We start from the raw sequence: 72,089 nt of genomic DNA on the forward strand, positions 1-72,089 counted from the left end.
CATAAATTACACTTAATCAAAATGCTACAAATAAAAAAATATTTCTTTATTCCAGCATATTTTTAAAAAATGCAAAAAATAATTTGAATAATACTCTAAAGATCTGATTTTAACATTAACAGTTATAAGGTGAGAAAAAAAAATGTCAGATTGTAGCAATTATGAAAAGAAAAAAATTGCTTTTGCTAAAAAACATATTTCAAGACCTGTGCAATCAAGTCCCATTCAGTGAAAACGTGGTATAATGCTAGGATACGCTAGAGAAAGAAAGCGTTATCGAATTTATAACATTAAAAGCCGAAAAATAATAGAAGAGAGATCAGTTATATTCAATGAATCTTTAAAAGGTAGTACTTATTTGGGGAAAACGAAAGTAGAATCTTGGGATATTAATCCACTGCTTGAAACTTCTTCAACGGCATGTAAGATAAATCAAAAAACAAAAAGTGAAATATCTAGTTTAGAAATTCCTGACGAATCGGCAGAGGATCAGAATAGTGATTCATCAATTCTATACCATAGTAGAACTTCGCGTCAGACAGACGCCGCTATAGGGGATGAAAACGAAACACCAGATGTTGAATCAAGTAGTAATATCGTAAATCAGATTCCAGTCAGACGTTCGGAAAGGCTCAAATCTAAACAAATATCAGCTATCTAAACAAATATCAGCTATTGTAGTTTATAACATTCCGAATACATACTTAGAGGCAAAAAATAGTGCTGATTGGAAGAACTGGGAAAGAGCAATGAAAAATGAATTGGATTTATTAAATAAACACGAAGTTTGGGAAAAAATAAATAAGCCCGCAAAAACAAAATTAATAAAAAGTAAATGGGTATATTCTTTAAATCAAGATAACTCTGGTGAAACAAAATATAAAGCGAGACGTAGCAGCAGGTTTTAATCAAATAAAAAATAAAGATTATTCCGAGTCTTATTCACCCGTTGTGAACATCGATTCTTTCAGAATGTTAATGGCACTTGCATCTAAATTAAATTTATTCTTTAAGTTCTTTGATGTTACAAATGCATATTTATATAGTGATATTGAAGAAAATGTTTATATGCTACCTCCACCTGGTTATGAAAAATTAATTGGAGATGAAAAAGTATGTAAGTTGCAAAAGAGTATTTATGGCTTACCACAATCTGGTAGAAACTGGTATATGACTATAAAAGATGAATTAGAAAAAATAGGATTGATGCAATTGGCTTCTGATAATTGTGTGTTCATTAAAACTGTTGGTAAAAATATTTTTATATTATGTATGTATGTAGATGACTTAGCAATTTTTAATACAGGTGGTTGATTTTGTTTTGTTTGAATTACATTTGGACATATAATACTATGATGTTTTTTATTGCATACAATGCTCTTCAAATAGGTCCTGCAAATCTTCTAATTGTGACCTAGTTTCAAACAGATAAAAGGGTGCACCTTTCTTTTATATTTCTCTTTTCTCTTCCACTGGCATATTAGGAGCCTTCAAGCATTCTGATGTGTTATGAAATGATTTATAAAATATGCATTGTTTGTTCTTTTTATTAGCTCTTTTATTTTCACTAAATACAATGACAAGCTGCCGTAAGAATTTTATCTTTCTGTTTAATCCTTTGGAATTCTTGATCCTTCGCAAAACCGGATCAAGCACGTTGCAATATCTCATCGCTTTGAATATCCGATCGAAGAAATTCTAACGTTTCCGAAAATATTCGACTTGTTCTTATTTTGAACTCTGTTACGTGTTCGTTCCCATTCTTTGATGAGATCTTTCGGAAGAGCCAACTCTATTAATCGGTACAGTATTGCTTCATATTTTTCAGATATTACTCCTAATGTCTCCAATGCTCTTAACTGAGTCTAATTACGAAGGGTGATCCAAAAAAAAAAAGTTCACAAAACAAAGGAAAAATTCTTTATTAACTATAGACACAGGACACAAATGGTAATTAAGAGACATATGTTACGGTCACTTCTCTACATAATCACCAAACCTATTGAGGCATTTATCATACCGCTAGACCAATTTGTTTAACCGTCTTGTTAATAATCCGGTCCCCGGCTACTGAGCCAGTTCTCGACACCTTTTTGAACATCACCGTCTGATACAAACCTTGTTCCGGATAAGTGTTTCTTCAATGCCGGTAAAAGGAAATAATCACTGGGAGCCAAATCGGGGCTGTATGGGGGGGTGTGGCTACAGACCTCCCACCTAAGCGTATCCAGCAATCGCTGATTCTGGCTAGCTGTATGGGGCTGGGCATTATCATGCAGGTGAATGACACCTTCCGTCAGAAATCCAGGACGTTTGCGTCGGATGGCTTCACGCAATTTTGCTAAGGTGCCACAATAACGGTTGGCATTAATGGTATGGTCACGCTCCAGATACTCGATCAGGAAAACACCACTCGCATCCCAGAATATGGTTCCCATAACTTTGCCGGCAGAGGGTGTCACCTTAAACTTCTTCCTCGTCGGTGATCCAGCGTGTTTCCACTCCAATGTGGCTGTTTTGGATGTAGGTGTGAAATGATGCAGCCATGTTTCGTCCCCAGTAACGACGTGATCAATGAATTGTCGGCCGTGTGCGTGATATCGCTAAAGAAATGTGAGGCTGTACATAATTCGAGTGGCTTTATGTTCCTCAGAAAACGCACGTGGAACCCAATGAGCACCAAACTTTGGAATATCGCAATACATCCGTAATGATACACTGAACGGTACTATAGGTCATTCCAAGCTATGCGGCGATCTCACGCACGGTTACTCGTCGATCCTCTTGGATCATTTCTTCAACACGTGCCGTGTTCAGTTCGGATGTTTCAGAAGTTGGATGTTTCAGATATTGCGGTTTCCCACTTGCTCTCTGCCTGCTTCAAAAGAGCGACACCATTTCGCCACCTGTTGTCTACACATTGCTTCGCCCCCGTACACTTCAATGATTTGTCAGTGAATATTCGATAGGGACACATTCTTGGCCCATAGAAATCGTATCACGGCTCGCACCTCTGTGCGAGATCACTTCTCTAGACGTCTTGCCATTATTGTCGCTGTTTCAGGTCTCACAAGGGGAGGGCACGGAGTTGAAATCTGAGATCGGGATGAGATTTAATATAATGATAGACTACATTTAGAATGTTCATTCATGAAAATATTAAAAAGCAATGGTCAGTCAATGTCGAGAAAATGGTCCTCACACTTTTGGTAAAGCTTATATACTGATAACTTGATTTCCGTTTTGATGAGCCCGATGGCATGGTTGTCTAGGTAACCGTCTCGTATGCGGAAGATCAGGGTTCGAACCTGGTTAAGAATTTTTTTCTTTTTTAATAACTTTTATTCAATTAAAGATTTACAAATACTCTTACTTAATATGTTTTTAATTTTTTTCATCCAAAATAAATATTTATTATTGAAATATATAATAATAAAATTAAAATTTTAAAGAAAAATATATAAATACAGATGCGTTTTTAAACAAAATAAAATTATTTAAACTTAATTAACTATTTACAGATAGTTTTAATTAATATGCTACTTATTTTTATGCAAAGAAAAATGTTTATTCTTTTAATCGTAAATTATAATTTAATATTTAAAGGAAAAATGATTAAAAACGTAACATTAATGGCTACAGATAATTTAACTTGTCATTTTCAAACAATTAATTTTCAAATCCTTGGATTTTAATAATAATAAATTATCAATTCTAACTCAACGAAACTGTATTTATATCAAAAATTGAAGAGAGCAGCTGCTATTTGTTAAATATGTAAGCAAGCGTCCCCAACTGCAGTAATCAAAAGAAATAGTAGAGAGCAGGTGTTAATTTATTGAATGCGTAGACAGATGGTTCAAAGTGTATTAAGGGTATACAAAATTCTTATTTAATCGAACATGATCAAGAAATAAATTCTTGCGAAGATAGTGTAAAAATTCAATCAACTGTACACCATCAATTGTCATCACTAATTTTTAATAAGATGATAAGGTATGCATGGTACGCTTCCCAACTTTCTGATGAAAGAGGGTTATTTTTAAATGCAAGTGAAGTTTGTTTTCCCATAGTTCTCTTAAAAAATTTTACTCTCGTGGACAATCATCATTTATTAGTTGGGCAAGATGTCTAAATATATTTTGTTTCCAATGTTTTTACTTTAGTTACCATTCTAGTTCTTGTATATAATCGAAAGTAAATGTATATAGGATAATTTTTTAGAAATATTGAATAATTTTTTTCTGATGTGAGTATTTATAATTAATAATTATCACCATTTATGTTATATTTATTACTATTTTTTAAATATTAAATTACAATTTAAGTATTAAAATAATAAACATTTATCCTTGCATAAAAATAAGTAGCATATTAATTAAAACTATCTGTAAATAGTTAATTAAATTTAAATAATTTTATTTTGTTTTAAAAATGCATCTGTATTTATGATGTTTTTTCTTTTAAAATTTTAATTTTATTTCGATAATAAATATTTATTCTAGATGAAAAAAATTAAAAACATATTAATTAAGAGTATTTGTAAATTTTTAATTGAATAAAAGTTATTAAAAAAAGAAAACCAATTACCAGTCAGGTTCGAACCCTGACCTTCCGCATACGATTACCTAGTATCACCCCCGTATGATTTATTATAAAGAACACATAATGCGACATTTTCTCCATTCTTTGCTTGCGTTAAAACCAGATTCAAAAGTTCACAATCATAAATTTGTATCGTTAGCAAAGCTTGATTTCAGTTGTTCAATAGCTTTATTATAATTTGCTCCAGACAACAGAATCCTTTCTACTAAATTTCTTGCCGATGAACCAACTTCTGTTCTTAGAAAAGATACCGACATTTATCATGCGAATCAATGCTATTATCATCGTGATTTCTATTTTTGCTTAATTGTCTCCAAAATAGGAGCCAATTCTTTATATCACCGTCTTAAACGTTTTAATACCAACTTGGGAAGGCAAAAAGTTTGTTTTGTTTCATTTAACACTCCGGAAGTCTCACTATTTCCTTCATTTGTTGCTAAAATAAAATCGACTTTTGTTTTCATAGCAATCTATTGATCACAATAATTTCCGTTAAATCAATGTTATTAGAAAATTTTTCTCCAAAATTTTCCATTTCGGACCATATTACTCTAATTTTTTCATCTTGTTAAAATAATCTTTCAGATTTATCATTTAAAATATTAAATACCGGTATTGATTTATTTGTTCTTACTTACCAATTCCATTTTCACAGCGATTTCAATTTCTTTCAACGATTTCGTAAATAATCGCCTGAGTTATGTTCTCTCTTGTTAAAAAAAATCCATAATCCTGTCGCGGGAGCTAAATTATAAAAAAGGTTCAATAATTGCTAAGGTTGTAAAATGGGAAAACACTTTAATTGCCGATATTTACATTATAATTAAGTAATTAATTATAATGTAATATACGCGGATATTTACATCATAATTTAATAATATAATGTAATATTGCGGATATTTACATTATAATTAATTATTTATTTGCGGATATTTACATTATAATTTTAAAGTATTTATATCGAACTGCAAATATTTATACAAAACAAATCTGAATTTATTTATTTCATGTTGAGTTGAGTTGTTATTGGTATGATGCATAGAACTGTGCATCGAAATATGAATTTGATAGTCTTGAAAATAACATTATATTACAATCGTATTAAATAAATCATCTACAATATTTTTAACTGTTCCATATTTTTATACAGTAAGCATTTCCATAATCTCCCATTTTTTTAATTAAAAAAAATCTATATTACTTTTAAATAAAATTCTACATTTTGTTTTCCGTGCTATCATTAACAAATTACGCATCATTTATAGATTTCGAATTCTAGTGATTGGAATTTTGGAGTCTTACAATAATATTCCACTTAAAAAAAAATTAGCATTTTGCATGATTTGAAGTTTGTCATAAGACTCCACTAAAGAGACCAAGAGGCAAAAGAATTTTTTTTTCATTATATGCTTAGGCGATTATAATGAGAGTCACCAGAATACTGATCAAGAAAGCTTATATAAGCATTAAAACAACTTATTTTTATTTATAAAGCCAGATGGTGATTTAAAGCCCCACCTCCCAAATTTACTTTTCGTTTTCCTTGTATTAATTGTTATTAATTTTGTTTTGAGAGCAAAATTGTTCGATTGAGTTAGAAAAATAATTTCTTTTTCGAAGTTTAGAGAACTAGTTTTGATATGAGTTGTTTTGTTACATTTTTGTGAGAAACTTTAAATAATGTCGGTAACAGCAAGACTAAGAAACGGAAGAACTAAGACCCATTGTCGAAGAAACTGGTTTAACAGTATTAGAAAATACTAAAATTGCTCATTTAAAACAATTTATAGGGTAGATTAATGTTTTTAAAAATGATACTGAATTAATGAAAAATATTATTGATCAAGTCAGTAAGGAAAAGAAAAACCAAAAATTGGAAAACGAATTTAAAACTGGGTTAGAGAAGATTCAGTTAGAGCGAATAAAAGCGGGATTAGAATTAAAACAATTAAGGAATGGCTGCAATAGTAAAAATTTTGATAAAAAAGTGAAAGTGAAAACGAAAGCCAAAAGTAAGTTGATGACTTACTTTTAAGTTACGTTAAAAGTCCTAATAAAAAGTATTAGGACTTTTAACAGTTGAAGTGTCGAGTAACACTGAAGGGTAGAGTTTCTTTTTTTACTTCAGTAGAAACAGCATTTTATACTAAAAATATTCCTAAGAACTTAAAGTCTGAGATTTTATTGAATTTGTTAGGTAAAAGAGCTTCTAACATTCTTAATTATATTACTGAGAAAGCACAAAACAATGATGAGGAAATTAAATCCATTGTCTTTAGGGAATTTGATTCAACCACCCGAGTATGTTAAGAGAATTTCAGAAATGCATTTAGGCAAAACAAATCACACGTTCAATTCGCTTCCAGCTTAATAACGAGTTTTGATTATTACCTAAAACTGAGAGAAGTGTTTGATTTCAAAACCAAAAACAGTTGATAATAACCGATAAATTATTTCAAACATTGAACCGAGAAATAACTGCTCATATTAATATTAAATAAGCTAGTAACTATCTACTAAATTGGGCAAAGAAAGCGATTGCGATTTTTATCTCAGTTCAAGAGGCAAACTCGTAAATGCGACGAATAATAAGGAGCAGAAAATTTATGATAAAAGATTTTAAAAAGCTGACCATATTTCGGAAGTATTTTTCAGTAAAGTGAAAAACAAAAATTGTGTATCATAAGAATAAAAACCGTTTGTTGCACCTTTGTATTTTATTTAAGAGACTTTCTATTCATGAGAGAATTGGAATAGTAAAAAATAATAACGCGTGTTTTAAATTTTTATCTCCCAATTGCAGTGTTAAAAAATGCAGTCACGGAATCTTCCTACAGCAAGCTGCATAATAAATTTATTCACTTCCCGAGAGAGAGAGACACAAAACAATCCAGCTAGTAGTGAAATAAAAAAAAAAGAAATCTGAAATCGCAGATATTTTTCTAACAGAGGGAAAAAACGCTGCACAGCATTTTTCTTCTCTGCCTCCCTCGGAGGTAGGGATTGCAATACCAGTATACCGAATACCGGTATTTTAAACCATTTGTACAATTTTGTAATACCGGTATTCACAAGTTTAAATACCGTTTTTACGGTATTTACGAGAAATTTTTAAAATTGTCTCCACTATTGGTTCAGGGATCACGAACATAGCAAAATAGTATACGTTTTTGGTTTTGTCTCTCTAACGGGCGAAATTAATTAGCTAATTAATCGCTTAAATCTAAAGTAGCGAAACATGGATTATCCCTGAAAGAAGATATTGTATCCATAACGACTGATGGAGCAAGTTATGAAAAAAGTTGGAAAGTTGATTGGTGCAAATCAGCAATTGTGCTATGCACATGGAAATCAATTAGAAGTAATAGATGTATTATATTATACCAAAAAATAAAGAACAGAAAAATCCAAATACTGTGGATATAGAAACTTCGGATTCCAACTTTGAAGAGAGTAAGAGTAATATTGACAATGAAAATAATGACAATGTAATTGTTGAAGAAGATATTGCTAATGAGGATGAAATATTTACCCATCAAGAATTGCTTCCTATAATTTATAAAGTTCGAAAAATTGTTAAGATATTTAAACGTTCCCCTATAAAAAATGATATATTACTAAAATATATACTAACTGAAAATAAAACAGAATATATGTTAATATTAGATTCTAAAACACGTTGGAACAGTTTACTTCTACTGATGGAACGATGTTTGAAACTGAGAAATCCAATCCAAAAAGCAATAATCGACTTAAACCTGTAAATTAATTTTTCTGATAGTGAATTCGACTTAATATCCAGAACTATATCAGCTCTACTTCCAATAAAATTGACTATTCAGGCATTATGTCGGAAAGATTCTAATTTATTAACAGCTAATGCGACAATAAATTTCATGTTGCAGTCACTGAAAGAACAGCACACATCACTATCTGAAGAATTATATATTACATTGAAAAATCGTACAGAAGAAAGGCATACCGAAATACAAAATGTCTTATGGTATTTACATTATTATAATGATTTTAAAAATGAAAATGAAAAAGAAGAAAAGAAAATAACCAATTCAAATCTGATTAAGTTTAGATTAAATTTTCTTACATTTTTTACTCACAAACCTATGCACATTCAGAAGAATTCGGTCCAGTTATCGAAGATTATGATGACACTAATGTCGATAGTGAAAAGGAATTGTCTCTTGAATAAAAATTAGAATTAGCGATAAATAAAAAAAATTTCAATGAACCAGAATACAATAGAGAAATCAGCTATATCCAAAACCAACCGACGAGAAATCGATTTATTTGAAGATGAGGGATTTAGAGGTAAATACTTGGAAAAAGTATGTCGCATACTGCTAACACTAGCACCAACTAACGTAGATGCCGAAAGAGCGTTTTCGACAGCTGGTAATTTTTACACAAAATTACTTTTCAGGCTTAATGACAGTACAATTGATGCATTATGTTTTTAAGAGCACATTTCAAAAATTTGTAATAGTACCACAGACTGAATAGTGATATTTACACTTTTTTTGTGATTTAAATAAATAAGATGCTCCTTTACTTTTTTGTAATTCTTTATATACTGTTATAATTTATAAGTTACAAATTATTTTTTGTGATATTTACACTCTCTAATAAAACTGGCAAATAAAACAAAGAAACACCTGTGTTTTTTGGTTCGATTTTGCAATCAATTTTGGTCCGATATTGCAATCCCTAGTTGCAAATCAATGTGTATACTATTCTTGTTTCTAAATTTGTTATTTAAATATAATTTTTTTTTTTTGAAATCCAGAATTTTTTTTTTAAATTTAAGATGAAAAGCTATTAATTTGAATGTATTTTTTTCGGCACTTGTTTATTTTTTATACGACCGGCATATTCCCTAGCCTATTTCATGTATGGCAGAAAATTTGGCAATATCATTGGTTCGCTCCTCTGATCTCTCTCTCCTCTTTCGCTCGCTTAAATTTTCGGCACAACTTCGAATTGATGCGTCTTATAACTAGATCGCATAAACGCGAGTTCGCAGATTGTACTAACTAACTCTACGGCAAAGGATACAGACGTTCTCCGATTGGTTTAAGCCTTGGCATCTTTTTGGCAATGTTTTGCACTCATAATAGTGTAATTATCGCTTTTTTTGGCTCACACCTTAAGGCTTTCATTAGTTTTATGGAAGATATACGAGTAAATTTTCAATACGATCTAATTTTTATTGAAATAATTGTATTCTCTAAATATTTGTTTTTAATGAAATATGAATTCAAACCAAATAGAAAACTGTTTCAATCATGAAAAATGTTTCTATTTTTAATTTATGAAACTAGTAATAGAATTATCTAATTTTATTTATGCACAGAAGTATAAAAACTATATCAACGTAATTGCGAAATATATGAGGCAGCAATTAAATATTTCTTATTTTTCTATGATTTTTGTACCATTATTTGATAATTTATGCAGCCATTAAAACTTGTAGCTGAACATTTATTATTTTCCAGTCCACTACATAGAGGGGAGATAATTACTTAATTCCCCAAAACGTTTAAATATGTGATTTCGTTGCTACTTTTTTTAGTTATATCAAAATAATATTAAGGAGAAATACAAAAATATTTTTAATAAATTGTAATTTTTATATTTCTTGAATTTAGGTTTCAGGATTTGATTTTTTCTGCTGTATATGTGTTCTCGATTGATATGACATATAAACCGTAAAAAAAGTGGTGGTGGGAGATAAATTTACACATTTCATTTATTTATATAAAAATATATTTCATGGTAATAAATAGTATTAATAAATTTAATATATTTTCTAAAATTTTTATTAATTATTCCAAAAATTTTATTAGGGCATTTTAAAAAGAACTGTTTTAATATTTATTTTTCAATAACTAAAATCATATATCCCCAACTCCGTTTGAAAACAATTTCTTCTGACATTCAAACAATTATATTTTTAAAACTGTATCTTTATTATTTGTGAGTTAAATATATTAGTCAAGTTCTAACAATATTTTAAAATATTTTTTTATTTCCACAAGCGAATACATTTTGAATTTTGTCTATAGCAAATAATATGCCTTCATTCCTTCATTAGTGAAAATAATTTAATAAAGTTACAAAAAATGATATAACATGTCAAGTCACTGCTAAGTACTTTGAAATGAGCAATAACATTTTTATTCTTTTAGAAATTATTTTAAAAACTCTTTTCAATTGGAAATTTTTTAATATGTATAATATATTTTAGTTGGTATAATAGTATACACACTAACTATTAAAACAAAATAGATTTAGCACAGTTTTTACTGTTCATTCTGTTCACATAAATTATTTTAATGAAAAATTATATACTGGCTTTAAATACAAATCTTACTTATCATTACTTAGTCTATTTTTGCCTCCTTTGTGAACTATATTTATGGAGTATATCTAAAAACCTCAAAATGAAAATTTTAATCAGGGCAAGATCTCTTTTTACAAATAAATCAAAACATTCATTATAGTTTGAAGACTTTTATACCCATTTATGTTGTTATTATTATTTATTTATTTTTTGATCTCTCAGTGAAAATAATTCAAATGTATTATTGATGGTAGAATTACTTTTTAATACCTCATAATAATAGCATAACACAGAATATTTTTACAATTCTTGGAATGAAAAAATTTGTGGATTAGGGATATATTTTTCTTAATGCTTTTTCTGTCTTTGTTTAATTGATAGATTTATAATTTATATAAAAATACTGGTTTACAGAAGATAGAAAAAAGTATAAATACCTCATATATTTTTTCTTATATTTGAAATAAGAAATTATTTTCTATATTCTACTATAAAATGTTCTTGTCCTTTTTAAGTAAAGTCATTGTGTTAAATTCCTTCTTCACTTCGCCTTTCATCCTTTGGCCTGACTAGCCAATTTAATTATAAGGATTAAAAAAAAAATCAAAAACTATCACCAATTACATTAAATAGATGTCTAATCATAAATATCTAGTGTAATTTATTTTATATAAGCACAAACTATGTTTTATGTCACTAACTACTTCAATTTTCAACTGGTAAGGAAGATGAAAATCCTTTGAGGCTATGTGCTTCCCAATGTCCCTAGGAAATAATTTTTAAACTTCTATTTTTATGATTAAAAAAAATCATAAATTAGTCTATTTTTGTTTGTTTGTTTCTTCTATACACTGCTTAAGACTAATAATTTATTCAGAATTTTGAAAAGTGTTGCAGAAAATAATAAAAACTAAGAAAAAAATAAAATGTGCAGGGGAAGAATGACTTTAATGCACAAGAGTAAGTTTTAGAATACACATGTAAAGAATAACTTCAAATTCCATCAAATAAGAGCTCAAATTTGATTACATGAAAACTTTGGTTAATATATGTGAATACATATAACATCAATAAAAAAATTCAGAGCTCTTTGGTTTCAAAGGTATGTTTTATCATTTTCTGAAAATGCTTCGATACACAAAAGAGAAATTTGTACATAATAGTTAACAGAGCAACTTGTTCTTTTTTTTTTAACTTCTTTAATTTTCAATATATTATATATATATAAAATAAATTGAAAAATATTTAACATATAACAGTTTTATGAAATAAATGCTATTTGATACCATAACAACATTAAAATTTTATACTGTATTAATACCAATATTTTAACACCATACCTGTTAGTATGCTCTAGTACATTTTTAAAGCAAGTTGCAGTTTTAAAGCAAGCAACAACTTTCAAAACTCTGCTTGAATAGTTACAATTTTTAAAAGGAGGGAAAAATAAAAAATAAATCTAAGTAAATTTTTTCCAACTTTCATCATACAGCTGAAGAGGTTGGTGGAAGAAAGTCCTACATGACATTAAGAATTAGAGTAATTTAGCTTTAGAATGTATAAAAATACAAGAAAGCCACTTACAAAACTCCTTTCCATATTGAAATTATCTTATTAAATTTTCCATAGAATAGATCTTACCATATTATTAAAGATGAATGTATAAGTTTTTAAACTACCATTTGACACTTTCTTCCACTAAACTCTTTAAATGTGGTGTAAAAAATGATAAGTTAGTAGTATTAGATCATAGCCTATAGCATTAGCTATACTTTAGAGAACATTAAAATAAAATTAATAGAAACCCATATACTGTTAAGCTCAAATTTTAACAACATATTTTTAAATTCATGTACTGAATGTATATTGTAGTAAATTTATCACTCTTTCAGTTTCAATTTTTACAGCAATAAAAATTAAAAGAAAAGCATCAAACAATTAAGAAATCTAAAGCTAAACAAACTAAAAAATGGATAAAAAGTTTAGTCTTTAAAAATAAAAATAATTAATTTGCTACAATATAATATAAACATTAAACTGCCATACATTAAATCTTATTTTCTATCTTGCGAATTTTCTAATGTAAACTTAACAAGCCTACAAAAATAAGTTTAAAAAAGTACCTTCTAAAGTTATGCAAGTCAGACACCAATCCTGATTCTGTTTTACCAAACTTGTTTACATACTTCACCATTTTATACATATATATTTTGCTGGCTTAAAAACATCAGGATTATTGTTGTACCCAGACTTAATTTGATTAATTATATCACTAAATTTTTGTAAGTAATCATCATTATCATCTGTTTCATTGTCTGAGTTTTGATAAGTAGCTGCAATGGTCTGTGAAGTAGTATTAATAGTTGGCAGAACCATGTTGCTATCATTGCAATGCCATGAAAATTTGTCAATATGTGCAAGTGAAAGTGTGTCATTTGAAGAATGTGGAAGTATAATATCACATTTCATAAGTATATCATTAGAAGAATGTAGAAGTGTCGTAGAAGAAATTTGTGAATGTAGAGCATCTTTAGATTGAGAAAGAGGGAAAGTTGCTTTGTGTGATGGGTTAAAACTTAAAGGTAGCAAGATAATACTATTTGGATCCAATTTTTTCCCAGTAGCCACTTCATACATTAATTTCCTACTTTCTAGTGAATAGACAAATGTGGATTGTTTATTTTGCTTCAGAATCACAGCACTTAAATGCTAGCACAGTTTTCCATTCATACCAACAAAGCAAGTACAAATGGAATTTTACAAATCAATAAAATAGTGATCAATTTCAAAATAAGTGTTGTCCTTATTTAGTGATCTCATGTTCTGAATCTCTTTATCATCAGGCAAAAACTTTTTTATTAGTGTTTTTGAAGAACACTCAAAACTAAAGTCTAAATATTTATAATGTAGATATTTCTCAAATTTAGTGAGGATGAAGTCCAATAACTGAACTAAGCTAAATGCTTTCACTCATCCAAGTATGGTCTCTTTTAAAACTTTAAACAAACTTTCAACATAGTTTGTTGTATTGTTTTTCCTGGTTAAAAGTTCTATGACATTCATTCATTGTTCTATGTTCATCCTGTAAAACTGAAGTTTCGAGACATTTTCTTTTACATGAACTCCTATGCTATTCCGCCAATGTATTCTATAATCAGAAATGGGGCTGAAACAGTCTTAATTGAATTTAAAATTTTCGATTTTAGGTAGAATATCTTTTGAATTCCGCATACAAATCACTGTTTTTCTGAGATACGTCTCTAAAAAATTACTCTTCAGATTAGTTTTGAGCGTCGTCTCCATTATTATCGTTCGTATGCTATGTTACTAAAATATAAATAGGCAATCTGTCGAGTATAGCCACCTATATATGTATTTAGCCTCTCAACTAGTGTAGTTTTTGTTTAAAAATATTTTTTAAGAAAACGGGAGATTTTTATTGAGCATTTATCAAAATACAAAACAAAGAGGGCAATCGAAATTTAGATAAGTTTTTTTTTTCTTTCACTATTTGTATACTTCTATATATATTAGCTTCGTTCATAAGTTTGACAATTTCTTTTACATGACATGCTTCTGGGTCCTCTGAGAATCTAATCTAATCCTACGCATGGTGAAGACACAGATCAGCTCTTAACCTGATTTCAGGGTTAGAACGAAAACATTTATGCACTAGATTCATAGCCAATGGTGAAATTTCACTAACTTATTATACTTACATGCACTGAAGTTCAGAAAATCTTGTATGAAGGGGAAGTCCAAAAATGCTTCACAATGTTCTTTCACAGGAAAACGCAGCAACTTAAATATACCTTCAAGAACATTCCCGGTTTCATTTCTAGGGAATAAGGGTCTTTTCAACAAAAGTTGTGCAAAAATACATTTAACACTCCACACATCAACACTTGCATTATATTCAGTAGTTTCAAGAAGTAACTCAAGACTCTGGTATCGAAGATCAATACTTTTTAACTTCCTTGGCTTCCATCTAGTTCATTGTTCTATGACAAGTGCACCATAATTGCTTTTTGGAGAACAAATTGCTCAAACATATGATATACTTGTCATATTTCCTGACTGTACTATTCTCCACAAATTTTTACGCAACTCTTTCAGCAGTATTTTTGTTTCTGCATATATCAATGCTCTAAATGAAAAAATATAGCTCTTGATGGTGCTCTTTTAGAATTTTACGTTCACTGTTCATAAACCACTGCCACACTGCTTTCAGCACATGAAACTGACAGAGTAAGTAAGTAGAATTAGGCCATATTTCACTCGGAACTTCTTTTTCTTCCAGATCATCATCTGTCTTTACAATCAGGGGCCCATTTCACAATAAACAACATTTTTCAGGGTAACACTCACAAAGAAGTTTCACTCCTTCATGAAAAACATTAGCTCCTTTTGCATTTGTGATGATGCACCAATAGGTACTCCTCCAGCTACACCTGGAGAAATAAAACAGTAAACATGATGATTTAATCTGTCCATGTGGTTAGATGCATTAACCATTATCAATTCTTGAACACTGCTAAAAATATCTATATTCAAAAGAGACATATAAACTTATTTATATATTTATAAATTTTGATATTAAGTTAATAACTAAACAGAGTTCAGTTAAAATTCCAATTTGCTGAAAAAGGACTTCCTAAAAGTTTAGAGCTCAAAGAAAAACCAGAAATCTTGGGGAAATCCTTAAAACACGAAACCATTAGGAAAGTTGTTTCTTCATTGCAAGTTAAGTCAGAAATATTATGATTTTTTTTCCATAACAGAGTTGAAATATTCAAGAAGCAGCTAGTGCTCACCACTTTACATTATTTATCTGCAATCTGTTTCTCGATACATAATACATCAATGTTTCATATTTTAGAATATCAATTTATAAGTGAAGCATTTTTTTAATTGCCAAAAGTAGGAATATTATTTAAACTCTTTTTTTTTTTCCATAAAATTAATTTTTTTGTTTTCAGATAAAACATAGATAATTTTTAATATTATACTTAAATTGAAAAAATTACCAAAAGAAATAGCTTGATTCTCAGTTCATTTATTTTTATCTCTCTTGATTCAATTATGTTTCTCTTATGTTATTTTGCATACATATTCAGTGTGAATCGAAATGATTTATATACCATTTAATTTCATCTAAATATCTTAATAGATATAACAAATTTGCAGATAGACATCTTAATTTAATAATTTTAATATGAAATAAAAAAAATTAACTCTCTGTGTGTTATTTTATTTTACATGCATATTCAGTAAGAATTGTAATGATTTCTATACCGTTTTAGGTCATCTAAATATCTTCATAAATATAGTATATTTGAATATAGATATTTTATTGTAATAATTTTAACACGAAAATTGAATAATAAATTGACCGAACATTTTCCTTCAAATAAAAGCTTGCTTTTCAAGTCTTATTTTAATAATACTTCATTGAAAAATTTATACCTGTGCCAATTCTTTATTTTTAATATCCGAGATGCAAAAATTAGCTATATTCTCATTAATCTCAATTATTTTATACTTGTACATCCCTGGAATATTTAATTTTTCCATTTTGAAATAGAGCAGACAAAAACGTATGCAGGAAATAAACAACACGTAGGGTTGCAGCAGCTACACATCGAAAGTCTGTGCGAAAGAAATCGACCAATCACAGTATGTTGGCATCCTTTGCCATAGAGTTAGTCTGTACAATTTGCGAACTCGTTGCATAAACTGAATGAATTCTACTTAACTCTTTGCAATATTATGTTATATATCTTAGTTATGCATATATTGTTGTTTGTTATTTTTCATTATAATTTTCTGTTTTGTAATATTTAGACTACTTTTCTGTTACTTAAATAAGAAAGCATTTTACTGTGTCTTAAATTTATAAAATGTTATCTCAATATAAATGAAAGTCGTGTCTATGCATCTGTGTCCCACATCTTCTAAACGCCTAAACCGATTTCAATCAAACTTTCCAATGTAATTTTTTATTACAAGAAAAAAAAACCATTAATTTTTTTAAATACAAATATTATTTAATTAATTAGTGATTAACTGAAAATTTGTCGCTTTTCAGAATTAACTTTGAAGAAAATTATCTTAAAAGAAATGCCTTAATATCAAGTTAAAATTCAGAATTTTAAATTTTCAATAATATTAAATTCATTTCTGTATATTGTTTTTTTCATTATTTTAAAAATTTAATGCAGATGATTTTTAAATACGTGACAGTAAGACAAATCCATTATGCCACTTTTTTTTAAAAATTTTCTATTTTTTTATCATTTGCAATTATTTTATTGAATTAAAGAAGCGAATTTAATAGTGTCTGAAAGAAAGTATAATGTTATATCCTTCATCTTCCAGCAAACATAAATGACCAAGGGCAGTCAATCATGTAGAATGAAGGAATAAAAGGATTCTATGCATTGTAACCTATTAAAAATTAGATTTTACATTAAAAACATTATGCATAATATATTTTAATTCAAAGTAACAGCAGGTTATCAGCTATTAATTTATAATTCATAAAAAATAAATTGCTGATATCGTAATAAGTTGTTACAGCCTTTCCATTGGGATATTTTTTCCTTCAGTGTTGAAATTTGTGCTCTCGCTTCAAAGGAAATGAATGGGTAGGTGAAGTAAGTGTTTTGGTAGATTTAAGGCACGTCTTAAATTTTTCTGATATTTAGCAGGGATTTTTTTATATTAGTTCAAAGTAACAAAATCTTAAATCCTTATATTTCTATGTGTTATTCATTTTAATGTTGTGTTTATTGTTTTACTGAAGTATGCATTTTCTGCTCCATTTATCGATAGTCAAAGATCTTGGATTATTGCAGTGATTCTAATTTAATCCTGCACAGCATATTTTCCTTTACTGTCAGTTTTGAATGTCTCAAAGTTTTATAAATGTATCAGAATATAAACAGTGCTGGGAGCAAATAAGAAATCAATTTAGAAACACAAATTGAATTTCGTTACTAATAAGCATTAATTTTTCCAGTTAAAAAGAACTGCAACTTTATTAAACAGTTTAATTACAAAAAAAAATGATACAAATATGAGTTGCTACACTCTGTAATGTTAAAAACAAACTTCTTCCCCTCTCCACTGCTAATTTTTTTAATAAACTGAATCTTTTTTTGTTATATCCTTAGTTATATGTTATATTCTTAGTATTTAAATTATCAAAAAGTATTTCAACTAATTAAACTATCACTTTGCTATTATTTAATATTTTCATCATGTACTTTATTATTAAAATAATTAAATAGACCGCAAAATATCACTAGCTAAAAGTAATAAACAGAAAAAGTAAATAGGGTTAAAAAAATAGAGCAAGGAAATTCAATGGAATTTGAAAATATGCAATGAACTTTTATTACCTATAATGGGTGTCAAGATCCCAGGGTTTATTTTATTATAATTATGCTGCTTTTTAAATGGCTATTGATATAAAATTATGCAATTTGGGTTTTGAACAAAAAAAAAAAAAGCTTTATAAATTAATGCATCATTCTAAACATCAAGGAGTAAATTAAAAATGATTAATTGAACAATAAAATGATTAAATTTGTATAATAAGTGCTTGAGATATTAAAATTATCGTAGAATTATTACACAAAAGAAAATTCATCTGTACCAGGAATGAAAAAATTTGATTCTGAAAGATTTGATCCAGAAATTATCAGATCTGTAAAAATCATTAATTTCTCAACTAAAAAATATATATATTTATATACCTTTTGATTTTATGTACAAATATATTTCATTTTTACTGAAATATTTATGACCAACCTTTTTTCTTTGAAAAATGCTTATTTAATTGATAATGAATAAATACAAATTAAACATTACAAAAATCTTACTGACTTTTTCTTATATAAAAATCAACATTACAAAATATGTGTAAAAATTAAACAAATCAATACAAGAGTGGTAACTTAAATTCAATTTAAAGTTGAATAAAGCAAAAATATAGCATTTATATTTACAATTACAATTAGGAAAAAAAACTATAATAATAAAGAAAATGATAGTATTTATGTCAAGCACAAAGATTTACTAGAATAATGACATTATACCAAAGAAAACAATGTTTACATTTTTTATAACCAATTTAGAAGAAGCTATAGTGTAACTAATTAAAAAGACTATTTCTAGTAATTTTATGATAAATATAACTTTTAATTAATTCTAATATTTTTGAAAAATAAAGTATTCATTATATTTGTAAAGCATCGATATAAACAATGGCATCACATTAAAAAAAATTTCTATGAAGAAAATATTTATTGAAAACATAACCATCAATTTCATAACAAATGACAAGAAGTAACCCTTTCAAACATATGTACAATATTAAGTTTATCAGTAAAATATATAATGTGAGAATAGAAATAAAAAGCTTTTCTTTCTATCTATTTTAAAGCGGTTCTTAAGCGTTAACACATTAAGGACCGCTCACGACTTTTCTCGTGTTATGTGTCCCCTCTGTTATTACTTCATAAATAACAAATTTATGAATATTTTAGAACGTACAAGTTTGCTCAAAAACGTGCGGTTCCAAACGTATGTCTTGCAGATTTCTTTACGGTCCTTAATGTGTTTATAAATTATAGAAATATTAACTTAAACCCTAATATTAAGCAATTACCCCAGCAACTTAAACCCTAATATTAAGACAACGGATTATAAACCTTCCGCTCTTGTGCGCATGCGTTAAGTTGGGTTTAATTCATCAAAATAGGGGTGAGAGGAAAAATGAAAAGAGGAGATATTTACATTTAAGAACAAAGGAAGCTCGGACTACATAACGGTTTTGAGAGACAATCCACATAATTAGTAATACTGACGGCAAAAAGGTAATAATGCACATTAAAATATTTTTTATCTAATGTAAGAAGCATAAGCTTTATGATGTTCTTAAAATTTTTAGCAATTGCTTTTTACAAAATAATAATGATCGTTTTTATATTAATATGCTTCGTTTTTTATAAGTTATTAAATTTTTTGACAATATTTTATGCTTACCAGCAATGGATAATCCAGGGTTTATTCTATTTAAAACATTTTATTTTCATTAAAGGAATTGCTGTAATAATATTATTTTAAAAATTATGATATTATATATATTTTGATATTTAAAAACATTATTAAGGATTTTTCTGATTAAAAATATTATTTTTAAATATATTTGTACATATTATATATATTTTGATATTTAAAAACATTATTAAGGATTTTTCTGATTAAAAATATTCTTTTTAAATATATTACATGAAATAATTAGCAAAATTTTACCTTTAAATATTGCCTTCCTCACTTTTTGCTGAAAAGGTGGCTTTGCTATCATACTCGCTATCACTTTCTTTTTCATTTATTAAAGCAATTCAAAGAATTTTGGACATTTCTTCAATAATAGCATCCTTTTTCCAATATTTCATTTCAAGTTTTTCAATGTGTTTACAATGAGACTGCCACTGATCATTAAACATTTTATGTATGATCTCTTTTGTTTCTTGGAGTAATTTATTCATTTCCATGTCAGCTGTGGGGTTGATATCTCTGATTTTCATATCTGTACAAATATTCTGACTGCACTGATGTTGCAATAGTATGCTGGAAGGCGAAGTACTTAAAAACTGTTCTTGTAACATAATATCAAATTTATAAATCCTTAATTTGGGAGTATTTAATTTTACAAGTTGTAATAATTCCATTTTTATGATGAATGATAGAATTTGTTGGCAGCCAATATAAAATTTCTCTTTTGTAGCTATTAGAGTTTGGAACTTTATTAACCTGTACAGTATGATACGGCGTCTTATCAATTACAACCACAGCATTTTCTTGCAAATAAAGAAACCATTTTTCTTTATTTGCCACTTCTAAAAAATATGCATCTGTCTGTGATAGTCCCCTTTCGTATTACTTGCATTATAGAATGAGATTTGTTTTATACAGAAATCCCATGCTTTATCAATATGCAATTTTTAGTTAAAATAAAATGCAGCCAGAACTGACACTTGCATGCACTTGAAAGAAAAAAGTGAACAAAAAAGTATCTCATAGGGGGAATTTAAGGTCAAATGTGAATTCTGAAAATGCGCTCATCCTTCCACATCTTACCACTTAATGAGATGGAATCGTTGAAAATTGATTGTCTTAGGATACTGAAACGAACTGTAACTCAATATACTTTTATTTTCATTGCTGACATTATTTATATACAACAACAACAAAAGAAAACATTTTCCTCATAGAAAATTTTACATTCCTAGTAGAGGAAATATAAAAATGAATATTGTGATAAATATACATTTTTTAACTGTGCAATACTCATATAAAAAATAGAACAAATAATTCAAAGCCTTTTCAAGAAAAGATCTAATATTTTTTAGCATTAGGTTGATTTAATATTTTCTGTGAGGTTATATTTTCTTTTTTTGCGAATTTGAAGACCTTAAGATGGATGACCACATGCTAGTCATTCGTTGCTTCTTGCAATTCCAACAGTTCTTCTAGCAGTGGATGTAGATTGCATTCTTATAGCCACTCTAATCTTTCTCTTTAGAGTAACAATGCTGCAAGAGTTGTCAGCATTGTTTCCTACTGTCCTTCAATTGAATATTTTTTCTAGATGCATTAAAGCCTTTTAATTGCAGGGGGTAAAATTTGCAGAAAATCAGTTCAAACTTTTGAGCACTGTTGTTGTATTTATATTATTTATCCTAACATTACAGTTTTTTCTTTTGAAATTCACTATTACAGAACTTCTAGATAGATATCTACAATTCACAGACAATTTTTATTTAATTTTTTAAATATCCTATAAAAATAATTATAAAAATTTACAAAGAAAAAAAAAGATGTTATCTTGAAATATATATTTGATTATTAACACGTAAAAGTGGAAATTCTTTTATCTGGAATAACATGCTTCTAGAAAAATTTCAAAGATTTTACCTTTTAATTTTTGTAATATGAATTTAACGTATGCCATCTATATGAATTTAATGCATTCCATCTTCTCCAAGTGCCAAATACACTATTTGATGTTTTTCTTTTGCTTCAACTGGATTAAAGTTTTTACCATGAACACTATAATAATAAACAGCAAACTGGTTTCTCAAAACTTCTCGAACTTTCTGGAAGAGCAAGAACGGCAAGTATTTAAAACATCAATAGAGTACACTTCATTACCATATAGAACAGAAAATAGACATAAATTAGATTCCACCTTTTAATATGTTCTGGCTTGATGGGATTGGTTGAATCCAAAGCTTTTTTTTTCAAGAAAAAATCTTGGTGCTGCATTTTGCAAATTAGGAAAATTACTATAATCTTCTGCTATAATAATTTTCCAGTGTGGTTGAACAAAAGTCTATCAAGGTAATAATTTTATATGCCTTTATTTGTGATAGAACTTTATCCTTGAATATTCTTATGGCCACTTCTGAGGTCTCTGATAGTTTCATCTTGAAAAGCAAGACACCACAATTCTAGCTTCTCATCAAGTAATGATTCCATAATGGAAAAGTTGGAATATTAAATATGTTTATTCTGCATTGTGTCATATTAAAATATATTTGTTCTGCACAAGCTGGTATTTTGGCATAGATTCTTTTCTGAAATTGGGATCTACAATTATTTTATAGGAGACCATTTTTAGAATCCCAAAGCCATCTTCAAACAGTCTGTCCTACATGAAAAATTCAAAGGTAATGATGACTTTCAGATCAAATTTTCTTTAAAGCAGAAACTTCAGCAACTGAATCAGCAGTAATGAAAGTTGTCGGACTCTTTTTATGAAGGAAAGCTGATTCTTTTAAAATATTCAAAACTAAGGCAAAGCTTTGTTTATATGAATCTCTGTTTGCCTTTTTATGATTAAGATCCAATTAGTACTGCTCCTGTCATAGTATGAATGTCGCAGAAATACTTTCCAGATCATAGGAACTTGTAGAATCGACAAAAATGATCTCTCATGATGTTGATAAGATCCAAGATCTTTTCGTAACAGGGGTCACAATCACAACAGCAAAATGATTCTCTTCACAGGCAACTTCTATATTGTTATCTTCATAAGTTGTTACTTTTTCCTTCAATTTCTGGAATAAAAAGTAAGCTTATTTTAGAGGTTCAGAAATATGAATTTTTACTTCATAACAAATATCTAATATAATTGCAGGAGCTTTTATAAAGATGAAATCTTATAAGTAATTAGCAAATAATAATTAAAGATAAGAAATTGAAAATGTGTTAGTGTTCTTATAAAGACATATGTAACCTACATGTTAGATAATATATAATAATAACATTATATTTACTAACAATAACATTTATCCAATATAAAAGTCTATGAACCTTATTATGTATGCATCACTTTTCTGATATCAACTTTTCTATATTTTTTTCAGCCATCTAAATAAAATTGTTCAGCATAGCTCATAAAAATAATTAATCATAACCCTTATATTCATTTTATCCAATTTTTTAAATCATAGCCAATCACTGAAAGCACTGTGCACTTTATTGGTCATGTTTATCCTCACATTTCAAACTATAACATAAATGCTAATGGATATGTATTAATCACAAATGTCTAAAAAAATTAAAATAAATCAAATTTATGATTAAACAAATATGAAATATAAAAATTAAACATACAACTGATCTTACGAAACGATTAAAAAAATACTGTAAATCATTATAATAATGGCCCACTTAGGTCTTAAATTTAGAATTTGCAACTCATTTCAATAATGCCAAGCCCATTCCGAGATCTCAGATGAAGTCTCAATTTTTCATACCAATATTCAATTGTTCTTCAAATAGGATTAATCCTACTATTTGCCAGATCACTTGACTGGAAATCTGACTTCTCCAGAATTTCTTTGTGGTATTTAGCTGCTTCTGCAGGTCCTGTACCATCATCAAAATAATCTTTGAACTGTTCTCTGCAGTCTTCAGGAGGAAGAAATCTAAGTTTCAGCAATCATAAGACTGTGTACAGGAAAAGGAATAATAGTGATTATTCTAGCTAATCTCCTCTGAAAAGGTTCAAAGTGGAATTTTGAAACTGATACACTTCTATCAAATAAATGAAGATGATCTGATGCAGAGAGTGGATTTATAGATTAAATTCCTGAAATTATTACTTGTAAAAAATAATTGCTCAAAAGAAGTATTTATTCAATATAAGATCAGAATAAATATACACTCTAATTTATTTTCATTGTGAAAGTAAATAATTAGCTTTCATCAAAATACTGAACTTGCCGAGAAATTTATTTTATGCATTTTTTTGAATTACAAATTTTTTAAACACACATTCCTTCCTTCTTCTTGGTAAATGGCGCCTTATTGAATGAGCTATGTTGGCATAGAAATTTTTCTAGCAATAATGTCAGTAAAAACACTTCATAAGAGTCCATATAGAGGCGTAAAATATATTTTTAAAAAAAAACTCTTTATTAATATTTAAAACTAAAATAATAAAAGAAGGAAAGCTAATATGAATTTCGAAACTGAGTTTACCAGCAAACAAATCCTTTTCTTGAAGGGCATGATTTTTACTGTTCCACTGAGTATTTGTTGAGTTTCAATTCTTTCATACATTCGTTGATATCATCCACGGATTTTAAGTTGCACCTAATGGAAACTATTTCATAATTTCCGACAATTTCATTTTCGGAGGTAAATTGTTGGCTTTTATATTCGGACGAATATGCTCGACAAATCCATTTTGTCGGGAAATAAAGGGTAAAAATATAGAGAGAGGAAGGAATGAAGGTGTGTTCTCCGGCGTATGCTCTAGAATCGTAGTTCTTAGCTTTTGCCGGGTTAACAATAATCGAAATTCATGAATACCATAATAGTTGCTTAAACTATATCTGATGCCACCATACATATAGAGAGAGATCACTCAACAAAGCACAAAAACAAATGCGTCCTTCTCACATTACTAAGTTCAGTCCTAGCAATACGAACTGAAACTATTTCGAAGTTCGCATCTAATGACGTCACACTCTCTTAGCAGCATGCGCGGCGGTACGAACCAATGCTATTGCGCCCGATTTTCTTCCATACACGAAATTAGCCAGGGAAGGGGAAAATACTTTTCGGTTTTACTTGGCGATTTCCAGATTACGCCAAGATCTCCGCAGACGTAGACGAATTCGCGCTGTTACCCATGATCAGTGATTGTGAGTTCTGAGTTGGTAGATTCGCTGGATTGGGTAAGTCTGGGGCTTGGGTGGAAAATTGGTTCGATGTTGGAGTGTATGTAATCTCGGGTCTTTGGTAGGAGGCAGGTCCACTCCGGGTGGATTTTCCAGAGGAAGAGCGAAGATGCATTTCGCCTTGGTATGGGAAGTGTGCATGGGTTGGAGTATTGTCTAGGTTTTTGTCCAATGAAGGATTACTGTATGGCTCATGAGAACTTTGATTGCGATAAGATAAGGGGAATTTTATGATTGACTTTTAATTTAATATTTATTTCAAATTAATGTGGTCGAAATGAGAAGGTTGGTTTGTGAGTATTAGCATTAGGTTATTACTCACAAATCAACCTTCTCATTTTGTTCTCATGAGCCATGCCGTAATCCTTCATTGGACAAAAACCCAAACAATACTCCAACTTCTGCACACCTCCCATACCAAGGCAATTTTTTTTTCGTGTGTGGGATAGAATTTTCACATCATTTAAACAGTTATATCAATCAAAGGTAAGCACTGATTACATATTTTGAGGTTTAGTTATAGAGGGTTTTGCTATGGAGGCTGTTCAGATTTAATTACAGAGTTAGATTTAGTTATAGAATTTGCTTCCCTGATTACCGTTGAAGATAGTCATAAAAAACCTTGCTCTGTTTCTAAAGTTTTTTGAACAAATAGTGTAGCTAATCCAAACATGCATGAGTGAACGATGATTTAATTTTTAGCAAAATGGAATTTATGAGCAGTTAATTATTAGCAAAATAGAAATGAACCTTCAACAGATAGGTATATCAAAGCGTTATCGTTTGCCAGTAGGATTTTTGCAGGGTTTTTTTTATAAATATCTTAAAATCTATTACAGCTATGTACGTGATGTTCAGATTTACAGTGCTCTAGTATTTCAGCTTTGCTCTTATAAAAAATATTTTACTATGTTACTGGTAACATTTTTCCCACGATCGTATTTAAGAATTAATAATAAAAAAAAATACTATTTTTATGTATTAACTTATTTCATTACTTTGTTTTGTAAATTTATGTTGTTATTTTTTTTAACAAGCCGAAAAAAATTTGAAAAATATATTATAGTTTCAGAGATATCACCCAACGTTTTCACGATTCATTTAACATAGGAAGCGTCATTTTCCAAAACCTTATAACTTTCGAATCTTTCATCAGCAGCTTAAAATTTTTTTTGTAAACTTATTTCATAACGAGCAATCAATTAAAAAAAAAGGTTGGCATAATAAGAAAATTTCTGTTAATTTTGGTTAATCCGTTTGTTTGTCTATCCAATTTAGTAAAGATGTGATGATAAACAGTCTAGTTATAGATGTGTCTCATTTTTTTTATTATTATTTTTTTCTTTTTTGAGGACTGTACTAGAAGTTTGAAATTTTATATACTTTTGTGCCCGTGGTGATAATAAATTATTTTAATATTTTCGAATCTTAATTACGAATTAATCACTAGACAAATTAAATTTTCATTCCGTGCCCTGGGCTCCACCCCTTAACCTGTTTGGAAATAATTGATCTCAATATTAAAAATTAGAAAATAATTAAAATAAAAAAAAACCTGCTGTTTCGTACAATAATAAAAATGTGCTTTTAAAAATTGTTTGTATTAAATTTAGTTAGATAAAAATGATGATACTTATATCAGAATCACCAGTAAAACTATGTTCTTCCAAAAATTAGCTGATGAATTAGGGTTGATCCGATTTCAGAGAAATATTTGTTGAAAATTAAGTGAAGAAATATATTTTATAAGACTATCTGAAATAGATAAAAGACAATCGGAAAAACTTAAAAGTGCATAAATTTAGTTTTAGTTCAGTTATTTTGCCGTACCATTTAAAAGCAAACAGTAGGGCTATTTTTGAACTGCGGTCAGATAACGAGGATGATGCTGCCTTTGATTTCATCTCTCCAGGATTCAGTGCACTACCAGCGGTAAAACGTTTCGCTAGTTTTTTTTTTTTTTTTCGTGCACACTTTTTTGCCAATTTCTCAGCAATAAAGCCGTGATCTTACCACCAGACCACCACGGGCCCTTGAAAACATTACTTAAATTATAGAGAATGTGTTAAGGTTATAGATGGTTTTAGAGACTGTCAGAAAAGGAAAATGAAGAGAGTAATTGAAAAGAACTTCTTACAAGTCGCAGGACTTGATTCTATAATCAATGTTTACAGATAGCCGTATTGGGTTAGTGAAGTTGAGCAATAAGAGTATTGATATCAAGGAAAATGGCAATATATATTTTAGTTGTAATTTGAAGATCTAAATCAATATTATTTAATGCATTATTTTAGACAACTATTTTAAATGGCTATTATTTTGTTTAAGAGAAAAATTAATCAAAAAATCTGAATAAAACAGGGAGTATTAGTTATAATATTTTAAACAGCTTTAGTTATATAAAGTTATGGCACGCGCATATGATCACACATGATCAAAGAAAGATTATCACAAATCCATGTTTCAAAATCGAACGTAAAATTAATATAGGAATGGTACCCTCTTGCAGTTGTATAGCTTTCAAAAGTTAGAGCCATAATGAGAATGAGGAAATCAATGAATTCCTATTTCACTCTGACCTACTCTTTCTATAAAGCAATTTTCAATTCTTGGAAGATTCTTGGAGGAAGATAAGTTGCAAATGTCCTCTCAAGAGCGTCTCAGACATATCCAACGAGTTTAAATTTGGAGATCTTGGAGGGCAGTTCTCCCCTACTTTCCAGATAATAATATAATGAATTTTGTGCTAATGATTTTTTTTCTCGAAGGTGCAATTAAAATGTTATGTATCGATAAAAAAATTTCAATTCAATATTTTATTGTTTGAGAAATTCAACAAAATCTGCAAACTTAAAAAATTTTTTTATCAATTATTTGCTATGGCAGTTTTAAAGTAGAACATTTTTTTCTTATGAAAATAGTTTTTTTCCCTGTTATTTATATACATTGATAAATGATTAATTTGATACAAATTTCCATCTTTTGCAAAATATAAATTTTAAATTTATTATAATTTTTTCTCAATAATATTATTAATTTTCTTTTGAAAACAGGTGTTCTATATTTGAATATAAATGGAAGAAGAACGGAAATATCATGAAGATTCTGGTATTGTATTACATTAATAATAGAATATAACTTCTGGAAATTATTATATGTTGATGAAAATGTATAAAAAATAGCCCACTTTTTATTCTGAAGGCTGAATTATACTAAAGAAAAAGCTATTCATAAAACTTGTTAATTTTCCAATATATCCTTAGGCCGACTATCTTGACTTCTATTATATTAAATAATTTCGATAAACATATAAGATATTCTGTTGTGTATAATTAGGGAATTCCTAGAAGGAATTTGATCTATGTTTTAAATATATCTTCCATTGATTATTTTCGGAATTAATTTCATCGACATTAATTTGATATATATTAGTATGACTATCAACCAGTCGTATTTTTTGAGCAAATGTTATATAACCTATAATTTACAGAATGATGTAACGCAAAAGCTTTTTTTTTTAAATTCAAAATTTGATTTCGATAAGAAATTGTTACTACGGTCACATATTTGCCAAAAAAAAGTTTTCGTTAAATCGAAAAGTATTTAGATCTCCTGAAATGGGGTTAAATTTTGAATTTTTTTTGGCCAAAAAAATAGAAAGATTTTTTTTGTTTAAAAACATAAATAGAAAACAAAATTTTGTTTTTAAGTATAAAAATGTAAAGTTTAGATTGTTAATCGATAATAAAAGAATATCTGTGGCGTGTGAAATTTAGATATCCTTGATTAGTAGTGATATTATTGATTTTTTGCGAAATGGAGATCTATTGTTGATAATTTCATTTACTTCCAGTCTACTTTCTAACTCAGAACTTTCTTTAACAATACAAATAAAAGCTATTTTAAGATTGAAATGCTTTCAATTGCTCCCTCTTTTTTATTTTTATGAAATTAAGCCTAATTTGGGAGTAAGAGAAACAAAATGAAGTAAAACTTTAAAAGATATTTTATGGAAGTAAAGTTAAATACCTGACTGTATAACGAAAATAACATAATAGAATAGAAAGCGAATTTTTTCCCAGGTCAGAAATATAAAATTTTGAATATATTATTTTGTTACCAATATGCATTATTTAGAAACTACAACTTCTCCTTTAGGTTAATATCCTTTTATTTATTGTCTGTATTGCAGTACATTCTTTTAAACTAGAGAAAAACTTATTTTGTGACATAATTATACTCAGGTGTATGTCATATCGATTCCCCTCTATATTGGAGATATGTGTCTGAAAATCTACTCTCTTTTTCTTGAGCCTGTGACAAAAGTTTCATATCTAATACAGCAAGATATCACCTAGAAAGTGCTGTTTTGCAGGATTTAAATGTTGTAATGTCAAAATGACGAAAGATAAATCGAAAGCATTTCGTGAAAGGCTGAAATACCATGAAGATATTAGTTGCACTTCAGAAAAAGTAAAGAAATCTAAGTGTAAATCTGTTAAGTTAGCTATGCAAGAAGAGGACATATGTTTGATTGAAGAACAAGATTCAACATATTTTGAATGTATAAATCCAGGAAAGGGTTCTTGAAAGACGTAGTATCATTAATATTAAAATTTTTGGAGGAAAATTGCATTGTTGGGGAAAATATTAAAGCGTTTAGTTTAATGGCATCGTAACAAATATCAAAGCCTTTAATAAATCGGTTTCATAGTCCGAAAATGCGTTAAAACCCCCAAGACAAGCAGCGTTTTGTTTATTTCATTTAAACGAATTTCTTATCAGGAAAGTTATAGTGATCTTCCATAGTTCAACTTCGAAACTTGTTTCTTTTAGCTACAAAATAGAAAGATGTTTAAGAAATTGTCAAGTTTTATGAACTGTTGAGTGCAATAAAATAGCATTTTTTCAGAGGCTGATTTTAGTAAATTGAGCACAGGTCAAAAATACCTTTAGAATATATGTCATACTGTAATAAAAGGCGAATGTTCCCAAATCCCAGTGATATTTTTAATAAATTTATATCTTCACAATATGGTTGGCCATAAAATTAGTGGCTGAAAAAAAAACTATGAAGGTATTTTCTATTATTTTAAGCATTTCAGTAAGGGTCTATTACGACAGTTTCGATTTCCCCCCCTACTGAGACTTGAACTTTGGCTACTATGTGGGAAAACATGAAGTGAAATTATTCTTTTTTCATATTTCTTAAATTATTCGAAAATGACGCATTGAATCTTAACAAAGAGTTGCATAGCATAACAATGTGCATAAAATAAATACCAACATTACATATTTTGGTACCGAAGTATGAAAACTAGGTCTTATTAAAGTTCAGACTGGTTTTCCTGGTTTTCAAAAAAAATCATCTTCTTTCCGAAAGATGATGCGTACAATCAAATATGTTACCTAAATAAAGATTATTCACAAAGATATTCACTTTTATATGTATGTATAAACATGTGTATACGTTGGCGGAAAAAACCCAGAGCGTTATTGTGTTGTGGAAGTTTGGAGAGGGTGTTTCAGCTAATGCTCATCACATTTACTTCAACACGGTTCGAAAGTATGATATCCATGCTAAAAATTACTTCTTTGTAGCTTTTAAACAGGACTTTATCTATATATCTGTCTATTCTTAACCAGTAATAGGCATACTCATCGAATTTACTACTATTTTTTTTAAATTTGAATAGAAGGAAGAAAATATAGCTTATGAAATTTCTGATAATTATTATTGGAGAAATATTATGTGCAAAATCAATGATAAGAAACTTTTTAAGTAAGTAAAAGCATAATTAGAATACATAAGAATACACATTCACCATTTGCGTTCATAAGATGCAAGCTGTCATTCACGGTAGCGTCCCTTTCACAGAACAGTCCACAGAAGATACGAGGAGTAAAGAGCTTGATAGTTAAAACATTCTAACATTAAGCGGAAACCATAAGATAACTGTTGGACTACAGTCACTTGTTCAACATCTTTTCTAATCTTTTTCAGTAATTGAACTTCTTGATTTTTGTAAGTTTTAATCGGTATTAGTGCGTTTTTGGTTAGTTTTGAAATAATTGATGTCTCTTTCAATATTGGTACATTATATAAGGACGCATTAATTTCAGAGCAAAAATTCTTGAAACATTATGATATGTATTGTTTCTAACTTGCTGAATGAAGCATGCGTATATAGGAAAGGAAATTGAAAGTAGATGATATAGTACATTCAAAAACTCCTATAGAACTGCTTCTTTATAAGAACAATATCTAAAGACAGAATTTCTATTAGATGCCTGAAGCCAAAACGTCTTTGTAAATGAATGGATACGCCGAGAAATAGGGCGCTTATAAAGAATTGAGAATGAACTGTAGACGTAATGGCATGACAAATTACAGTTGAATTCGGCTATTGGTTCAGCGCCTTAATTTTTCAAGTTGATTTCTTCCATGAATAAAACCAATGAATCAGGCATAATATTAGAAAACACGGGTGGTATTGATATTAAAAAACAATTTAGTATTAGAAAAATAATTAGACACCTGATCTAACACAGAAGGTATAGCTTGAAGAATAATTATAGCTGCTTTCTGTACCACTTTTAACTTTCTTTTTAAGAATCAGATCCTGTATACTTCCGTACCATTTTGAGAAAACATACAGTATACGTCTAGTAAACAAAGAAGGGTTGAACCATTCACTTCGTTGGAGATCTCTCACAAGCCTATTAATATACGGCTCAGAAAACTTATTCTTAATAATTTTTTCATGAGGCTTTATGTCGAAATTAATCACATTTTGCAGTTCAGAAGGGGTAAATTGACAGTCATCATTAATTTCAAAGTACAAGTGTTTTGTCCATAACCTGAACTATATATTCGTCAGAATGGCGGCATACTTTGTTATCTCATAGTTTTGCTATAAATTTAATAAAACATGCATTATGATGCTTACCATCAATTACGATCAAATCGATTGCGTTAATAACGCGCAGCCTCACAACTATCGCCCAATCATGTTCCCTTTTCTTTCTATTCTTTTTTTTTTTTTTTTTTTTTTTCATTACAGTATCTTTAAATTCAACTGTTAAAGCAATTTTATTTATTTATTTATTTGGAACTCTAGCCTTTTCTTTCTCCTCTACTGTTTCATACCCATACATAAGAGGGGGGGGGGCGATGTGTGAAATCTATTTGAGTGATGATTTTAGCCTTTTAAAATGTTAATTAATATGCTAATTCGTTAAAAACTGATTTCAAATTGTTGGGGCGGTGTTAAACTTATTTTTAGAAATATTATATTTTCAATTACATAATAGTTATAAACCTGAATTATGAAATATTTTTAAGGAATATAATAAAAATTTCAAGGTTTCCAGCCCTCTTTAATTAATGCACTTTTGTCTCAAAGACATGCATCTATTTCGAGTTGCCACGTCACCGGAAAATTCAGGAAAATATAGGATTGTCGTTTGAAATGGAGCTAATCCTGTCATTTGATACAGCATTAGCTCCATTTTTTGCAACCATGTCTTAAGAAATTTTTAAACAATAACAAATTTGTAATATGCTTTGATGAAGTAGCTTAATTTTGATAGACCTTGTTCATCCTAAAAGTTTAATAAGACTGAGAAAAAACGCCAATATAGGAATAGTGACTACAAATTACTTGATTACTAGTGGAGATATTGAAGTTATAAGAAGAGACCTTTTAGAAGAGTTTCTATATTTGTCAAGGATGCTATAAAAATATTTGAAAGCATGTCCAAAAAGTTTGCTGTTTTAGAAGCTGTTTCATGTTTAAAAACTAATGCATTATTTTGTGAAAACCGAATGGTTAATTTACTTCAACTTCTTTCTTCCAGAGCACAAATTTCCCTGAAATGTTCAGAATGCGCAAAGATCCAATTTCAAATTTTCCGGAAGAAACCAAAAAGTTAATTCAAAGAACAGTTTGATTCATTTAATGAAAAAAAATTTCCGCATTTTGAAGAAGTTGTAAAATAATTCTTTTGTTATTACATGCCATGTGCAATAGAAGTTGATTCTTTCAATGGGCAACAAGAGTTTAAAACACGACCTATGAACAGATAGGTAATAAAGAATACATTAACTCATTTAGCTTGCAAGTTTTTTAATATGTTCTTATTAATACAATAATGTTCTCCTTTATTATTTATTGTTGTGTAAATCGGAAGTTTCGTGTGGATTTAAAATGATCGAAGCATATTGAACAAGAATAATACAAGAATGTTCTCTTATTATTTATTGTTGCGTAAATCAAGAGTTTTATATGGATTGATAATCGAAGGTATTACCCTTAAAAGCCTACTAGAAATTCATCGTAGAATTATTATTGAGGTACATTTATAACGTTTATTAATTTGCGGCACTCTTATAAACTTGCAATTGTTTCTTGTTTTACAGAGCCTGAAGTAATACTTATTGAATCTTCTGAAGAAGCAGATGCGGACGGAAATAATGTAATAATTTGCTTCCTTTCGATAATAACTTGTCTATTTTATTTTCGTATCATTGTGTGCGTGTGGAGTTGAATTCTTTTTCATATAGCATTTTAATTTATAAGTTTCACACGGAGATGAAATTATTATGAATGATTTTAAAATATTCACGTAAAATGTGAAACCAAGATAGGAAAATAGTGAATATCTGCATTTGATTTAATGGAAATAAAAAGGCATATATATATATATATATATATATATATATATATAATCTATGAAACCATAACGAAATCTCACGAAAATTCTTATATTTTCAAGATTGTATAAAAATGTTTGTAAAAAGATAAATTTTTAAAATGCTTTAATCGGTATTCAGCAATTTGTTTTATTGAAATTCTATATAGTGATATTTCTCTTTAATAATTGGGAAAGAAGGAAATCTCAGATAATATTTTTGTAAGTTTTTGTTTCTCAGCTTTGAAGAAATATTTTACATTTCTTGTAAATAATTTTAATAAACTCGTGAAATTTATGAATATATTTTAGTACATATTTTTACTATATGAATGTGAAGTGGGTAAATGCCAATCGTATGATGTAAAATTCAAGAAATTATGTATTTCCTTAATATTTTTCTTTCTTCATTTAATATAAATGATGTGTATTGTTATTATTTCTATTTATTAAAATAGATATATTATTCTTGTTTTGATTTCGTGATAATGTTAAAGATTTTTATATTTTTCTTAGTCACAAACTATATTATACAGGGTGTCTCAAAGACCTTGACCGCGGCTTTTATTCCTTAAATATTGATTGTAGACATATACAGTAAATTACAAAGTTGCTTAAAAAAAGTTCAAAACGGTATAAAATCGATTAAAATTTTCAGTTGATTAAACTTCAAAATATACAAAATTTAAATTTTTGTACGGATCCCTTACAAAAAATTACCCTTCAGTAAAATGTGTCCCATCCTCAAATAAGGTCATGTATAAAATTTCAGAATTTTATCATGAAAATTCTTAAAGATATGCTAAAAAAAGTTCGAGGAGTTTCAATCACAAATTAAATGCAAATCTTTACAGCTTCAGTGCAGATCACGCGACGGAGGAATGCAACATAAGAAAATTAAATATACTTCATATCTTTAGTTTTAAATACAAATTTTAAAATCTATGTTTTCTGAAACCTACTTAAAACTTTTATACCATGAATTACAGAATATAACTTAAAATTAACACAGTCAGTGAACTTGTAAAAAAATCTTATGTATTCATTCATTAAAGTAATATTTCCTTTATGTAATCTTTCCTTTTAGTTATTATTTCTGCAAATTTTTAATATCTTTGAACAAATAAATAGTAAAATTATTATTTATTTATTCAATCATTGCTTTCTTTGTTAATTTGTGTACGACCCCTAAAACACGAACATCCAACATGATTTTTTTCTCTTTGCGAACTCATATCCAGGCATTGAAAAGTGTTTTAAGTCATCATTTATGTAGTATCATATTTTTGAGACTTTTTGTGATAAAATGCTGAAATTTCGTACACGACCATATCAAAGGATGTGGCACATTTTATTCTTTGGGAATTTCGGGATCCGTATAAAAATTTAAATTTTGTATTGTTTAAACTTTAATCCCTTCAAAACTTTAATGGATATCAGAGCAATTTGCACCCTTTTTTACACAACTTTGTAATTTACAGTATATGTCTACGATCAATATTGCTGGAATAAAAGCCGTGGTCAAGGTTTTTGTGACACCCTGTACATGTTTGCAGCTTCATTTAATTTTCATAATTAAAACTGAATAACAGGTGAATTTTTAGAAGAGCTGTGGTATATTTAATTGCCATTAAATATGATAATTTTTCTTCATTGAAAGAAATGCATTCTATCATTTTTAAACATATGTAAAAAATGTAATTCTATTATCCATAATTGTTATTATGCAGATTATTATTGTGAATGAAATATGGCTGGGTCGAGTGATTAAGTCTTATTTTTAGTTATTTTAAAAAGGATTTTGATAAAATTATGATATAACTTTAATTTTCTTGAAAAATTTGATTTAAATTCGGCATATTTTTGAAAAAAAATTATCGGAAAATATATAAGTTGTCACTTATATATTAAATGATTAATAATGATGAAAGTTATTTTAGTTTTGGTCTAGTATTAACTAAATGTTTATTTCATTACATTTAGTTAATCAGAAATTTTACTGCTCAATATTGAAAGATCAGTTTAATAATTATGTATTCGTTTTGATTATAATGAAATTACTATTTATCCGTTAAAATTTTCTTTTGTTCATAAATAATTCAACTATTTAAAAATTGTTATTTTCTTGAAAGACAGTGTTTTTTTTTTTTTCAATTCCTATTGGCTAAAAATAAAGTTCAGAAATTATGCTTTTTTTTGTAGGAAAATTTGGATATTGAACATGCAATTAACTCGGAAGAAATTAGTGTCTCTAGAGATGAACGTCTTTATAGAGAAATACCAAATGTAGAAGGTGAGAACGAAAATAAATATTTTTTTTTATTAAGAACTCTTTTGAATGTCTAGTGTTTCATGTTTTTGAAGATGAGGTTTAATTTCCACATATTCTCCTCATTCTCTTAGGCAGGAGAGTTTTGTAATTTGGTGTTTTACTGGATTCGATGACATTACACTTCTCTTTTAATTTTCTTTTCACGAAACCGTCCACCTCCAGTTTATATGACATTAGACTTCTCTTTTAATTTTCTTTTCTCGATACCGTCCACCTCCAGTTTATATTAGAAATCCACACAGAAATCTTAATGCAATGTTTCTTCAGAAAGTTTTAAAGACTCTGCCATCTTAAATGCACATGCTTAGAATTTTAGAGATCTCCTTAACAGATGCCACTCTGTTGTTTAAGGCATCTTCAGTTCTGCTATCGCACGATGCGTGGAGTTTTTGGTATTTCATAATTACGTTCACGAATTATTCTAATAAATTTGGTTTTTGATGGTGTTTGCTCTGGACTGGTTTTCTTACGTAAACAATCTTCTTCAATCTTCTTTCTTCCATCAACAAAGCCAATGAATCAGGCATAATATTATAAAACACGGGTGGTATTGATATTAGTAAACAATTTAGTACTAGAAAAATAATTAGACACCTGATCTAATACAGAAAATATACCTTGAAGAATAATTTTAATTGCTTTCTGTACCAACTTTAACTTTCTTTTTAAGAATCAAATCTTGTATACTTTCGTACCATTTTGAGAAAACATACAGTTTACGTCTAGTAAACAAAGAAGGGTTGGACCATTCACTTCGTTGGAGATCTCTCACAAGTCTATTAATATGCGGCTCAGAAAACTTATTCTTAATAATTTTTTCATGAGGTTTCATGTCGACATTAATAACATTTTGCAGTTCAGAAGGGGTAAATTGACAGTTATCATTAATTTCAATGGAAAAATTTTTTGTCCATAACTTGAACTATATATTCGTTAGAATGGCGACATACTTTGTTATCTGATAGATTTGCTAAAAATTTAATAAAACATGCATTATGATGCTTACCATCAATTACGTCAAATCGATTGCGTTAATAACGCGCAGCCTCACAACCATCGCCCAATCATGTCTTTTTTTTTTCTATTCTTTTTTTTTTTTTTTTTCATTACAGTATATATGAAATCAACTGTTAAAGCAATTTTATTTATTTATTTATTTGGAACTCTAGCCTTTTCTTTCTCCTCTACTGCTTCATACCTCTACTCTTCATACATAAGAAGGGGGGTAAACGATGTTTGAAATCTATCTGAGTGATGATTTTAGCCCTTTAAAATGTTGTTGGGGCGGTGTTAAACTTATTTTGAGAAATATTATATTTTCACTTACATAATAGTTATAAACCTGAATTATGAAATATTTTTAAGGAATATAATAAAAATTTCAAGGTTTCCAGCCATCTTTAATTAATGCACTTTTATCTCAAAGACATAAATTTATTTCGAGTTGCCACGTCACTGGAAAATTGAGGAAAATATAGGATTGTCGTTTGAAATAGAGCTAATCCTGTCATTTGATACAGCATTAGCTCTATTTTTTTCAACCATCTCTTAAGACATTTTTAAACAATAGCAAATTTGTAATATGCTTTGGTGAAGTAGCTTACTTTTGATAGACCTTGTTCATCCTAAAAGTCTAGTAAGACCGAGAAAAAACGCTGATATAGGAATAGTGACTACAAATTACTTGATTACTAGTGGATTTATTGAAGTTATAAGAAGAGACCTTTAAGAAGAGTTTCTATATTTGTAAAAGATGCTATAAAAATATTTGAAAGCATGTCCAAAAAAGTTTGCTGTTTTAAAAGCTGCTTCATGTCCAAATCCACATTTATTGACAAACTAATGCATTATTGTGGGAAAACCGAATGGTTAATTTAATTCAACTTCTTTATTCCGGAGCACAAATTTCCCTGCAGTGTTCAGAATGCGCAAAGATCCAATTTGAAATTTTCCGGAAGAAACCAAAAAATTAATTCAAAGAAAAGTTTGATTCATTTAATGAAAAAAATTCGTTTAGATGATTTCTATTCTAATATTTTGATGTCCAAAGAATTTCCTCATTTTGAAGAAGTTGTAAAATAATTCTTTTGATATTACCTGCCATGTGCAATACAAGTTGAATCTTTCAATGGACAACAAGATTTTAAAACACGATCTATGAACAGATAGGTAATAAAGAATAAGTTACCTCATTTAGCTTGCAGGTATTTTAATATGTTCTTGTTAATACAAGAATGTTCTCCTTTATTATTTATTGTTGTGTAAATCGGAAGTTTCTTGTGGATTTAAAATAATCGAAGCAAATTGAACGAGAATAATACAAGAATGTTCTCTTATTATTTATTGTTGCATAAATCAAGAGTTTTATATGGATTGATAATCGAAGGAATTGCCCTTATAAGCCTACCAGAAATTCTTCGTAGAATTATTATTGAGGTACATTTATAACGTGTATTAATTTGCGGCACTCTTATAAACTTGCAATTGTTTCTTATTTTACAGAGCCTGAAGTAATATTTATTGAATCTTCTGAAGAAGCAGATGCTTCATGTGGCGACAAAAATGTAATAATTAGCTTTCTTTCGATAATTATTTGTCTATTTTATTTTCGTATCATTGTGTGCGTTTGGAGTTGAATTATTTTTCATATAGCATTTTAATTTATAAGTTTCACACGAAGATGAAATTATTATAAATGATTTTAAAATTTTCACGTAAAATGTGAAACCAAGATAGGAAAATAGTGAATATCTGCACTTGATTTAATGGAAATAAAAGGGTATATATATATATATATATATATATAATCTATGAAACCATAACAAAAACTCATGAAAATTCTTATATTTTCAAGATTGTATCAAAATGTTTGTAAATAGATAAATTTTTAAAATATTTTAATCGATATTCAGCAATTTCTTTTATTGAAATTCTATATAGTGATATTTCTTTTTAATAAGTGGAAAAGAAGGAAATCTCGGATAGAATTTTTGTAAGTTTTTGTTTCTTAGCTTTGAAGAAATATTTTACATTTCTTTTAAATAATTTTAAAAAACTCGTGAAATTTATGAATATATTTTTGTACATATTTTTACTATATTAATGTGAAGTGGGTAAATGCCAATCGTTTTATGTAAAATTCAGGAAATTATGTATTTCCTTAATATTTTTCTTTCTTCATTTAATATAAATAATGTGTATTGTTATTATTTCTATTTATTAAAATATATTATTCTTGTTTTGAGGAAATCTTCCATTTAATTGAAATTTATAACACCGCACCATTATTGTTAGAAGAGCTATAGTCATTTTCCCAAAGTATTGACGATTCTTCGAGAAGGAAGCAATTTATCTATTTTTTGAAAAAAAGTTAATTCTTGCTTCACTTAAGAATGAAAATCCGTAAAAATCCGCCCAAAAATAATTACTGTTAATGTAGAAAATGATCTATATTTTGTGATAATGTTGAAGATTTTTATATTTTTCTTAGTCACAAACTATAATATACAGGGTGTCTCAAAAACCTTGACCGCGGCTTTTATTCCTTAAAATTGATCGTAGACATATATTGTAAATTACAAAGTTGCTTAAAAAAAGAGCAAAATGTTATGAAATCTATTAAAATTTTCAGTTGATTAAACTTCAAAAAATACAAAATTTAAATTTTTGTACGGATCCCTTACAAAAAAATTACCAGTGAGTAAAATGTGTCCCATAAAATTTCAGAATTTTATCATGAAAATTCTTAAAGATATGTGTTGGGATGAAGCGAACGGACTATTTTTCTGGCGTATTATATCTGTTAGACTACGCTTCTGGCGCTTCGTTCCGGCACCATTCCTCCCGCGAACAAGATGCTGTGTGCGTAATTGTAAATACCTGTGTTCTTTTCTTTTCGTTTTCTATGTCCAATAAATGTGTTGTCTTCAAAACCATGCTGAGATTATTGAAAAGTAACAACAAATTGGTAGCAGAGCGTGGTTCTGGTTCGTGGTAAATGTTTCGTTAAAATTTCTAAGTGAACTATGTGACTGAAACGAAACTGTCAAAAACGAAATTGCCAGCATGGATAAATTAAATGTCCCTGAGCTGAATGGAACTAATTATTTCATTTGGGCATTGAAAATACAGGCAGCGCTGAGTTTGAAAAGATTGGACTCTGTTATATCCGCGGTGAAACCAGATAATCTAAGTGAAAAAGATGCACAGAATGGAACCAGAAAAATTCTGACGCCGTTGCTTACATTAAGTTATCATTGTCAGATGAACAGGCCCTACAGTTCGCAGCAGAGGAAAATGCAAAAATTCTTTGGGATAAAATAAAGTCAACATTTACGGGTCAAGCAGAAGACCGCAAAATAGATGCCGGCAATGAATTGAAAAATCTTCAAATGAAAAATAATGAATCGGCAAACGATTATGTTGCCAGAGCAAGAGGAATTGCTACAAAATGTCATTCTTTAGGACTGGATGTCACACCTAGGGAGCTCGTTTTTTATACAGTGCGCGGACTGAAAGGAAAATTCTCTAAAGTGCGAGAAATTCTCAAAACCCAACGTGACAAGTCAATGGACGAAATATTAGAAATTTTACGTGAAGAAGAAAATATCTGTTATTCACCGACGAGTACTCGCGCTGAAGGAATCAGTGCGGAAGTGTTTTATTCTAGAAAAAACAAAAGTTCTGGTGTAAGGCTCTGTTACATCTGCAGACGCCCAAATCATATCGCCAAGGACTGTTTTTACAGGAATAAAAATGCTAGTAGAAGTGCTCCATGTAATGAAAATAATCAAAGGAGAAATGCACAACATCGTGCCAATCAATCAATGAAACGACGAAGTGTTAGTGATGTGTTTACTACTTCTCATCAAGAAGAAAGCCTAAGTGATAAAATATGGTTGCTGGACAGTGGAGCTTCTTGTCATATGGCCAAAGACAGTATGTGGTTTGAAAAAATAATCCCTGAAACAAGGGATATTTATTTAGCTGGTAAAGACTTTAAAATTTTGTGTGAGGGAATCGGAACAGTTAAAACAAAAACTGTAAGTAATAATCCTAGAAATTTAACAATTACTAATGTTTGCTATGTTCCTGAACTAAGATATAATTTATTGTTAGTAACTTGTTTGATGGATAAGGGTTGTAAAATTAAATCGAATAATAACTGTATGTTGATTTTTTGATAAAGATAATAATTTAGTTACTAAAGCATTTAAAAATAACAATAGATTAGAATTATATTTGGAACCATTGTATAATTCAGAGTGTTATTTTTCTAAACAATCCACTAGTAATTATGAGATTTGGCATTACAGATTATGTCCTTTAAATCCTAAATATATGCTTAAAATGAAAGATTATATTGATATTAATGATATAAATGATTTTTAGATGTGAAACTTGTGACATAAGTAAGATAACCAAAAAAACTCATCCTAATATTGATGTAAATCAAAGTTCTGAAATTCTTGAATTGATTCATGCTGATCTGTGTGGTCCTATTAAACCTGAATCATTAGGTGGCGCAAAATATTTCATGATATTGGTGTGATGATTTTTCTGGCATGTATTTTACTTATTTCTTAAAAAATAAAAATGAAGTGTTTAATATATTTTCACAATTTAAAGCCAAATATGAAAATTTAACCGATAAAAGAATTAAAAAATTAAGAACTGACAATGGCTTAGAATTTGTAATGAACAACTTGATACTTATCTTGCTAATTCAGGAATATTTTATGAAAAAACTATTCCATACAATAGTGAAATTAACGGTAAAGCTGCAAGGGCGAACCGCATTCTTTAGAAAGGAGTAGATCTTTGTTATATGAAAGTGAGCTTCCATTAAAATTTTGGGCCGAAGCCATTAATTGTAGCACCCAAGTGTCTAATGTAACCCCATGTAAAGGAAAAGAAAAAATACCCCTTGAAATTTGGACAGGTAGAAAACCGAAATTAAATTATCTTAAACAATTCGGCTGTGTGGCTTATTTTCACGTTCCGAAAGTAATGAGAAATAAATTTGAAGTTCCAGGGAAACGTGGTATAATGCTAGGATACGCTAGAGAAAGAAAGGGTTATCGAATTTATGATATCAAAAGCCGAAAAATAATAGAAGAGAGATCAGTTAAATTCAATGAATCTTTAAAAGGTAGTACGTATTTGGGGAAAACGAAAGCAGAAACTTGGGATATTAATTCACTGCTTGAAACTTCTCCAGCGGCATGCGAGATAAATCAAAAAATGAAATATCTAGTTTAGAAATTCCTGATGAATCGGCAGAGGATGAGAATAGTGATTCATCAATTCTATACCATAGTAGAACTTCGCGTCAGACAGACGCCGCTATAGGGGATGAAAACGAAACACCAGATGTTAAATCAAGTAGTAATAATATCGTAAATCAGATTCCAGTCATACGTTCGGAAAGGCTCAAATCTAAACAAATGTCAGCTATTGTAGTTTATAACATTCCGAATACATACTTAGAGGCAAAAAATAGTCTTGATTGGAAGAACTGGGAAAGAGCAATGAAAAATGAATTGGATTCGTTAAATAAACATGAAGTTTGGGAAATAGTAAATAAGCCTGCAAAAACAAAATTAATAAAAAGTAAATGGGTATATTCTTTAAAACAAGATAACTCTGGTGAAACAAAATATAAAGCAAGACTTGTAGCAGCAGGTTTTAATCAAATAAAAAATAAAGATTTTTCCGAGTCTTATTCACCCGTTGTGAACATCGAATCTTTTGGAATGTTAATGGCACTTGCATCTAAATTAAATTTATTTTTTAAGTTCTTTGATGTTAAAACTGCATATTTATATAGTGATATTGAAGAAACTTTTTATATGTTACCTCCACCTGGTTATGAAAAAGTTTGTAAGTTGCAAAAGAGTATCTATGGCTTACCACAATCTGGTAGAAACTGGTATATGACTATAAAAGGTGAATTAGAAAAATTAGGATTGATGCAACTGGCCTGTGACAATTGTGTATTCATTAAAACTGTTGGTAAAAATATTTTTATATTATGTATGTATGTAGATGATTTAGCAATTTTTTCTAATAATGATGAAATGTATCAAGACATTGTAAATAGTATCAAAAGCATATTTGAATTACATGAGAACAAAACCGGTAAATTTTTAGGTATAGAAATTGTAAAACATGAAAATGGTATTGGTCTGTGTCAATTTGAATATATTGAATCATTATTGGTTAAACATAATCTAAAAAAATGTAAAAGTGTTAAAACTCCAATTGTAAAAGGAGAATATAAGAGTTTCCCTTCCACAAATGAAATGGTTGACATCACGATGTATCAAGAATTAATTGGTGAACTTTTATATTTAGCTAATAGAACGCGGCCTGATTTATCATTTGTAAAAACATATTTGTCAGAATTTAATCATAAACCAGAAAAAAAGGCACTATAATTTAGCTAAAAGAGTACTAAGATATTTAATGGGTTCAAAAGATAAAAAATTGTTTTATGATAGTAAGTTTGGTTTCCTTAATGCAAGTTCTGATGCTAGTTGGGGGAATGCAGAAAATGGCAAATCATTTTCTGGTGGTGTAATGAAATTAGGTAATTCATTAATTTCATGGAAATGTCATAAACAAAAAAGTGTCAGTCTGTCAACATGTGAAGCTGAGTTATTTGCTATTTCTGAAATATGTAAATACATTATTTGGACTGTAAACTTATTAACTGAGTTAAACTGTAAACAATTTATAAATAATGCTGTAACCTTAAATTCAGATAGTCAAGCAGCAAATCAGTGGATTAAGTGCACCAGGTCTTCAAATAAATCAAGACATATGAATTTACCTTTTCATTTTGTGAAAGATTTGTTGAAAGATAATGTAATTAAATTAGAATATGTTCAAACAGAATGTTTAATTGCAGATTTTCTTACAAAAGCTGTTAGTGAAGAAAAGCTGAAGTATTCTGTGAAAAATATTTCGTTAATTTCTTAATTTTTGTATGTACATTAATTTTTTGTATTGTTGTGTGCATTTAATTTTTATGTGTATTATAAATTCTCGAAAAATGTCACTCGCAGGAAGGGTGTGTTGGGTTGAAGCGAGCGGACTAGTTTTCTCGCGTTGGAATATCTGTGTGACTACGCTTCTGGCGCTTCGTTCTGGCACCATTCCTCCCGCGAACAAGATGCTCTGTGCGTAATTGTAAATACCTGTGTTCTTTTCTTCTTTTCTTTTCGTTTTCTATGTCCAATAAATCTGTTGTCTTTAAAAACCATGCTGAGATTATTGAAAAGTAACAACAATATGTTAAAACAAAGTTGGAGTAGGATCAATCACAAATTAAAATGCAAATGTTTACAGCTTCAGGGCAGATCACGCGACGCAGGAATGCATCATAAGAAAATTAAATATGCTTCATATCTTTAGTTTTAAATACAAATTTTAAAACCAGTGTTTTCTGAAACATACTTAAAAATTTTATATCATGAATTACAGAGTATAACTTAAAATTAGCACAGTCAGTGAACTTGTAAAAATATCTTATGTATTCTTTCATTAAAGTAATCTTTCCTTTACGTAATCTATCCTTTTAGTTATTACTTATACAAACTTTTAATAAATTTGAACAAATAAATAGTAAAATTATTATTTATTTATTCAATAATTACTTACATTGTTAATTTGTGTACGACCCCTAAAACACGAACATCCAACATTATTTTTTCTCTTTGCGAACTCATATCCAGGCATTGAAAAGTGTTTTAAGTCATCATTTATGTAGTATCATATTTTTGAGATTTTTTGTGATAAAATGCTGAAATGCTTACGTTCTTGACCATATCAAAGGATGTGGCACATTTTACTCTTTAGAAATTTCGGGATCCATATAAAAATTTAAATTTTGTATATTTAAAGTTTAATCCCTTGAAAACTTTAATGGATTTCAGAGCAATTTGCACCTTTTTTTTTACACAACTTTGTAATTTACAGTATATGTCTACGATCAATATTGCAGGAATAAAAGCCGCAACCAAAGTTTTTGTGACACCCTATACATGTTTGCAGCTTCATTTAATTTTCATAATTAAATCTGAATAACAGGTGAAGTTTTTAGAATAGCTGTGGTATATTTAATTGCCATTAAATATGATAATTTTTCTTCTTTGAAAGAAATGCATTCTATCATTTTTAAACATATGTAAAAAATGTAATTCTAGGATCCATAATTGTTATTATGTAGATTATAATTGTGAATAAAATATGGTTGAGTCGAGTGATTAAATCTTATTTTTAGCTATTTTAAAAAGGATTTTGATAAAATTATGATACAACTTTAATTTTCTTGATAAATTTGGTATATTTTTTAAAACAAATTATCAGAAAATATATAAGTTATTACTTATTTATTAAATCATTAATAATGATGAAAGTTATTTTAGTTTTGGTCTAGTATTAACTAAATGTTTATTTCATTACGAGTTACTGGAATTTTACTGCTCAATATTGAAAGACCAGTTTAATAATTATCTATTCGTTTTGATTATAATGAAATTACTATTTATTCGTTAAAATTTTCTTTTGTTCATAAATAATTCAACTATTTAAAAATTGTTATTTTCTTGAAAGACAGTGGTTTTTTTTTTTTTTTTTTTTTTTTGTAATCCCTATTGGCTAAAAATAAAGTTCAGAAATTATGCTTTTTTTGTAGGAAAATTTGGAGATTGAACATGCAATTAACTCGGAAGAAATTAGTGTCTCTAGAGATGAACGTCTTTATAGAGAAATACCAAATGTAGAAGGTGAGAACGAAAACAAATATTTTTTTTTTTTATTAAGAACTACTTTGAATGTCTAGTGTTTCATGTTGTTGAAGATGAGGTTTAATTTCCACATATTCTCCTCATTTTCTTAGGCAGGAGAGTTTTGTAATTTGGTTATGTTACTGGATTCAATGACATTAGACTTCTCTTTTAATTTTAGCGCTTTAAATTATTAATTAATTAATAGGCTAATTTTGTTAAAGACTGACTTTGAAAGGGAGTTCTTAAATTTATTTCGAGAAATATTATATTTCTATTTCACAATATGTTTTTTTCCTGAAATCTGTAATAAATTAGAGACTAAAATATAGGATATAGTAAAAATTGAAAGTTTTTCTGTCCTCTTTAGTAAATGCTCTAAAATGTAGGAAATAATTTATTTTTAAATCGAAAATCGAGTATATTTTTATTGTGAGATTAAGTCTAAAATGTATGAGAAAATTGTTGATATTTTTTGGAAAAGCAAAATATATTTTGATGGCGGATAAAGTGTAGTTTAATGAGGTGTTCAATATTCAAGTCACATCACTTTCTTTAAAATAATTCATAATTGGCATCAAGAAGAGTAATAAAATTTGTATATATTATGAAGAACGGGTTTAGAATCCCAGCTTGCAGCTTTGAATAATGTTTAACACAAGTTTTGTAGCAAAATGTAACATTTGACTGTTCACAGAATTGTTATATTTGGTTGCAGCATTGTGTATTATGTGTTAAAACCGAGAGTTTCACTGCTTGAAGTCACAATGAGTTCTCATCCTTGCTGAGATGATTCAATCAGATGGAAAGAAATAGACAGACTTAAAGCTGGGAAGTCTCACATTGAATCGTTTCGGTTCATTTTTGGAGAATCTCGATGATGTTCCATTATTCTATGCGGATTTTCCGTACCTGGAAATCGTAAATTTTTGCGGTTAACAAATACCGCTTAAGTGTAAGACTGTTTTATCTCTAACAGAAGTCTTTTCACGAAGCCGTCCACCTCCAGTTTATATTAGAAATCCACACAGAAATCTTCACGCAATGTTTCTTCAGAAAGTTTTAAAGTCTCTGCCATCTGAAATGCACATGCTTTGAATTTTAGAGATCTCCTTAACATATGCCACTCTGTTGTTTAAGGCATCTTCAGCTATCGCACGATGCGTGGAGTTTTTGGTATTTCATAATTACGTTCGCGAATTTTTCTAATAAATTTGGTGTTTTATGGTGTTTGCTCTGGACTGGTTTTCTTACGTAAACAATCTTCTTCAGTCTTCTTTCTTTCATCAACAAAGCCAATGAATCAGGCATAAAATTATGAAACACGGGTGGTATTGATATTAGTAAACAATTTAGTACTAAAAAAATAAATAGACACCTGATCTGATACAGAAGGTATACTTTGAAGAATAATTTTAATTGCTTTCTGTACCACTTTTAACTTTCTTTTTAAGAATCAAATCCTGTATACTTTCGTACCATTTTGAGAAAACATATAGTTTACGTCTAGTAAACAAAGAAGGGTTGGACCATTCACTTCGTTGGAGATCTCTCACATGCCTATTAATATACGGCTCAGAAAACTTATTCTAAATAATTTTTTCATGAGGCTCCATGTCGAAATTAATCGCATTTTGCAGTTCAGAAGTGGTAAATTGACAATCATCATTAATTTCAATCTACAAGTTTTTTGTCCATAACCTGAACTATATATTCGTCAGAATGGCGACATACTTTGTTATCTGATAGTTTTGCTATAAATTTAATAAAACATGTATTATGATGCTTACTATCAATTACGTCAAATCGATTGCATTAATAACGCGCAGCCTCACAATCATCTCCCCCCCCCTTTTTTTTTTCTATTCGTTTTTTTTCATTACAGTATTTTTGAAATCAACTGTTGAAGCAATTTTATTTATTTATTTCTTTATTTAGAACTCTAGCCTTTTCTTTCTCTTCTACTGTTTCATACCCATACATAAGAGCGGAAGGGGGGATGGGCAACGATGATTGAAATGTATTTGAGTGATGATTTTAGCCCTTTAAAATGCTAATTAATATGCTAATTCGTTAAAAACTGATTTCAAATTGTTGGGGCGGTGTTAAACTTATTTTAAGAAATATTATATTTTCACTTACATAATAGTTATAAACCTGAATTATGAAATATTTTTAAGGAATATAATAAAAATTTCAAGGTTTCCAGCCCTCTTTAATTAATGCACTTTTGTCTCAAAGACATACATTTATTTCGAGTTGCCACGTCACCGGAAAATTCAGGAAAATATAGGATTGTCGTTTGAAATGGAGCTAATCCTGTCATTTGATACAGCATTAGCTCTATTTTTTTCAACCATCTCTTAAGACATTTTTAAACAATAGCAAATTTGTAATATGCTTTGATGAAGTAGCTTACTTTTGATAGACCTTGTTCATCCTAAAAGTCTAATAAGACCGAGAAAAAACGCTGATATAGGAATAGTGACTACAAATTACTTGATTACTAGTGGATATATTGAAGTTATAAGAAGAGACCTTTTAGAAGAGTTCCTATATTTGTGAAGGATGTTATAAAAATATTTGAACGCATGACCAAAACGTTTGCTGTTTTAAAAGCTGCATCATGTTAAAATCCACATTTATTGAAAAACTAATGCATTATTTTGTGAAAACCGAATGGTTAATTTACTTCAACTTCTTTATTCCAGAGCACAAATTTCCCTGCAAAGTTCAGAATGCGCAAAGATCCAATTTGAAATTTTCCGGAAGAAACCAAAAAGTTAATTCAAAGAACATTTTGATTCATTTAATGAAAAAATTTCGTTTAGATGATTTCTATTCTAATACTTTGATGCCCAAAGAATTTCCTCATTTTGATGAAATTGTAAAATAATTCTTTTGTGATATTACATGTGCCATGTGCAATAAAAGTTGATTCTTTCAATCGACAACAAGAGTTTCAAACACGATGTATGAACGGATAGGTAATAAGGAATAAGCTATCTTATTTAGCTTGCAAGTATTTTATTATGTTCTTATTAATACAATAATGTTCTCCTTTATTATTTATTTTTGTGTAAATCGGAAGTTTCGTGTGGATTTAAAATAATCGAAGCAAAAGGAACAAGAATAATACAAGAATGTCCTCTTATTATTTATTGTTGCGTAAAGCAAGAGTTTTATATGTATTGATAATCGAAGGAATTCTTCGTAGAATTATTATTGAGGTACATTTATTACATTTATTAATTTGCGGCACTCTTATAAACTTGCAATTGTTTCTTCTTTTACAGAGCCTGAAATAATATATATTGAATCTTCTGAAGAAGCAGATGCTTCATGTGGCGACAAAAATGTAATAATTAGCTTCCTTTCGATAATAATTTGTCTATTTTATTTTCGTATCATTGTGTGCGTGTGGAGTTGAATTCTTTTTCATATAGCATTTTAATTTATATATTTCATTCGGAGATGAAATTATTATAAATGATTTCATAATAAAAACTCATGAAAATTCTTATATATTCAAGATTGTATAAAAATGTTTGTAAATAGATAAATTTTTAAAATGCTTTAATCGGTATTCTACAATTTGTTTTATTGAAATTCTATATAGTGATATTTCTCTTTATTAAATGGGAAGGAAGGAAATCTCGGATAATATTTTTGTAAGTTTTTGTTTCTCAGCTTTGAAGAAATATTTTACATTTGTTGTAAATATTTTTCAAAAACACGTGAAATTTATGAATATATTTTTGTACATATTTTTACTATAAGAATGTGAAGTGGGTAAATGCCAATCGTATTATGTCAAATTCAGGATATTATGTATTTCCTTAATATTTTTCTTTCTTCATTTAATAAAAATGATGTGTATTGTTATTATTTCTATTTATTAAAATAGATATATTATTCTTGTTTTGAGGGAATCTTCGATTTAATTGATATTTAGAACACCGCACCATTATTGTTAGAAGAGCTATAGTCATTTTCCCAAAGTATTGACGATTCTTCGAGAAGGAAGCAATTTATCTATTTTTTGAAAAAAAGTTAATTCTTGCTTCACTTAAGAATGAAAATCAGTAAAAATACGCCCAAAAATAATTACTGTTGATGTAGAAAATGATCTAGATTTCGTGACAATGTTGAAGATTTTTTTTTTATTTTTCTTAGTCAAAAACTAAATTATACAGGGTGATTCAAAAACCTTGACCGCGGCTTTTATTCCTTAAATATTGATCATAGACATATACTGTAAATTACAAATTGGCTTAAAAAAAGTGCAAATTGTTATGAAATCGATTAAAATTTTCAGGGGATTAAAGTTCAAAAAATACAAAATTTAAATTTTTATACGGATCCCTTATTAAAAATTACCACTTAGTAAAATGTGTCCCATCCTCTAATAAGGTCATGTAAAAAATTTCAGAATTTTATCATGAAAAATTTTAAAGATATGTTAAAACAAAGTTACAGGTGGATCAATCACAAATTAAAATGCAAATATTTACTGCTTCAGTGCAGATCATGCGATGCAGGAATGCATCATGAGAAAATTAAATATGCTTCATATCTTTAGTTTTAAATACAAATTGTAAAATCTATGTTTTCTAAAACATATTTTAAAATTTTATATCATGAATTACAGAATATAACTGAAAAATAGCACACACAGTGAACTTGTAAAATAATCTTATGTATTCATTCATTAAAGTAATCTTTCCTTTTATTTATTATTTCTGCAAACTTTTAATACTTTTGAACAAATAAATAGTAAAATTATTATTTATTTATTCAATCATTACTTTCCTTGATAATTTGTTTACTACTCCTAAAACACGAACATCCAACATGATTTTTTCTCTTTGCGAACTCATATCCAGGCATTGAAAAGTGGTTTAAGTCAGCATTTATGTAGTGGATGTGGCACATTTTACTCATTTTGAATTTCGGAATCCGTATAAAAATTTAAATTTTGTATATTTAAAGTTTAATCCCTTGAAAACTTTAATGGATTTCAGAGCAATTTGCACCTTTTTTTTTACACAACTTTGTAATTTACAGTATATGTCTACGATCAATATTGCAGGAATAAAAGCCGCGGTCAAAGTTTTTGTGACACCCTATACATGTTTGCAGCTTCATTTAATTTTCATAATTAAATCTGAATAACAGGTGAAGTTTTTAGAATAGCTGTGGTATATTTAATTGCCATTAAATATGATAATTTTTCTTCTTTGAAAGAAATGCATTCTATCATTTTTAAACATATGTAAAAAATGTAATTCTAGGATCCATAATTGTTATTATGTAGATTATAATTGTGAATAAAATATGGTTGAGTCGAGTGATTAAATCTTATTTTTAGCTATTTTAAAAAGGATTTTGATAAAATTATGATACAACTTTAATTTTCTTGATAAATTTGGTATATTTTTTTAAACAAATTATCAGAAAATATATAAGTTATCACTTATTTATTAAATCATTAATAATGATGAAAGTTATTTTAGTTTTGGTCTAATATTAACTAAATGTTTATTTCATTCCGAGTTATTGACATTTTACTGCTCAATATTCAAAGATAAGTTTTATAATTATGTATTCGTTTTGATTATAATGAAATTACTACTTCTTCGTTAAAATTTTCTTTTGTTCATAAATAATTCAACTATTTAAAAATTGTTATTTTCTTGAAAGACAGTGTTTTTTTGTTTTTTTTTTGTAATTCCTATTGGCTAAAAATAAAGTTCAGAAATTATGCTTTTTTTGTAGGAAAATTTGGAGATTGAACATGCAATTAACTCGGAAGAAATTAGTGTCTCTAGAGATGCACGTCTGTATAGAGAAATACGAAATGTAGAAGGTGAGAACGAAAATAAATATTTTTTTTATTAAGAACTCTTTTGAATGTCTAGTGTTTCATGTTTTTGAAGATGAGGTTTAATTTCCACATATTCTCCTCATTCTGTTAGGCAGGAGAGTTTTGTAATTTGGTTTTGTTACTGGATTCGATGACATTAGACTTCTTTTTTAATTTTAGCGCTTTAAATTATTAATTAATTAATAGGCTAATTTTGTTAAAGACTGATTTGTTCCCCCCATATTCTCCTTCTCTCTGCACGAGAGTTTTGTAATTTGATTCTGATACTGGATTCGATGACATTAGACTACTCTTTTAATTTTAGCGCTTGAAATTATTAATTAATTAAAATGCTAATTTTGTTAAAGACTCATTTCAAACGGAGTTCTAAAATTTATATCGAGAAATATTATATTTTTATTTCACAATATTTTTTTTCCTGAATTCTGAAATAAATTAGAGACTAAAATATAGGATATAGTAAAAATTGAAAGTTTTTCTGTCTTCTTTAGTAAATGCTCTAAAATGTAGGAAATAATATATTTTTAAATCGAAAATCGAGTATATTTTTATTGTGAGATGAAGTCTTAAAATTTATGAGAAAATAGTTGATATTTTTTCGAAAAGCAAAATATATTTTGATGGCGGATAAAGTATAGTTTAATGAGGTGTTCAAAATTCAAGTCACATCACTTTCTTTAAAATAATTCATAATTGGCATCAAGAAGAGTAATAAAATTTGTATATATTATGAAGATCGGCTTTAAAATGCCAGCTTTGAGGTTTCAATAATATTTAACACGAGTTTTGTTGCAATATGTAACATTTGACTGTTCACAGAATTGTTATATTTGGTTTCAGCATTGTGAATGATGTGTTAAAACCGAGAGTTTCACTGGTTGATGTGACAATGAGTTCTCATCCTTGCTGAGATGATTCAATCAGATGGAAAGAAATGGACAGACTTATAGCTGGGAAGTCTCAAATTGAATTGTGTCAATTCATTTTTGGAGAATCTCGGTGATGTTCCATTATTCTATGCGGATATTCCGTGTTTGGAAATTGTACATTTTTGCGGTTAACATTGCCGCTGCTTTAGTGAAAGACTGCTTCATCCCTAACACAAGTCTTTTCACGAAACCGTCCACCGCCAGTTTATATTAGAAATCCACACAGAAATCCTCACGCAATGTTTCTTCAGAAAGTTTTAAAGTCTCTGCCATCTGAAATGCACATGCTTTGAATTTTAGAGATGCCACTCTGTTGTTTAAGGCATCTTCAGTTCTGCTATCGCACGATGCGTGGAGTTTTCGGTATTTCATAATTACGTTCGCGAATTTTTCTAATAAATTTGGTGTTTGATGGTATTTGCTCTGACCGGTTTTCTTACATAAACAATCCTTATCTTGAAACTTCTTCATCTGCCTTTTGAATGTTGTGACGATGTTTTAGTATATTCCAAAATGCAAAACGCTCTCTTCTACGTGGATGGCTCTGTTATGATAATGACTGCGAACAACAATTTATTCTAATGGCCTCTAGTGGCGATATCGTCACTGGAACCAGTTCCGCTGTCACCGGAATTGAAATTTTAGAATAAATTCGTTCCGGCAAAAAAATAAAGAAATCAATTATTGAATTCGGAAAACAATTACAGAATATATTTGTTACGATATTGTTCTGACGAAGCAAATTATTTGTTTGTCTATTGTCTTTAAATATTCCTTTTTTAACTGACTATATCTATCAGCAACTAACTATATCTATCAAAACGTTTTTCAATCTTGGTTATTTGAAATAAATTCTCAGACATTTCATTTTTTTTTATTTCCCTGAATTTTAAATATTTTGTAATAAATTAAGGGAAATCGATATCCATGGTTTTTCAATAATATAAAATCAGCATGTGATCTATTTATTTATGTTCTCAATTTAATGTATACTTTTATTTTTATAATCTTTTTTTCAAGCGATTATAAATTTTAATTTTTAAACTTCCATATAAATTTTTTCCAGATACTGCTTTTAAATTTTTTAAATTGTTTATTTTACAGCATATTATAAATTTTTTTTTAGTTTCGTTGATTGATTGTAGCTAAAGATCACCAGTTGAGAAATGTAATCGAATTTGATACCGAAGCAGTGACATAAAATGATTGAGAGTTTCCTAATGTTAGGAAATATTAAGTTAAAAAGATATTATTTCATTTTAATTTAGAAGTAAGTCAAAAGTAAAAAATGACAAATAAAATAATGAGAACTTGTAAAAATCACCGAAAATCTTTTGAAAATGCATTTGTTATAAATAAATCACTAAGGTTCTCAGAAACTTTCCACTAACTGATATGCTATTATCCTGTTTGCCAGATGGCGGAGCATCCTGTTCGTACACCTTTAATGATAAGAAAAAACCAGTATTAGAAGATAGAAAGCATTTCTTGGAGTCACTCGGTTTGGTGAAAAGAGCTGTATATTTCGATATTCCTTCGTATGCTCGGCAGCCAAATTTTCCATTTCTGGGATCAGGAGGAAGTAAGTCGCAAAATGATTTTTTAAACAGGAGAAAATAAATTTAATAAAAATTATTTTTAAAACTAAACGAATTTTTTTCCTCTCGATGATTTTGAAATTTTGTATTTAATTTATAGTTTATTGTTATAAATATTTCGAGATTTTAAAGCGATTATTTTTCTTAAATTCACTATGAATTTCTAGTATTTCATGATTTTGAAGATGAAGTTTTGTTCCCCCCATATTCTCCTTCTCTCTGCACGAGAGTTTTGTAATTTGGTTCTGTTACTGGATTCGATGACATTAGACTACTCTTTTAATTTTAGCGCTTGAAATTATTAATTAATTAAAATGCTAATTTTGTTAAAGACTCATTTCAAACGGAGATCTAAAATTTATTTCGAGAAATGTTATATTTTTATTTCAAAATAGTTTTTAGCCTGAATTCTGAATTAAATTAGAGACTGAACAATAGGATATAGTAAAAATTGAAAGTTTATCAGTCCTTTTTAGTAAATGCTCTAAAATGTAGGAAATAATGTATTTTTAAATTGAAAATAGAGTAGATTTTTATTGTGAGGTTAAGGCTAAAATTTATGAGAAAATTGTTAATATTTTTGGAAAAGCAAAATGTATTTTGATGGTGGATAAAGTATAGTTTACTGAGGTATTCAAAATTCAAGTCACATCACGTTCTTTAAAATAATTCACAATTGTAATAAAGAAAAGGGATTAAATTTGTATATATTATGAAGAAAGGGTTTAGAATGCCAGCTTTCAGGTTTGAATAGTGTCTAACACAAGTTTTGTAGCAAAATGTAACATTTGACTGTTCACGCAAATATTATTTTTGGTTGCAGCATTTTGAATGATGTGTTGAAACCGACGAATTTCAAGTGATAATGAGTTCTCATCCTCTTTGAGATGATTCATTCAATTGAAAATAAATGGATAGAATTACAGCTGGGAAGTCTCAAGGCTTGATGATTATAAGTGGCACCAAAATTGGTTCGCAGCAGATCCACTGAGCCTATATAAGAACGAAAACATCTGAACCGGAACGATACATGATGTTATAATTTGACAATGGCTACAGAGCATCCTCGTGTTCGTGTTTCTTCTTGTGAAAAAAGGATTTCTAAGAAATCAGAATTCAAACGCATTGCAAAGACCGCCTTTCGCTCTTGGCGTCCAGTGCAGTGCCTTCCTTTGAGCTTGTAATTCTAAAAGTCTCGTTTGTATCTGAAGAAAACATACTTTTATGGTTTAGTTTTGTTATAATAATCGCCTTTGCGAAAGCAATAATAGGGGTAGTTCATTGCGAGCCTCATGATTTTGAGTTCCGTTCTAATGCCGAGGTTGATATCTGTGCTGGGACTCCCCACTTCAAGCTACCGCTATACGCCATGGAAGAAGAATCTGGCCAGTGGCATCAGATTTGGAGTGCTTCAGAGCTGTACGCACGAAGAATCCTCAGGAAAATAATTTTTTTCCCTTAGAGCGTTCCGGCTACGTGGCCAATATTTTACTATAAGGCTTTCGTGGCTCCTTTAGAATAATGACGCCTATAAGAGAGTACGCTTTATGCTTGACGTCGTCCGGCACAAGTCTGTGAAATACAACAGTCTTGGACACCCGAAGAACAGGAGCATGTTTCTTTTACTCATGAGTCGAAAGTTAGCAGAATGATTTCTTTTCATCCAATCTTCAGCTGGAGAGTAGATGAAGCAAGCTATCATCGCTGCAACGTAAGGGAAATCGTCCATTTCGATTACGGAGGAATTCTTGTCTGGAGCGGCGTCATGTCGAGCAGTCGCACACCCTACACGACTTTAATGCGGACATTGTTACCGCTCAGCGCTATAAGGAAGCCGGTCCTGGATTTCCTGGGGTGCTGAAGCTGATACTTTCTTTTAGTGGATGATAGAGCGAGACCACACTGAGTTAACATTATTAATATTTCTCTTAAAGAAGAGGATGTTTGACGTCACCGGATCAGTCCTATAGAAGATGTTTGAGACTTTCTAGGAAAAACCATTGTGCATTATTACTTCCTATCCAGGATTCTCCAGGCATGTAAACCAGTGGTTTTAGAAGAATTTGTTCTATTGCCGCAAACATATCTCGATGCTCTAATTAACAGTAAGTATCTCTTGCGAATTTTATATAATTGTGAACTGTGGCCACACCCAATTTTAGAAGGTCATATCCCTGAGATATGATTCATCATAGTTTAACAAATTGCTATAACTTGTATCCAAACTAACAAGATATCCTATAACCACACTGTTATTTTTCTATAGATTTTCTCCTATAATAATATCTCTCTGAGGCATATTTCGCCGTATAAAACCAAATATTTTTCCAGTTAATAAAGATTAAATGTTTGTGAATATAATTTTAAACACAAGTGCTCATGAATTATTGTTATCAGAATTTCAAACTTTTGTGTTTTTGTTGTGATATTCCCATTTTCACTCAAATATATTTAAATGTAAGGAATTAAAATTACTATAAAAATTTGAGAATGAAACAATTTAGAATAGGAAAAATATCAATACCACTAAATTAAAATTCTAATTTAGTAGAATAGCGCATATATAAATTACCTTATGACCCGAATATTTGTGGCTGATTTATAATGAATATGACAAAAATAAATCCTATCTCTGAACACTAATATTAATTTATTTTGATAAGTCAATTTTACCGTTAAACTACAATTAGCCAGTTTTCTATTGCTGTTCTATGTTCGCCTTTTTTCTGACATACCACATTTTTATGTAGTATTCCAAATCCTCCCATACTTCTGATTGAAAATGCCTTGTTATTAAGTTTAATACGATAGTTATCTGCTACTTCAGTTGTTGTAGGTCCTGGGGAAATGGAGGCTTGAAGACTTTCTCATTAACAAAGCTAGATTGGAAAAAAACATTGATTTAGATTCGGATGCCAATAAATCAATGATATATTATTTGATTCAGCACGGACAATCAAGAGATCGCTTAGTCTCGATGGGATATTGATGTACGTTGAGGTCGACCAATGTGGGCGATCTCTAGTCTTGATGCAGAGTGAAGCCGTGGACCATTTTCTTTAACTGAGAGAACAATAACTCTGAGAGCATGTCATGATAAACAAACTTGTAAATGAATTTTCCCAATGAAAGATAAAAAAAAAAAAAAAAAAAAAAAAAAAAAAACACAACTGTTGATTATGGCGCCAAAAAAAAAAACCGTTTATTTATAGAAGACCGGTGGTGTTCTACTAATTTATGAGGAATTTCTGTGTCTCAAAATTGTAAATTATTCCGGAACTTTGCCGCATAAGTGAAAGATGGCTTCATCCCTAACACAAGTGTGTTCGCGAAACCGTCCACCTCCACGTTATGTTGGAAATCCACAAAGAAATCTTCGTGCAGTGATTAATCAGAAAGTTTTAAAGCAAGTGCCATCCTAAATTCGTATGCCTGGAATTGTAGAAGTATCCTTAACCGACCCCACTATTGTTCGAGGATATTTAGTGCTGCAATCGCACGGGCGCGGTGAATTTTCGGGACTTCATAGTAACGTTTCACGATTTATTTAAAAAAAATAAATTCCGTTTTTGTTTGTGCTCTCTCTGGATTGGTTTTCTTTAATATACAATCCGTGTTGTGAGACTGCTTTACCTGCCTTTTAAATATTTTAATGATGTTTCTGTATATTCTAAAATCCAGAATGCTTTCTTCTGCGTGGATGGCGATGTTATGATAATTATTGCAACGAATAATATCTTCTAATGGCCTCTAGTGGCGATTTTGTCACTGGAGGAAGTTTCGTTGTTACTAGCTAATTCTCATATAATTAAACTTTTAGAATACATTTGTTTCGGCCAAAGAAAAAATCAATTACAGAATTTGGAAAACAATTACAGAATATATTTGTTGCGATGTTGTTCTGACGAAGCAATTTATTCGTTTTTCTATTTTCTTTACATTTTCCTTTTCTGACTAACTATATATATCATCAACTGACTACATCTATAAAAACATTTTTCAAACTTGGTTATTTGTAATGAATTATCCGATAATTTCTTTTTATTTCCCTCAATTTTGTTGTTGTTTTGTGGCTATCCTCCAGCTGTCTGACGAAGTCAGACAAGGTCCATTAGACCGTTGACCCGGAGAAAGTCGAGGACCAGAAGAGGGAGATGAATGTATGTCCTCTCTGGAAAGTCCCAAACAGTCCAGGATGTGTGTCGGCAGAGGCTTGCTGGGCTTGACATTTAGAGCAGACCGCAAAAGTCTTTCTACCCTCTAGAAACGAGAGATTTTTAGTATGACCGCTTGCCAATCTGGATTTTGTCGTTCGAGAGGCTCTGTCACAACTGAGAGCAAACGAAAAGCCCGGCTGTTTGCCCGCATACCAGTAACACAGTAAGGATTTTCCACTCCTTTGAAAGTTCAGCATTAACTATGGATTAATGTTCGTAAAAGGTGAGGGCTGAAGAGGAAGAATTAGAGTGACTGCAGCCTTCATTGGCCAAGCTATCTGCAAGCTCATTGCCCTAAATGTCAACGTGCGAAGGGATCCACTGAAAATGAACATCATGGGATTCTGAAATAAGCCATAGCTTGAGAAGGATGCAAATACTTATTTTATCCTTTTCCTCCCGGCGGTGTTCCTGCCTTGCCGGGCCGGTGAGGCTTGCGTGCACCAATGACTATGACTCGGAGGGCTATGCCGGCGGTAGCTTGCTACTGGTAGGGTTTCCCTTGCCGGACAGGCCGAAGGGTAGGTGTCAGACGAAAAAGAACACCACCAAGAGCTAAGACAGACCTCTACCTTTTTGGTGCTCAGATCCTCGGATCAACAGAGGCTGCATCTCACCTCCTTTTTATGATTTCATTGACCCAGAATTTTTTCCTCGATTTTAATTCGGCTAAACAAATCCATTACAGAATTCGTACTAATCTAACCTCTTTGTCCCATTCAATATGAATCACCCTGTATTATTAGAAATATGGAATCTTAAATTTTATTTACTTTGAAATTTTTTATAACTACTTAAAATATATCATAAACGGAAAGCAAGTCCGGCAATTTTGTATAATGGTTTTGAAACAGCTTTGCAGAACCACCCTTACAGAATTCGCTTCCTGGATAGGGCTTAAGTGTTTTACATCAATATTTTTTTTAACTTACAACAGATATTACATGGAATAAAGATTATAAAAATAGAAAATAACAAATAAAACGATTTTATAATTGTTTAATAGAAAAAATAATTTTTCATGAAATATATGGATATCAGAGCAATTCTCATAAAATATGAGGAGCAGGAAATTGAAGAAATTTATAAAGCCACAAAGGATATCATAAGGAAAAAAATGACACAAAATATATTACATAGAAGTTAGAAAAAATAAGTAATAGTATGAAAATTCCAATTTCCATATAATCTATGCCTAACTTTCTTTCAATTTTTTGACCTTCTAATGTATGAAAAAAAAAATTGGGGGGAGGGGCATTAACAAATATTTTTTTAAATATATTTTTTCAATGAACATTTTTGTCACAAGTATAATGTGGTTCAAAAAATAATTGTAAACTATATCACAATTCGTAAACAAAAAAGAAATTTTCAAAAAAAATTATACTTTACTTGTATAATAATTATCACATATAGTCACTTGCAAAGTCTTTGCATATTTTCCTATAATACAGGGTGATCAAGAAATAACAGGAGGTGTTTGGAGCCTTGTAGCGTGCTACGTACTGGACGAAATATAACAAAATTTGGCCACTATGCACATTAAAGTATGCGGTTTCGATTTATCAAAAAAAAAGTACCAAAAATGCCGATAGGGGAAATCATGGCGCTGCAAGCGCATAATGTATGAAAAAAGAATACAAAACTGCCAATGGAAACAGTAAATGACAACACACCAAATATCAATGAAAAACTTTTATTATATCAACTTACAATTTTGACTCAAGCTGACCACCAGCCTCATGTTCCAATAATTGCATGCGGTATACGAGGTTTTCGACGGTGGCTGGCAGCATATCAGCATTTATTCTTCTGACATGTGACGTTATTTTAAAGTAGGAATGTCAAGAACATGCCTTTAATACACAACACCTTTCAAGTAGCTCCGCAACCAGAAATCATCCTCGGCCTGAAGAAACCTTAACATCCTCGACCTGGTTGCACACCAAGAATTCCTGTTTTTCCAAATGTTTCAACTATTCTTCTTAAGTTAGTTATGGTCATCAGTCCTCTATGTAACTGTTTTAACCTCAGATATTCACGAAGAGCAGCACTGGCATTTTCATCCCGCTGATAAAAAAGCTTGACTAATTTGACACGTTCTCGTAGCGACAACGCCATGAATGGGCGAATTCTTGCAGAATTGCCTGAATTCCCGTAATCCTTCCTTTTATCCTCAATATCGTGTCACAAAGTACCCATATATGCAAATTACATAATGAAGTTTTCGATCGCAGAGTCAGAATTTTCATATCGACGTTTTTTGGTGCTAGTTTTTTTTTTTTTTTTTTTTTTTTTTCCCTTGATAAATCGAAACCGCATACTTTAATGTATATGGTGGTGGCCAAATTTTGTTATATTTCGTCCAGTACATAACACACTACAGGACTCCGAACACCTCCTTTTATTTCTTGATCACCCTGTATTTTATATTATGCATTTGTAATCTGGGTAAACTTTGTGTATTCTTTATAAATCTATTATTCAAAAAGGAAGTTGAAGTGTAAAGGCTTTATTTTAATTTTTGTCTCAAACGCAGGTTTTCGTTCAAACCGTTTGGCTATTTTGCGAGTCTTTTACAAATATGATTGTATGAAACCGAAATGATATAAATGAATGAAATTTTATATGTTGTCTTTATATTTAAATTGGAAACAGTTGCCAAATGTTCAATGATATCTTTGTAAGGGCAGTTTTCTTCTTTGCCTGTCTGGTGAAAGTGCAGATTAAAAAAAGAAACAATCTCTATGAACAGAAATTGACGATTGTTTTTATTGACTGCCTAACAGTCTCTCTATTGGTGTATAAGTAATTGCGATAATTTAGAAACGGAACAGAAGTCTTCACCTCTGAGTTATAGAACAGTGCAAGATTTAAATACGAATGCGTCTGCGGAGTTTCCTTTTGTATTTAAACGTCAGAACCCAAAAACTTAATGGACCATTTATGAAACCTTAAAAGCAAAGTTTTAGATTGTAGTTAAATTCAAACCCTATCGAAAAAAAGGAAGTTGCACTGTTGTGGGAGTGTATGAAAAAGTTGAGGGGGGTAGGTATTTCCTTTTGTTATTGCAAACATAATAAGCAAACGATATTTGCTGATTATTTTTCCTCCATGATTTGATTGAAAAGCAATGTTTTTTTGGGGGGTTTGTTTGTTTCGGAATATGAAAGTATAGAAAGAAAGTTTACAAGAATATTTTTTTTTTTTTTTTTTGCAGATGTAGCATCAGAGTTAATTTTTTAATAAATGAGAAGTAATTCCGAGATTTTGGCATATTTTTCGCATATGGTATTAAGAACAGAAAACAAAATAAAACCGTGCGTGTAAGTAATCTCAAAAATCTATGGTGGTTACAAAATACAAACTTCTATAAAAAAAAGCCCTCCCCAAAAAGTATATATATATATATACATAGCCCTCCCCAAAGTGTATATATATATATATATATATATATATATATATATAATGTGTCTATAAATATAAACGGTATTACCTAAATAATTAAATCAGATGTGCCTTCTCAATTGCCATGAAAATTACATATCTGTATTAAATATAGCGCAGAATCATTGAACGAAAATCGGTCCAAAACGCACTGAGGAGTTTCTTCTTTATACGACGAAGATAAACATATAATATACCATATTGTGAAAGAAGATGAGAGAATTTCCACTCATCAATCCATATATGCCATTTGCTATATAAGTTGAATATTTCAGTGGACAACAAGTGTTTAAAACACAACGTATGGACGGATAGGCAATAAGGAATAAGCTACCTCATTTAGCTTTCAAGTATTTTAATATGTTCTTATTAATACAAGAATGTTCTCCTTTATTATTTATTTTTGTGTAAATCAAAAATTTAATGTGGATAGATAATAATCGAAGCAAATTGAACAAGAATAATACAAGAATGTTCCCTTATTATTCATTGTTGCGTAAATCAAGAGTTTTATATGAATGGATAATAATCGAAGGAATTGACCCTTATAAGCCTACTAGAAATTCTTCGTAGAATTATTATTGAGGTACATTCATTATGTGTATTATTTTGAAGCATTCTTATAAGGTTAATATTGTTCCTTCTTTTACAGACATTCAAAATAGTGACGAAGACACCACAGATGAAGAGAATGACTCCGATGAAGAAGATGTCTACGATGAAGAAGACTCCGATGAAGAAGATGACTACGATGAAGAAGACTACGATGAAGAAGACTCCGGTGAAGAAGCGGATGATGAAGCTAGTGATGGAGAAGAAAGTGTAATTTGCTTCCTTTCGATCATAGCTTGTATATTTTACTTTCGTATTATTGTGTGTGTGTTGTGGGGTTGAATTCTTTTTCAAATAGCATTTTAATTTACTAGTCAAACACAGAGATAAAATTATTATAAATGATTTTAAGATAACGTATAATTTACATTTTATGTGAAACCAGGATAAGAAAATAATATAGTGAATGTTTGCACTTCATTTAATGGAAATAAAAGGATATATATATATCTTTGATGCCATAACAAAAACTCGTAAAATTTCTTTTATTTTCTAGATTGTTTAAAAATGTTTATAAAAAGATAAATTTTAAAAATGCGTTAATGGGTATTCGGCGATTTGTTTCATTGAATTTATATTTAGTGATATCTCTGTTTAATAATTCCAATATGACAGATAATATTTTTTTAATTTTTTGTTTCTCAGTTTGAAGAAATATTTTACTTTTCTTGTAAATATTTTTTAAAAAATTCGCGAAATTTCTGAATATATTTTTGTATTTAATTTTACTCTATGAATGTGAAGCGGATAAATGAAATTGTATGACAAATTAATTCCGGAAATTATATATTTCCTTAATATTTTTCTTTCTTCATTTAATATAAATGATGCGTATTTTTATTATTTCTATTTATTAAAATAGATATATTATTCTTGTTTTGAGGCAATCTTCGATTTAATTGAAATTTATAACACAACACCATTATTGTTAGAACAGCTATAGTCATTTTCCAAATTATTGACGATTCTTGGAGAAGGAAGCAACTTATCTATTTTTTGAAAAAAAGTTATTTCTTGCTTCACTTAAGAATGATAATCAGTAAAAATACGCCCAAAAAATAATTACTGTTGATGTAGAAAATGATCTAGATTTCGTGACAATGTTGAAGTTTTTATTTTTCTTAGTCAAAAACTATATTATACAGGGTGATTCAAAAACCTTGACCGCGGCTTTTATTCCTTAAATATTGATCGTAGACATATACTGTAAATTACAAATTGGCTTAAAAAAAGTGCAAAATGTTATGAAATCGATTAAAATTTTCAGGGGATTAAACTTCAAAAAATACAAAATTTAAATATTTATACGGATCTCTTACAAAAAAATTACCATTGAGTAAAATGTACCACATCCTCTAATAAGGTCATGTACAAAATTTCAGAGTTTTATCATGAAAATTCTTAAAGATATGTTAAAACAAAGTTGGAGAAGGATCAATCACAAATTAAAATGCAAATGTTTATAGCTTCAGTGCAGATCGCTCCACGCATTAATGCATCATAAAAAAATTAAATATGCTTCATATCTTTAGTTTTAAATACAAATTTTAAAATCTATGTTTTCTGAAACATACTTCAAAATTTTATATCATGAATTACAGAATATAACTTAAAATTAGCACAGTCAGTGAATTTGTAAAAATTTCTTATGTATTCTTTCATTAAAGTAATCTTTCCTTTACGTAATCTTTCCTTTTAGTTATTACTTATAGAAATTTTTAATACCTTTGAACAAATAAATAGTAAAATTATTATTTATTTATTCAATCATTACTTTCTTTGTTAATTTGTGTACGACCCCTAAAATACGAACATCCAACATGATTTTTTCTCTTTGCGAACTCATATCCAAGCATCCAAAAGTGGTTTAAGTCAGCATTTATGTAGTATCATATTTTTAAGACTTTTTGTGATGAAATGCTGAAATTTCGTACATGATCATATAAAAGGATGTGGCACATTTTACTCATTGGGAATTTCGGGATCCGTATAAAAATTTAAATTTTGTATTATTTAAAGTTTAATCCTTTGAAAACTTTAATGGATTTCAGAGCAATTTGGACCTTTTTTTACACAACTTTGTAATTTACAGTATATGTCTCCGATCAATATTGCAGGAATAAAAGCCGCGGTCAAGGTTTTTCTGACACTCTGTACATGTTTGCAGCTTCATTTAATTTTCATAATTAAAACTGAATAACAGGTGAAGTTTTTAGAAGAGCTGTGGTATATTTAATTGCCATTAAATATGATAATTTTTCTTCATTGAAAGAAATGCATTCTATGATTTTTAAACATATGTAAAAAATGTAATTCTATTATCCATAATTGTTATTATGCAGATTATTATTGTGAATGAAATATGGCTGGGTCGAGTGATTAAGTCTTATTTTTAGTTATTTTAAAAAGGATTTTGATAAAATTATGATACAACTTTAATTTTCTTGAAAAATTTGATTTAAATTTGGCATATTTTTGAAAACAAATTATCAGAAAATATATAAGTTATCACTTATTTATTAAAGATTAATAATGATGAAAGTTATTTTAGTTTTGGTCTAGTATTAATTAAATGTTTATTTCATTACTAGTTACTGAAATTTTACTGCTCAGTATTGAAATATCAGTTTAATAATTATGTATTCGTTTTGATTTTAATGAAATTACTATTTATTCGTTAAAATTTTCTTTTGTTCAAAAATATTTCAACTATTTAAAAATTGTTATTTTCTTGAAACAAAGTTTTTTTTTTTTTTTTGTAATTCCTATTGGCTAAAAATAAAGTTCAGTAGTTATGCTTTTTTTGTAGGCAAATTTGGAGATTGAACATGCAATTAACTCGGAAGAAATTAGTGTCTCTAGAGATGAACGTCTTTATAGAGAAATACCAAATGTAGAAGGTGAGAACGAAAATAAATATTTTTTTTTATTAAGAACTCTTTTGAATGTCTAGTGTTTCATGTTTTTGAAGATGAGGTTTAATTTCCACATATTCTCCTCATTCTCTTAGGCAGGAGAGTTTTGTAATTTGGTGTTTTACTGGATTCCATGACATTACACTTCTCTTTTAATTTTCTTTTCACGAAACCGTCCACCTCCAGTTTATATTAGAAATCCACACAGAAATCTTCACGCAATGTTTCTTCAGAAAGTTTTAAAGTCTCTGCCATCTGAAATGCACATGCTTTGAATTTTAGAGATCTCCTTAACAGATGCCACTCTGTTGTTTAAGGCATCTTCAGTTCTGCTATCGCACGATGCGTGGAGTTTTCGGTATTTCATCTCTAACAGAAGTCTTTTCACGAAACCGTCCACCTCCAGTTTATATTAGAAATCCACACAGAAATCTTCACGCAATGTTTCTTCAGAAAGTTTTAAAGTCTCTGCCATCTGAAATGCACATGCTTTGAATTTTAGAGATCTCCTTAACAGATGCCACTCTGTTGTTTATGGCATCTTCAGTTCTGCTATCGCACGATGCGTGGAGTTTTCGGTATTTCATAATTACGTTCGCGAATTTTTCTAATAAATTTGTTGTTTTATGGTGTTTGCTCTAACTGGTTTTCTTACATAAACAATCCTTATCTTGAAACTTCATCATCTGCCTTTTGAATGTTGTGACGATGTTTTAGTATATTCCAAAATGCAAAACGCTCTCTTCTACGTGGATGGCGCTGTTATGATAATGACTGCGAACAACAATTTGTTCTTATGGCCTCTAGTGACGATATCGTTATTGGACGAAGTTTCGCTGTTGCCGGAATTGAAGTTTTAGAATAAATTTGTTCCGGCTTAAAAATAAAGAAATCAATTATTGAATTCGGAAAACAATTACAGAATATATTTGTTACGATATTGTTCTGACGAAGCAAATTATTTGTTTGTCTATTGTCTTTAAATATTCCTTTTTTAACTGACTATATCTATCAGCAACTAACTATATCTATCAAAACGTTTTTCAATCTTGGTTATTTGAAATAAATTCTCAGACATTTCATTTTTTTTTATTTCCCTGAATTTTAAATATTTTGTAATAAATTAAGGGAAATCGATATCCATGGTTTTTCAATAATATAAAATCAGCATGTGATCTATTTATTTATGTTCTCAATTTAATGTATACTTTTATTTTTATAATCTTTTTTTCAAGCGATTATAAATTTTAATTTTTAAACTTCCATATAAATTTTTTTTGTTACTGTTTTTGAATTTTTGAAATTTATTTTACTGCATATTTTTAATTTTTTAAAAATTTAGTTAATTGATTGTATCTAAAGATCATTAGTTGAGAAATGTAATCGAATTTGCTACCGAAGCAATAACAGAAAATGATTGATAGTTTCCTAATTTTAGGAAATATTAAGTTAAAAAGATATTATTTTATTTTAATTCTGAAGTAAGTCAAAAGTAAAGAATGAAAAATAAAATAATGAGAACTCTTAAAAATCACAGAAAATCTTTTGAAAATGCATTTGTTATAAATAAATTACTAAGCTTCTCAGTAACTTTGCATTAACTGATATACTATTTTCCCTTTCCAGATTGCAGAGCATCTTGTTCGTACACCTTTACTGACAAGAAAAAATCTCTAGTAAAAGATAAAAAGCATCTTTGGAAATCACGATATATGTTGAAAAGAGTATCTCGCGATACTCCTTCGGGTCAAAATCCGAGATTTCGATCTGCTTGGCAGCCATCTTCTGGAGTTCTGCGATCACGAGCATCTATTAGAAGTAAGTCGCAAAATGATTTTCTTAAACAGGAGAGAACAAATTTAATAAAAATTATTTTTAAAACTAAACGAATTTTTTCCCCTTGATGAGTTTGAAGTTTTTGTATCTAATTTATGTAGGACTCAGAAATCACTATTATTTTAGAACGCACATTTAATTACATTTATGACGATTAGGACATTTAGGATATATATACATTAACATAAAAGAATTGAACATTCAGTAGATTTCGTCGAATACGTCGCGTCTTTACTTTCGTCCAGATCCGTCTGATCTGACACGTCTTTACTCTCGTCCAGATCCGTCTGATCTGACACGTCTTTTCTCTCGTCCAGATCCGTCTGATCTGCTCTCCGTCTAACCAGCGTCAACTCCGTCTAACAACCAGCAGATGGCGCTCGCCAACAGGCGCTCGTCACTACATTCGGCGATCCTGACGTCTCTTTCGTCCTCGAAAGTTATATCAAAGTAGAGAAATCTGAAAGAATTTTAAAAAAAAAGAAAACAATATCTGGATAAAACAATAAACATTTTTTTTTCTTTTAGTCTGAAGACCATGCTTTCATGAAATCAGCTGCTGTGGAAGTTGTGTTTGGTCCTTCATGACATCCAACTTTTTCAACGTCATACCGATTCTTAGGTTTAACCTTGACAATCCGATACGGTCCATGAAACTTTGGTCTTAGTTTGAGTCCAGTTCCAAACTGCGTCCGTTGTATGGCCACTAATTCACCAAGTTTGTAGATGCGCGCCACTTTTCTTCGTTTGTTGAAACTTTTGCGATTCTCTTCTTGCATCTTCAAAATGTTTTCCCTTGCTTCTTCTCTCATATTATTTCGATCTTCCATCATTGCTTTTGTGTATTCTTCTTCCAATATTTCCTTTAAATGTAAATCAGTTGTATCTTTTAATTTTACTCCAGTTAAAAGCTCAAACGGGTTAAACTTTGTACTCCTCGAAACAGTACTATTGATTATTTTCTGCACTGATGCAACATGTTTATACCATTTGGTAGGGTCTGTTATTGAGAGTTTTGATAGAATGGGTATTAAAATTTTATGCATTATTTCAATTTGCCCATTTCCGTGAGGAATTCCAGTGCTAATTTTGAAATGTTCAATATTTTCATCCTGACAATATGTTTCAAATTCTTTTGAGGTAAAAGCTGAACCTCTGTCTGTTATTATTCTAATTATTCTACCATTATCGTATTTGTATAAAACTCCATTTCTCACAATGTGTTCACCGTCTTCTTGTTTATCTATCAAAGCTTTTAATTTCTTAAGGAATTCGTCCTGATTTTGAGCATTGGCTATTTTAGTGGTCACTTCACTATATGAACGAGTAACAACAAGTACTGCTTTTCGACTAAGAGAATCTACGTGTGCCATTTGTTTTCCTGATCTGTGAACAATTTGGTAATCAAATTCCTCTAACTGTAAAGCCCATCTTTCAATTTTTGGTGTAAGATCTCTTTTACTCATAGTTTGTTGAAAATCGGAACAATCAGTCACAATTTTAAACTTAGAACCCAGTAAATAATGTCTAAATTTTTTTAACGCTTCGATTACAGCCAAAACTTCTAATTCATAGCTACTATATTTTTCTTGTTGTGGGGATGTTTTTCGACTAAAATAATGAATAGGATAAAACTTATTGTCGGTTCCCTGTTGCAGCAGCACTGCTCCGAATCCCTGACTGCTAGCATCTGTATGGAGTTCTAAAACTGATCCCTGTTGATAGAGATGCAAAATTGGCTCCTGAGTTAAAATATCTTTAAGTTTTTGAAAAGCTTCCTTTTGTTCAGATTCAAATTTAAATGCAATGTCTTTTCTTAGTAGATCACTAAGCGGTTTTGCGATTTTTGAATAGTGGGGTATGAATTTCCGAAAATAACTAGTAAGGCCTAAAAAGCTTTGAACTTGTTTAACAGTTTGTGGTTGTGGAAATTTTTGTACAGCTACCGTTTTAGATACAGAAGGCTGTATAGTTCCGTGTTGGATTCTATAGCCTAAAAATTCTATTTGTGGTTTTAAAAACTGACACTTCTTAAAATTAAACTCCAAACCGTACTCTGATGCAACCTGTAGAACACGTTGTAATTTTTCTAGCCCTTCTTCCTCGGTTTTGGATGGTATAATAATGTCGTCCATATAAATCAATACAGTTCCGTCTAGCATCAAATTCCTGAATATCATATTAATGTAACGCTGAAATACACTCGGACTATTGGAAAGTCCAAATGGTACTTTAAGAAATTCCCAATGGCCATGATGTGTTACAAAAGACGTAAATTTTGTGCTATCTTTCTCTACGTCTACATGAAAAAATCCGTTTTTCAAGTCCAAAGTAGTAAATATTTTTGATTGCTCAAGTTTGTCGAGCAAATCTTCTATGAGGGGTAAAGGGTACCGATCTTTAATCATCTTTTTATTTAGCTTACGATAATCAATGCATAACCTATAACTATCATCCTTCTTCTTGCTTAAAACTACAGGGAAAGAAAAATTTGAACAACTGGGTTTTATTATCCCGTCCTGTAGCCATTTATCAATCTGGGTTTCAACGAATTTTTGTTCTTTAAAAGGTAGCCTTCGAGGGTTATGACTAATCGGAATATCATCGCCCAATATTATTTTCATTTGCAACTCCGTATTTTTTGTTTTGTTTGGCGAATACTTATTTAATAGACGATTTATTTCCTGTCTCAAGGTTTTTTTTACATGACTCATGTCGATTTCATCATAGTTTATCGAATCCGCTAAATGAATGAAGTATGGGAGAGGATGTGTATTTATTTTATTGCCAGTCTCAGCAAAAATAGGTGCCTAACTGTCTCTTTTCAGCTCTGAGGAACGTAGTGATGCGACCTTGACCTCGCTTCTCACCAGCCGGGTGTAATTTATTTGGGCTCTTTTTTCATGAATGATAATTTGATTTTCTTGGAATGAAAAGCTTAGGTTATTTAATACGTCCATGCCGATGATTATTTCGTTCGGCATTATTTCTAACACATACACATTGGTTGATATTACATATTCATCAATTAATATATCACAATAAAAAAAAACTTAGAGGAGTAATGCTATCTCCACTTGTACCAGCTAATTTCACATTATCAGTCGTTAAATTAGGTTTACCAATTTTCAAATAAAAATCATAATTAATCATAGTAATATCACTTCCAGAATCAATTAATGCATCACAATTTACACCATTTATTTCAACATTTTTACTAAGCTTATTTACAGTTTTTGGAGAGTTATGAGTATATACTTTATTAGAGAGAGACACTTTAAAATCTCTTTGCGGGCAGTTACTGGCTTTGTGGCCAAAGTTACCACATTGGAAACATTTCAATCCCTTGGTTTTAAACTTGCAATTAATTGATTTATGGCCAGTCTCATTACAATTAAAACATTTATTATTACTCTTGTTATAGTAATTATCATCAGCATAATTCTTTTGAGCACGAACGAACGGCAATGGTGAATGTTTAGCTTCTTTCGCGATATCAAATTTACTTCTGTTTTCGGAAACACGCCAATTTCTGTTTGTTTCCTTTTTAAGGTGACTTCGTGCAGCTTCATATTCGTCCAGTTTATTAACCTAATCTTCTACTTTCTTTATTTTGGGCAAATCATCGAGAAAATGATCACGTACGTCATTTGGTATTTTACTCTTTAACTGGTCAACGACCATTAGCTGCTTTAAATCTTCAAAATCGGTTATTTCTGAACAATTTATCCATTCCTCAAAAAAGTTATTCAGTTCAAAACCGAAATCCCGCCATGAAGAAGAAAAATCTCGTTTGTGAGTAAAGAACTTCTGCCTGAGTTGTTCGGAAGTTAATTTAAATCTTTTAAGCAAGAGTTTTTTTATGTAATCATAGTCATTAGCTCATGGATCAGGTTCGCGAGCAATTAAATTGACTATATCCAATGGTAATAACCCGAGTAAATAAGAAATTCAGTTTTCTTTTGCAATGTTAGCCCTACTTATTTGTTTCTCAAATAACGAAAGGGAAACACTTATGTCTCCGCTATTATCATAGTTCTTTAGCAATTTTAATATATCAGTCTTAGGCATATCGGATACAGTTAAAGTATTTTCTCTACTTTTTAACTCAAGTTCTAACTTTTTCAAAGTATATTCACGCTCATTCTTTTCGGCTTCTGCCTTGGCCTTTTCGGCTTCGGCTTTGGCCTTTTCGGCTTCGGCTTTTTCAGCATCTAAACTTTCGCGCTCCTGAGTGATAGTTAAAAGTAAGTTTTTTACGAACTCTTCGTCATAGTCTTTCGACTCTGTTATCATTGTAACTAACTGTCGCACTTTGGCATCCTGTGGTGCCGTTAGTTCTAATTCGTCTACTAAAGTTAGTAAGTCGCTCTTTCGTGCTCGTGTAAGAAATGCCATACTTGAGAATAAATCAAAATTGTACTCACAATTTCTTCAACGTCGATCCACACTGCGTCAGTCCACAAGGAGTTGGTATCCAAAAGGTTTATTGTAGCACGTCAAATTGCTCTACGTCAAATTTCACTCCTGTTTGGCTCTTTTTTCGTCTATGTGCCGGTCTTCATTAATATCTCGGCCGAACCCCCATTTTTGTAGGACTCAGA

The 72,089-nt window shown here is 29.5% G+C and overlaps 1 long non-coding RNA gene across 1 annotated transcript; it reads left to right on the forward strand.

The window, feature by feature from the left end:
- The first annotated feature begins 25,643 nt into the window (after positions 1-25,643).
- On the forward strand, positions 25,644-33,681 carry LOC129958225 (uncharacterized). The gene is made up of 3 exons (XR_008783181.1): positions 25,644-25,713; positions 28,281-28,335; positions 33,650-33,681. It is a non-coding gene; the product is annotated as an uncharacterized LOC129958225 (long non-coding RNA).
- Positions 33,682-72,089: the final 38,408 nt, after the last annotated feature.

The sequence above is a fragment of the Argiope bruennichi genome, chromosome X1 (genome assembly GCF_947563725.1).
Source record: "Argiope bruennichi chromosome X1, qqArgBrue1.1, whole genome shotgun sequence".
Classification (NCBI taxonomy): domain Eukaryota; kingdom Metazoa; phylum Arthropoda; class Arachnida; order Araneae; family Araneidae; genus Argiope; species Argiope bruennichi.